Here is a 72,089-nt window from a genome sequence, read left to right on the forward strand (position 1 = left end):
CATGCGTCAGATCGTGTATCGCGTCTGCAGAAGAGCGCATCATTCTATATTTTGTAACTATTTTAGCTATCTTATAGGATTTTGTGAACTTAGTGTTTTTAACTTCATACCGGCGCTGATCAACATTCTTCAAATCGCCATATTTCTACGCATACCTAAGTAACATTGGTGGCAAATACTGTCTCTCGTGAGTAAGACACAGTAAGACACAATAATTCTAATTTGTTCTACAAGTTCTGTATGTGCAGTTAAACCTCCTTGTAATCGTGGCTAGATATTCCAAGATGTGGATTGCCGCAAAACAGTACTCCTGTAAAAAACAGTGACAACGCGCTAAGTGCAGGTGGACTAGTTTGCATGACATTAAGAAAGCTTAAAGCCTGCTGATTACAGAAGATATTAATTTTTCATAAATAAAATAATTATTGAACTATTTAATGGTCAACACTACCGCTAGAATTTACAACTCGGTAGTAATATAGGTATGTTCACACTCTGAGAATCTACGGCCAACAAAAATAATAACATGAATACCTTGCTTACGATTTCCTTCGCTGACTTGAAATACAGAGCTCGTAAGCCAATAAATGAAGCATCAGTAAATAGGAATAAATCTTTCGTTATATCTCAATGAAATAAAAACCAGAATTACCTTTTATTGCATCAAAATTCTTTTGCAGTTGCTTTTCAACGGCGTCTTCTCCTTCAATAGATTAACAAAGTTGTACTATGTACTTAAAAGTTGGTTTGGCACAAACGGTCGAAAAAATGAACGCAAGCCAAAAAAGACTCCTTTTTTATGCTGGTATAAGTAAAGAGCTGGAGAGAAAAGCTTAGGTACAAGGAAGGTAACTGTGAGAAGTGGGTAACAGAACAAATGCTTCAGCTGGTCATTGGAAGATGGAAGAACAAAAATGTTTAGTGAAATTCAGAAATACAGAAATACGAGTCACTTAGGAATGAAAGTGCATGAAAGTTAAGGCGAAATGGCTACGTGAAAAATGTGAAGAAATCTAAAAATAAATTATTGTCAGCAAGGCTGACGCAGCATATAGAAAAGCAAAATAACCTAGAATAAAATTAAAAGCAAGGGCGGTAACATTAAGATTGCAGTGGTACTTCCACTGTTAAATGTAAAGAAGAGAGCGGATGGTAGAAAAACTACATTTGGGGCCCTTATGTGGGGGAAAACTTACCTGATGGCGTCATAGAAGAAGTAAGAGGTGTCGATAGGAAAGAGGAACCCCAACTAGTACTAGAAACAGAAACTTGAAGAGTTGTTAAGAATTAAAATCAAATAAGGAAGAATGGTTAGACAATATTCCATCGTAATTTCTAAAATCATTAGTGGAAGTGGCAACAAAACGATTATTCGCATTGGTGTGTAGAATATACGAGACTGGCGATATTCCATCAGAGTTTCGGAAGAACATCATCCGTCAAGATTGTAAAAACCGACATGTGTGAGAATTATCGCACAATCAGCTTAACAGTTCATACATCCAAGTCGCTGACGAGGGTAATATACAGAAGAATGGAGAAGAAAATTGAGGATCTGTTAGGTGATAATAAGTTTGGCTTTAGAAAAGGTAAAGGCACCAAGAGGCAGATCTGACGTTTCGGCTTATGATCGAAGCAAGACTGAAGACAAACAAGAAACGTTCGCGGGATTTATCGACTGGAAAAAAGCTTTCGACAATGTAAAATGGTGCAGGATGGTCAAAATCCCGAGAAACATAGTGGTAAGGTATAGAGAAAGAGGTGTAATATACAACATGTAAAAATGAAGACGGAACATTAAGAGTGGAAGACGAAGAAGGAAGTGCTCGGATTAAAATGGTATGTAGTCTTTCGACCCTGCTGTCTGGTGTTATTCCTGTAGATGAAATTATGTGGTTAAGTAACTTAATTTTCTCCCTCACAAATTTCGACTTTTGCAGTTTGCTGTAATCCCTGTGTAATGACTTTCCTAACAAATGTACAAGTGCTTTCCATGTGTGGATCGCCATTAACAAATCATCAACATACAACTAGCTACGTATCAGGTAAGGTTGCCGCTTCAGTAGCGATTTTTTCTGCTGGCCAACATTCCCCTGCAAGTCGCTTTTGAACAACCTCTGAGGAGTGTAGAAGAGAAACCACGTGTCGGCTTCAGGCTGTAAAGGAAGCATCGGCTCAAATGTGGATGCTCTGATTCCGGCTCTCAGCTAGTACTGACGTGAACTATCTCCCACCTCTCTTTATTTTTCTTTGTTCTGACGCCAAAACGACATCTTTCCATGACCATCGTGACTGGCTAAGGGTCTGACATTCCCACTCTGACGAGCCCCTTTACATTCCATGCACCAGAATATAAGGAATGGACTTTAAAAACCCTACCTTATTTAAGAGATTCTCTCTTTAGATGCCCATATCTGGTCCATAAAATATGAAGTTAGTGGAATATCGTCGTTTAGAATCGACCTCGTGGCATTACGCGCTCATGTTGTCTACATAAAGGGACTGGGCGGCGAGGAGAGTGGAAGTATGATCCATGTGAATTCACAGAACCCACGTAGTCTCTTACATTTTGCTGTTCTCGTACTTTAATTTGAACTCTTCTCGGCGCAAGGCACAATGGACCTTCAAATCAATATTCACAATGTTCTTTCCACGACTAGATTGTGTGTACCATTTATCAAAAATTTGTTAATATTAGTTACACGCGAAAATCCGACTGTGCTAAGATCTTTGTACCCACTTGAGCAAGCTACCAAACGATCTTTCCACGTCTAAATTGTCCGTAAAGCAACAAATCAGGGAATTTCCAACCCTAAGGACGAGCAGGAGGTGGAGCATCTTACCATTCTTGTCTAGTGTGGTTGACAATTGCAGAGTATGAACGGAAACGTTCTAAGTGAAATTTTTCAAAAAACGCGTTTTCGTTGCTATTCTGTTCTTGGTGTTCTGTTATATGTCCCTAGAGTGGATCCTGATGCCAAACATGGAGAAAGTGTTTCAGACATACGTTAGTACAAGGCATATGGTCTTCGTGACAAGCGGTGCTTCTCTCTCGATTTCCAAACTGTAAAAGATGTGATAAGTGGTTTTTGCTGACTACAGTTCTACTAGTTAAAAACCTAAAGCAGCATTTCTGTACTTGTATTATAACAAATAAAACGTAGTACCACAGGATCAATGACAGTTGGAATAAAACTTTCTTCGTGCTATTTTATCGGAAACTGATGTTTTTGACATAGTAGCTGTGTACAAAACACAAGTTATTTCTTGTAAATAAGAAAACAACAACCAGCAACTATAAAAATAGCATTTATTTACACCAATACCACCATTACCGCTCTCAGCTCTGTAGGTTCATCTTCAGACAGCTGTTCAAATTTATATTATTTTGTTGTTGTTTGAATTAATTGTTGTCTGTTTTTAGCAGCTAACAACAAGAAATATAATACAAACTTGAACAACTTTCTGAAGGTGAACCTTTCGTTTCAAAACCCATAACAGCGTCATTTGTGTAATTAAATAGTTAGCAGCACCACCGTTTTGGTTAAGGAAAGTTAGTTTTGTGCAATATTCTGAGCACAAGTTACAGCCAGGTACGGGCCGGATTGCAGTAAGTTATGCATACCAACAGTTGTGAAGTGGAATAGAGGCCACACGGCCGTCAAATTGCTGAAAGAGTAGACATAGCGGTTTTGCATGTCGCAAATCACAGGCAGGAGGGGCCCACTGGCCAACCTAGCATGTTATGAGTACATGATGCGAAGTGGCGCGTATGGCAAAACAGTGGCGCACAGATGCGTATAAATTGGTGCGTCCTTCTAAAACGAGATTCATTCAAGTGTGGCAACTCTCCTGGACAGCGGGGACTGCCACACCACCAGCTACAAACAGCAGCAGATGGGGCGCCGGTGTTCCAGCCCACGGCGGGTCACTGGTTCGACCCTCTGAGGGCAACGCGGGGTCTGTAGCCAGCTAGCAGTGGGGCACTCCATGGATCGCTACTGTAGGCAGGCGTCCTGGCTTCCAACACATGCTGGAGGCATCCCGAGGCGAGGACCGCAAATTTGGACGCCAGATCTCAGGAGCTTGTTGTCGCCATGATCACAGCCACGCCAGCGAGAAGCATGCAGCTGGCCGCCTGCAGCTCACACTAAGCGGCGCTGAGTCGGCAGGGATGCAGATCGCTGAGTCGACTGCCGGCATCCTGATGCTGCTGCAACTCTGCTGCTGTACAAGGCCGACTCGACTCACAGCAGTGCGTCCACGAGTCACTGAGGCAGCCATTCCACGTCAAGCCGTTTTGCAGACAGTGAAGGGGTGTCCTCAGTATTGCAGGACTCCGTGATGCAGCCCAACAGGAATGGGGGCACGGTAACTGGAAACAATAAATCACTTGGAATGCTCGGACGAGCCTTAATACGGCGCCTTCTACCTCTTCCCGCTACATTTGGTCATCCTGATACATTTGGTGGCAGTAGTTGCCATTACAGTAGCATAAAGAGCAACATTCTTATTGGCATGCAGAAACTTTGAGATTCCTGGTGTGGCACTTTCAACTATTTTAGCAAAGTAATTATTTTGTAATTTGATTCCTTATGTTTTGCAGTGATTCAGTTAGCAGCATAATTATGTGGAATAGCATAATTCTGTGGTATCAGAATACCTGCTCACCCACTCAGGTTTTCTTGCCAAGCAACAAAGTCGAAGAAACGATATTTTCGCTCTTTTTTTTGTTTTTAATTATTGAATAACTGAAGCCAACTTCAAGCTTGTGGAAGTACTAGATATGCACGACAATGGCTGGGACCGATTGATTGAGTTAAACGTTACAGTAATTAATTCGTTTAATTAAAAAACCTTTGTAATGTATTCCAAATCACAAACTAAAAATTTCACTTCAGCTTAAGCGACTAACAGACAAAAACAAGATTAAAGGCATAAACAATTGTAAAGATGAAGTTTACAACAATTTTAACTCAACCTCTTTAAAGTTGAGAGCCAGCTTTTCAGCTGTGAAAATCATGCTTGTAAGCCGAATGGTAATGTTGGTAAAACCAGTAGCTACTATTGAACTTCAAAGTGATTAATGAAACTGACAAACGACACAGTCTACGCAGTCAAACTTTTGAGAAAGGTAGATCCCCTTTGGTACGGAATGTCGATGGTTCTCGTTTTGGATCCCAGACAGTCTTCCTCAGACTTGGCTGCTATTTAAGATCCACCTGGTTCCGTTACGCATGAGCACATATTACTTGATGTGTAACGTAAAATTTAAAATTTTCTCAGTGAATCCACTGTTCAAGGAGATTTCTGGCTTGTAGCCAGTCGTCGTAAACTTCAATACACGATATTTCAGCTGGGCAATTACCAGCCATCTTCAGGTGAGCCGAATGAGGACTGACGAAGACGTTCACCACTCCGTCTTATATAGTGCGCTGATGGTACTGCCGCGCGGAGACAGAAGGACCACACCGCCCAGAGGAAGCGCCCTCGCTGGTGGAACTGCAAGACTCAGCTGCCGTCGGTATTGTCGCTCGCGCAGCTATCGAAGTCTTCTGACGTCTTCGTCTAGACCAAATTTCGGATATGACGGGAATCTACGCGTTATTCAGTTGGTAACCACTGTCACGACCCATTAGATTTTCCAAAATGCGTATTTCAACGGATTCTTTAATAATGGAGTCCCAACAGGTTGTTTCTATGGCCAAAATCGAAGTTTTGTAATATTCCATTGAATGTCCGTTGGAAATACAATGTTCCGCAACTGCAGACTTCTGGGTTGAAGTAGGCGAGTGCAACGTTGATGTTCCGTACAACGCTCTTCCACTGTACGCGTTGTCTGTCGTATATCGCTCATACCCCATTGACACAGTATTTTATAAATTCCCGCCTTCCGCAGTACCAAATCATCCTTCACCGGTCCCAGCAAATCCGAAATCTTAGAAGGTGTACGAGAAACCACTTCCACATCAAAATTGTTAAGAATTCTCGATATTTTGAAGGAGATATTTCCAACGAAAGTAAGAAAAGCCAGGGGCTTGGTTGGTGCGTGCTCCTCTTTATCCACTTCCCGGTTCCTGGCTTTAGCTGAGAAATCCCTGTTAATCTGCCCGGTCGAGTATCCATTGTCTCTGAACGCCGTCCTTAAATGGGCAAGTTCCTTAGGCAAATTCTCTGTATCCGACACCGTATGTGCCCTGTGCACAAGGGTTTTAAGCACATTCATGGTTTGGGATGGGTGACGGCAACTTGAAGAATGCAGATACAAATCAGCGTCAGTGGGTTTACGATAAACAGAATGTCCCACCGAGCCGTCACTCTTCCGTTTAACCAAAACATTCAGGAATGGAAGGCAATCATCTTCCTCTAGTTCCAAAGTAAATCCCAATATTCTCATGGATGGAGTTAAGAAGATGAAAAAATGCCATAACTTTTCTTCTCCGTGGGGCCACACTATGAAAGTATCATCGACGTATCTCGAAAAAACAATTGGTTTACAAACCGCTGATTCATGTGCTCTTTCCTCAAAATCCTCCATAAAAAAGGTAGCCACCAGAGGAGACAGAGGGCTGCCCATGGCGACACCGTCAGGCTCTTCAAAATATTCCTGGTTAAACATAAAACAGATTGAGGAAAGAGCATGTCGAAACAAAGCAGTGAAGTCCGATTCAAACTGTTGACCAATCCGCAAGAGGTACTTTTGTGAAAAGGGAAACTACATCAAAACTCACTAGAAGATCCGAACTACTTAACTGGAGAGCCCCCAGTCTGTTGGTAAGATCAGTGACCTTTCCGGCTAAATTTAATATTTTTCCCGGCCCAATCCAGAATCAAACCAAACTTGGCTATAAAATCAGCTCCAAAATACAACTGATAGGTAAATTCTCTACCGCCTTATACAAAACTTCACCGTGATCTGAAAGCCCCCTTTACATTCAAGTCTGATTTATTTGTGGCTGTATACTGTCTGGTATCAAACTTTAACTATCCCCATTTACAAACTCCCGGATTAGCAACAAACCATTTGTAATCTACTGCAGGCACAGTACTGCCCAAGTCAAGCAATCTGAATACTGGCTCTTTATGTAATGAAGCAGAAGCAAATGGCAAAGGTGTTGTTTCGTTTTTCTTTAATGGCTGTTATTAATGTAGCATTCCTGATCCTTAAGTGTCATAACTGTTGCATTCAGCCCTTTTCATATCACAAATTTCCACTTTTCATGCCCTGCTTCCCCACAGACCCAAGAAGCTATTTTTTGGTAGACTTTCTCTTTGTAACCTTGTAAACTGACAATTCTGTCCTTCCTTCCTCTGTCGAAAAGTTTCCCTCTACTTTCATTGTGACAAGCCTACCCTGTCCCGAATCCACCAATTCAAGAGACTAAATTTCGCGGACTATGTCTACAGCCTCACAAGCGTTTGTCCCCCTCACGTTTGCTCCGGAATTCACACCGACAATACACATAGTCTGTCCTATTTCCGTGGGAGTTAGATTAGATTAGTTTTTCGTTCCATAGATCCATGCTGTGGAGATCCTCGTGGATATGGAACATGTCAACCATTTTTTTTAATTTAATTTTTTAGCTGAAATAACAATACTAATAGTATGAATATACACAATACATCATTTGTTTCTAATAAAAAATTCGTCAATGGAGTAGAAAGAGTTGGCCACTAGTAAGTCTTTCATGCTTCTTTTAAACTGATCTTTATTTGCAACTAAATTTTTTATGCTTGCTGGCAAATTATTGAAGAAGAGTGTTCCTGAGTAGTGGACCCCGTTTTGAACTAAAGTAAGTGCTTCTAAGTGTTTGTGCAGATCATTTTTGTTCCTGGTGTTGTATGTATGAACTGGGCTGTTTGTTGGAAAAAGAGATCTATTATTTAGGACAAATATACTGAGAGGCAGTGGTTAGTATACCCAGTTCTTTGAAGAGGTTTCTACATGACGCCCGCGAATTTACTCCACAAATAATACGTATTACACGCTTTTTGACTTGAAGAGTTACCCCAAAATATTATACCATATGACATTATGGAATGAAAGTAGGCAAAGTATGCAAGCTTTTTCATTTTTATGTCGCCTATGTCTGCTAACACTCGAATTGCAAATACGGATTTGTTAAGGCGTTTCTGCAGTTCTGTGGTGTGCTCCTCCCAATTGAATTTATTATCAAGTTGTAATCTCAGGATTGTCAAATCCCAAAGTGCAATGCTATCTCGTGGTGAGTTGTGGGGTAGCGATCCTTAAAGTCTGAACAACAACTGTGTAGCAGGTCAAAGCGCTGTCATTGCTGCAGCAGCGTCCTGGCGGCGAATGTCGCAACTCGTGTCTGACTCTCGTCGGAAAACAGCGAACAGCGGGGCAACATCGAGTTTAGCGACAATTCGTCGAATTCGATCCGCATACCGAGAGGCAGGTTTCTGATCGTTCCTCCACAACACCCCAGCCCATGAAGGGAAGACTGTGGGAGAATTTTTGGCCAGCAGACATATCACAGTTCTGGATCACCCCCGTATTCGATGGATTTGGCCCCAGCCGACTTCTGGTTGTTCCCCTAATTGAAGGTGGTAATGAGAGAACGTCATTACGATGCATATAAGTACACCCAAGAAAATTGTACTGCAGTACTAAAGCGAATCAAAGGACTGCAGTGACTGTTTCAAAACACTTTTAAAATGATTCCAGCCGTGTATTAATTTATGGGGAGACTACTTTGAACAAATACATTAATTTTGTGAAAATAATCTATTACTTTTATCTTTCATAGCCACAATCCTAACTGAACTGGGACACACTATGTAGATCACTGCTTGTTGAAAGGAGTTGTCTGCATTGGTTCTGCATTTTCTCTTCGCTGCTGACCACGTGGCACTGGCCACATATGCGGTGAAACGTACTGCGTTTTTATGATCTATCTGTAAACAGAGGACGTTCTACAGCGTGTTTAAGAAACTATTGCCTGCCTAGCAGCGTAGTTACTTTGCGAGTACGATACTCCTGATCAATAACACTAAGGACGTTCCAGTTTAATGTCAGCACTGTGTAACATTAGGTAAAACAGTACTAGAAATTATATTTACTTATCTATAGCAGTTTAATTACCACAAGTGTTCCTAGGAGATGAATTTTGAGCGCAAGTTTAGCTTTCGGTACTTTTATCTAGAGTATCAAGCATATAGTGTTTCTCTTAACATACATAGAAATATGTCATTCCTCCAGACTTGTAGTTAGAGTATCCTACATAACATTGTCGAAAATAATTCTTAAAATATATTATGATTAATAAACTATTCTTACTTCCTCATTTTCTCTGCAGATTAAAAGGTGCGAGGCACAACATTTTTCTATGGTAGTTGAAAGAAGCCTACCACAGAGAGAATTATGTATTAATTACATTACAGCCTAAATAACTGTACCGAAACTAAATGTGCATTAAAAATTAACCTCCTAAGCAAACTGCTGTAATAATAAAACTTCCAGAGATAAGTAAATATGATTTAAAACACTGATTTACGTAAGGTTATGCAATATTGACATGAAACTTCAACTTCCTAGGCGTTACTGATGAAGAATAATGTATTCTCGGAGTACGGGAGTGAAAATGCTATCTATTCATGTCCAGGTCCTCTTAAAGTTACAGCGTGTTTTCCTTCTACATTGATACATGCATTCAAGGGTATGTTTCCTTCAGAAATTATTTCTACGACCACGCTAAAAACCAGGTCAAATGACTTAACTGACGTTCTGTAGCATTCGAAAAACTTGTCAAGGACTGCCTTCAGTTTTCTGTGTAGAAGTACAAATTTTCCATTCGTTGATCTCTCACTTAATATCGGATTAATCCAGTATTTTTTCTCACGCTGTCCTTGTCGATGCGATGGGCGACTGTCGCAGCACATAACGAGAGGACCACATTCTTATTTAATGGAATTCCGCTCATAGATGGTACTGCACACGGAAAACCCTGTTGCACCGACATAATTGTGACTGGATTTTATTGGGCTTCACACAGCATAAGAAAAGCATACGCATGGTCAGCATAGCGCGAGGCAAGGGCCATCCGCTGCGTATAAAGACGCGTTCGTGTGCCCATAACGTACCTCATCCAACTGGGCTAGAGTTCTGGAGAGACTACTAAATCCTGCTATTTAGCTACTGTCAGGTGTTAGCCCACAAAAAATATGACGTACCACTTGGTTTCCACTACAAGAGACATCCAAAGCTACCACACAAGACACATACACTACTATCCATTAAAATTGCTACACCAAGAAGAAATGCAGATGATAAACGGGTATTCATTGGACAAATATATTATATTAGAACTGACATGTGATTACCTTTTCACGCAATTTGGGTGCATAGATACTGAGAAATCAGTACCCAGAACAACCACCTCTGGCTGTAATAACTGGCTTGATACGCCTGGGCATTGAGTCAAACAGAGCTTGGATGGCGTGTATAGGTACAGCTACCCATGCAGCTTCAACACGATACCACAGTTCATCAAGAATAGTGACTGGCGTATTGTGATGAGCCAGTTGCTCGGCCACCATTGCCCAGACGTTTTCAATTGGCGACACATCTGGAGAATGTGCTGGCCAGGGCAGCGGTCGAACATTTTCTGTATCCAGAAAGGCCCGTACAGGACCTGCAACATGCGGTCGTGCATTATCCTGCTGAAATGTAGGGTTACGCAGGGATCGAATGAAGGGTAGAGCCACGGGTCGTAACACATCTGAAATGTAACGTCCACAGTTCAAAGTGCCGCCAATGCGAACAAGACGTGACCGAGACGTGTAACCTGTGGCATCCCATACCATCACACCGAGTGATACACCAGTCTGGCGATGACGAATACACGCTTCCAATGTGCGTTCACCGCGACGTCGCCAAACACGGATGCGACCATCATGGTGTTGTAAACAGAACCTGGATTCATCCGAAAAAATAACGTTTTGCTATTCGTGCACCCAGGTACGTCGTTGACTACACCATTGCAGGCGCTCCTGTCTGTGATGCAGCGTCAAGAGTAACCGCAGCCATGGTCTCCGAGCTGATAGTCCATGCTGCTGCAAACGTCGTCGAACTGTTCGTGCAGATGGTTGTTGTCTTGCAAATGTCCCGATCTGTTGACTCAGGGATCGAGACGTGGCAGCACAATCCGTTACAGCCGTGGGGATAAGATGCCTGTCATCTCGACTGCTAGTGATACGAGCCCGTTGGGATCCAGCACGGCGTTCCGTATTACCCTCCTGAACCCACCGATTCCATATTATGCTAACAGTCATTGGATCTCGACCAACGCGAGCAGCAATGTCGCGAAACAATAAACCGCAATCGTGATAGGCTAGACCTTTATTAAAGTCGGAAACGTGATCGTACGCATTTCTCCTCCTTACACGAGGCATCACAACAACGTTTCACCAGGCAACGGCGGTCAACTGTTGTTTGTGTATGAGAAATCGCTTGGAAACTTTTCTCATGTCAGCACGTTCTAGGTGTCGCCACCGGCGCCAACCTTGTGTGAATGCTCTGAAAATCTAATGATTTGCATATCACAGCATCTTCTTCCTGTCGGTTAAATTTCACGTCTGTAGCATGTCATCTTCGTGCTGTAGCAATTTTAATGGCTAGTAGCGTAAAAAAATGCTTAATATACTCCATACAATTTTGTGAACACAAGCAATAATCATTTCAATGTAATGGTGTGCAATTTTCCTCATAAGTAATCTAAAACTAAAACTGTTCTATCTTCAAGATTGCTTTACATTGTGTCTGTAGGGGCACCTGCAGCGGCAACGTTTGTGACCAGAGAACTCACATGACAGAGTGAGGTATCTTTGTGGGACGAGAGAGTGGGAAGTTCGGTTTAGAACCTGTGGCTGCGCGGGTGTATTGTGTGACGTGGTATACTAGTGAAGTATTATCATCTCATCAGTATGTCATCTTTCCTATCGGTACGTTCCTTGCACCCAGTACAACAGAATCTATCTCGTTCGGCAGAATTTGTTTTGTCGATCTACCCTCTTGAACCAGCAGACTTATCGGTGCTGCTGGAACGGATCAACAGTCACATCAGTAATAAATAGATGAAACCACCTACCCCAAATAGCTGACCGAAAGTTTTCATTCATAAAGCACTGTGTAACGGTGAATCTGTAATGCTGTGGGATGACACAATTCCTCCAACGTACTAAGGCCCTTTCAGTCTTATAAAACACCCACAGTTTTGACTCAACAGTAAGGTAGTAGTGGTCTCAGTAAATCGTCTTTAATTTACGTGGATTCTTCGAGAACTCACAGCTGCATGTGACAAGCACGACGACTCGAGTAGTCAAGCCTTGGAAGTAAACACTCGGATAACGAATTCATGGAATCCAGATATTGATGGTTCCAGATACACAAGTATCGATGTATCTGATTGTCTGTATAAGGAGTGCACAATTGTCTGAAGATTATTTCTGACGACGACCATCTAGAGTCTGAATTTCAGCATTTGGAGCATGTGTTCAGGGAAAATAGTTACAGCAAGGGAGAACACTCAAAAGCTTCTAAGTGCCACTCACGAAAGAAGCCTCGTGAATAGGTGGAAGAAGTCAACCCAGCAGCATTCCCTCCATACTGTGGAGCAACTGCTAGCAAGATAGGACACTTGCTGAAGGGACATGGAATGAGACTAATGTTCCGGTCCACCTCCAAGATAAGAGATACGTTATGCCCTGTTGAAGACAACACAGATCTTCGAGATCCAGGCTTGTACGGTGTCCCCTACAAATATGGTGGCATTTAGGGAAGTCAAACCACTCTCACTGTTGCTGAGAATTGTGCAGAACATTTACAACATATCAAACAAAGGGAACTTGAGAAGTCGGCCGTGACTGAAGACTCCCTTAAAAAAAGGGTATAAAATACAGTTGGAAAAGACATGCGTTTTTGCTCAGATATCATCAAACTGGAACTACATTATCAAAAAAGCGATAGACATTTGAATAAATAGCAACAATTTTAACAGAGACCAGGGGTACACACATAGCAGGGTATGGGGCAGGTATTGGACATTTGGCGAAAGCAAAGGTGTAGCAAAGCACTGTGTAACAGCTAATCTGTGATGCTGTGGGATGACACAATTCGTCCAGCTTACTCAGGCCCTTTCAGTGTTATAAAACAGCCACACTTTTGACATTTTACTCCACAGTAAGGTAGCTGTGGTCTCAGTAAAGACACGAAAGTTGTAACGCCACCCCCTCACCCCATCAGTTGGTCCCGAAGCGAGACGGAGCTGCTAAGAGCTACTCAAACTGTCTTCTGCACATGCGTCACTGTGGCCCTCTCTGGAACGTTTCAGACTATGTCATTATATCTGTGTAAGCAGAACACCGTGCCAGCCCCGGTAGTTAGTAATTTAACACCTGATGACTATAGCACAGACAGCTCTAGAAACCTCGAGTGTTTTATGAGAAGTGACGCCGCTTGTAAATCAAGAAGATTTTATTGAAGCATGTCACCGCGAAAGTCTCTAAAGACGAAAAGTATTATTGTCTCACAAACGTGTCGTCTTTACTGTCAGTACGTTCCCCGCGTCCAGTTGGTGAATCTACCACATGTCCAATCTTTATTAAGTATTAGGCCATTACTCACATCGTTTATTTTTCTTTTGTGTTTCACCAGCTCTAAGAACTTTCACCCCAAGGGGAAATATAGAACCAAATCATAATGTCAACAAACGCACATGTGAGACTAAACTTGAACAGCTGCTTCAAGATGAACCTACCAGTAATGGCGCTACTTGTGTGAACAAACAGCGTTACTAACTAGCTGGTTGCTGTTTTCTTCATTGTAAGAATCAACCTGTATTTTCTACACCACAACAATCTCGAAATATCAGTTTTCGACAAAATAATTTGCAGCAAGATGACCAAAGTTACAGAAGAACTATTACAAGGTGATACAAGTTACAGAGAAACTACAACAAATCTTCCTCCATATTACAGCGAAACTGTAACAGGTGTTCCCATGTTACAGTGAAGCTACGCATAGCGCGTTGTACACATTTTACGTAATATGTCTCAGAAGATGAGAGTGTGTATGTTGTGAGTGTCAGATACTGGTAGGTGTCAGCTACTGTGAAGTGTCAGCTACAGGGGGGGGGGGGGGGGGGTAGGCGGGGAGGAGGGAAGGGCAGCTTAGGGGCTGTCAGATACTGGTGTTGCCAGCTAGTGGAGGTATCAGCTAATGGGTGATAAAACTGTCTTGTACGAACTAACAGCTGCAGAAGCTGACAACCCCAATGATGACACCCCTCACCCCTAGTACTTGACACCCCAAGTACCTAATAATTCTCAGTAGCTGATCCCACCACTCAGTTGCTAAGAACCCCAGTAGCTGACACCCCCCCCCCCCCTACAGCTGAAACACGCTGCACACACAGATTGTTAGCTTCTGATGATAGAATACTAGTCAATATCCAGTAACTGTGCAAAGTACTTCCGCAGTTTGTGGCAACTTGATACAGTGCTGCATTAAAATGGAGGGCCTCCCTAATTGTTTGGGTCACTTTGAAAGGGTGGCAGTCATCGGTTTTTATCTTAATGAATGTGTATTACTACTGTTTGTTAGGTTATGTCACTGAAGTGATGTTTAGTCACTGTGTGACTGCAGAAAATGACAATTTTTAGAACAATAAGGTGAAGTGGACGCCTTATTATTCTTTCTTTCTTTTGCTACTGCCATTATCCCACATTGTACGCAAGGTCGGCAGGGTTAAGAACGGAGTTGGCATGGTTAATTTGAAGGGGTGGCCAGATGCCCTTCCTGCCGCCACCCCATACCCCGCAGGACAGAATCAGTGTACCCCAGCTGTCTGCATCCAGTGTAAACCGTGAAATAGTGAGAATGTGTTTCAGATGTCTGCGAGTCGTGTAACTGAGGCGGGACGTGGGGACCAGCCCGATATTCACCTAGTAGGATGTGGAAAACCGCCTAAAAACCACATCCAGGCTGGCCGGCACACTGGCCGCGGTCGTTAATCCGCCGGGCGGATTCGATCCGGGGCCAGCGCGCCTACCCGAGTCCAGGAAGCAGCGCGTTAGCGCTCTCGGCTACCCTGGAGGGTAAGTAGACGCCCTAGTATGGGGTCACCATAATATTTGATTGACTTTGATGTTAGTTTTAGAAACGGGATTTTGAACAATATACACATAAGACTAGTATATTTTACTTTGGTAATGCTTGCCAACGAGTGCAGCACGTTAGATCAGTGGTGGTGCTCCTATGTATTTTGCAATAGCGTAGAACATTTTTTTATTTTTTTATTATTTTGATTACTTTAATGTTTAGTATTGATGTGTGGTATGAAGACTGACCTACTATCGTCTACTCACATTCCTTTAGTAGTGTCAGTAGCCAACCCAGGTGTATTTCAATAAATCCAGGAAATAAGACATGCAAAATACTGAATTTTAAGGTCCACTATATTTGTAAAGTGTGCTACAACAGTTGAACTTTGGCACTCAGCAAGTGCTGCCTAAACTATTAAGTTTTATCAGTAGTGCCAATACACAATTTATGAACGTTTTTTAAATCGTACACAAGAATTGTTATGGCAGTACTGCCACATGTGTTATGTGATCGAAATCTTATACACTTTTTCCATTTGTACTTGCATATTATGATAAGCAATGTGTTTGTGTGTGTGTATGTGTATGTGTGTGTGTGTGTGTCTTTGCACCATCGTCTTTGGTCATATTCTATAGTACAAAAGTCGGACAAAAATACGGAAACACCAAAATTCCTGCATTTTAGAATGTAAATACTGATGCTGGCCAAGCCTGCAGGTAGCGCTGCAGTACGGCCATGAACAGCACTTCTGCAGTGTCCTCAATTCATTGCCAGTGTCAGTCGTGGTCAGAATAGTATTCTGTGTAGTTATGAGAGAATTATGTCGGAGCTAAGTGAATTTGAACGAGCCTATTATTGGTACTCATCTGGTGGGTAATTTGACAATCAAAGGAGCCGAAATATTTTGTGTTTCAAGGGGCACCATATCGAAGACATATACCGAATACAGGAAAAGATTGAATACATCATCTGCTAATTCACAACATGGACGAAAGAGTGTGTTGAGTGATCGGTCAGAAGATTGTGAGGAAAAGTAAGAAGACGACAGCTGAAAATATCGCTGTTTAACTGAATGTCAAACTTGCGAACCTTGTGGACTCGAAAACAACACTAAGTGATCTCCATAAGCAGGGAATTACAGAGCAAGCTGGAACTCAAAAACTCCCAACAGTGATGCAGTTGCTTGTAACAGGAAAACGAGGTGCTGAGTCCATAAAACACGGTTCTTGGAACGACGGAAGAAAGCTGTTTGGTTGGTAGGGTCTTCTTTTATAATTTACAGCTTGTGGTCGAGAAGCAAGAGAGAAATGTGTTGGGGTTCAATGATGATTCGGACATCCATATCATTGTATGCCGTAGTCTCCATAGTTATTCTGCAGGGCGGCATTACTGACAAGGGTTATGTGATAGTTTTGTCTAATCACATCCGTCAACAACAACAATGTGCGCAATTTCCTTTCCATCCTCGTTCATTAGAAGCATGTCCTCCTCCTCTCATGACATCGACGACGGGACACTGAACCCTAAGTACTCACGTGTCACCGTGTTGTCTTATCAGATTCTCCTTCACATAGTGCCACAACGAAACAATGTATTACCGTTGATTACGAATTTCCGTTAACTTATGGATCCTATAAATATGCTGTACATTCCTAATTTCATTAAGCATTTTATCATCTGTTTCGTTCCATGAAGGGTAAGCTTAAGACACGTACCTAGATTTAAAACGTGGTATAATTTCAGTTTAACTCTAAATTTCAGGAATGGTAATATATCCCTGATGTCGTTAGAGTACACCTATTAAGCATTTCTACAGTACTCCGCAGAACTACGCACATGCGGACATAATATTCATGCACTTATAGCACCTATAAAGTTTGGAACGAGTATAATTAACTGAAGTAAGTCCTTCTTTTACTATAAGAGCAATGTTTCGTGATGTTTTACACATATTAGACCTTTATAAAACTGATGTACGTTGGATAATGTTAAGAGATTTACTGTCTGCACTTTATATTACCAATGGTTATACGAGGAAACTAACATAAACTTTCATAATCGTTTCGATCTAAAATCGTTCTGAGGCCATTATCTGTTAACTTAAGATATGCACTTACCATCTGACAATGAGATTACTGGAATCGCATTATTAGATGTGATAATAAGAAAAATGAAGAAACGGTGGGGACAGAGAATAACATGTGTCATAATTGTTGGTTCGAGTTCCTTTTTACCTCCTGCGTGTAGTTCATGCCATTCAGTTGTTAACACCTTTTTTTAAAGCTTTTTGTAGCTGCAACTGTTTCATTTATAAGTGCTCTGCTTCTAATGACTCATGGTGTTTAAACGTTCACAAATAAAGAAGTCACAGCTGCAACTGTCACTACCGCGCAGGATCGCTCTGCTTGATTGCATACTGAGCAAGGAGAAGCAAATGGTACGAGCAGCTACTTGCATAACAACTTGTTGCGCTGTGTCCACTGACTAGCCGCGAGAATAACATGTGGCACATAGTTTGCTTCTATGGGTGATGCAAATAACACTTTCCGTTTCCAACGTGCTAATCGTGGGATAAATACTACGTTTCAGCTTCAGCAATCAGCAAAACAAGTTGCATGGGCTGTAGGCGTACGTCCAGTCAGAGCTGTTATACACTCCTGGAAATGGAAAAAAGAACACATTGACACCGGTGTGTCAGACCCACCATACTTGCTCCGGACACTGCGAGAGGGCTGTACAAGCAATGATCACACGCACGGCACAGCGGACACACCAGGAACCGCGGTGTTGGCCGTCGAATGGCGCTAGCTGCGCAGCATTTGTGCACCGCCGCCGTCAGTGTCAGCCAGTTTGCCGTGGCATACGGAGCTCCATCGCAGTCTTTAACACTGGTAGCATGCCGCGACAGCGTGGACGTGAACCGTATGTGCAGTTGACGGACTTTGAGCGAGGGTGTATAGTGGGCATGCGGGAGGCCGGGTGGACGTACCGCCGAATTGCTCAACACGTGGGGCGTGAGATCTCCACAGTACATCGATGTTGTCGCCGGTGGTCGGCGGAAGGTGCACGTGCCCGTCGACCTGGGACCGGACCGCAGCGACGCACGGATGCACGCCAAGACCGTAGGATCCTACGCAGTGCCGTAGGGGACCGCACCGCCACTTCCCAGCAAATTAGGGACACTGTTGCTCCTGGGGTATCGGCGAGGACCATTCGCAACCGTCTCCATGAAGCTGGGCTACGGTCCCGCACACCGTTAGGCCGTCTTCCGCTCACGCCCCAACATCGTGCAGCCCGCCTCCAGTGGTGTCGCGACAGGTGTGAATGGAGGGACGAATGGAGACGTGTCGTCTTCAGCGATGAGAGTCGCTTCTGCCTTGGTGCCAATGATGGTCGTATGCGTGTTTGGCGCCGTGCAGGTGAGAGCCACAATCAGGACTGCATACGACCGAGGCACACAGGGCCAACACCCGGCATCATGGTGTGGGGAGCGATCTCCTACACTGGCCGTACACCACTGGTGATCGTCGAGGGGACACTGAATAGTGCACGGTACATCCAAACCGTCATCGAACCCATCGTTCTACCATTCCTAGACCGGCAAGGGAACTTGCTGTTCCAACAGGACAATGCACGTCCGCATGTATCCCGTGCCACCCAACGTGCTCTAGAAGGTGTAAGTCAACTACCCTGGCCAGCAAGATCTCCGGATCTGTCCCCCATTGAGCATGTTTGGGACTGGATGAAGCGTCGTCTCACGCGGTCTGCACGTCCAGCACGAACGCTGGTCCAACTGAGGCGCCAGGTGGAAATGGCATGGCAAGCCGTTCCACAGGACTACATCCAGCATCTCTACGATCGTCTCCATGGGAGAATAGCAGCCTGCATTGCTGCGAAAGGTGGATATACACTGTACTAGTGCCGACATTGTGCATGCTCTGTTGCCTATGTCTATGTGCCTGTGGTTCTGTCAGTGTGATCATGTGATGTATCTGACCCCAGGAATGTGTCAATAAAGTTTCCTCTTCCTGGGACAATGAATTCACGGTGTTCTTATTTCAATTTCCAGGAGTGTAACTGTAGTGGTAGCAAGTCCCGTTTGTTGTCTATCAGCTCTGAGCATTCATTTTCCTTCTAGGAATTGCTCAACTTTTTGTTAGATGGGGCATACTTCTTTGGGCAATACCGTCCTGGTCAGCTATGGCACTCTCCTTTCTTTCATGTATATCTCATGTGCGCAATACTCCAGGGTGGTTCAAAATCACGTTACCACACAAATTAGATTAATCTGTGCCTATTAACAAAGTAATAAACGTGTACAATATTCTACCATGGTATATTAATTTAATTTTATCATTCAGGCCATTCATATATGAGTAGTAGCATTTTACTCTTTTGAAGGTGAGATTCCATAATAGCTGACCGTTTTATATTGCAGCAAAGATGAGTTGTAGCAAGCCTGACGGAACTGTATGGTTCACCTACTGTCATCCGACGAATGTTTCAGAATCGAATTTCGTGTGAACCACCAAGTCATTTCTTAATTTATCAGAAGTTTGTGGAAACTGGATTAGTACCAGGCAACAATCAAGAAAATTCAAAATGTCCAAGATGAAGAAGATCTGAAATGAACGTTGCAGCCGAGCAGCAAGATTTAGTGCAGAGTCATTCTCAGTCAACCAGACGATGGTTAATACAGGAATCCCCAATAAAACGTGTAGTGTAAGTTGAAATACGACATGCGATGCAACCATACAGCCAAATAAAATGATACACCTGCCTGATATCGTTTAGGGCCCCAGCGAGCACGCAGAATTGCCCAACACGACGTGCCATGGACTCCACTAACGTTGAAGTAGTGCTGGAGGGAACTGACACCGCGAATCCTGCAGGGCTGTCCACAGATCCGTAAGACTACGAAGGGATGATCTCTTGTGAACAGCACGTTGCAAGACATCCCAGATATGCTTAATAATGTTCATGTCTGGGGAGTCTGGTGCCCAGCGGAAGTGTTTAAACGCTCTGTAGCGATCTGGACTTGCGGGTTGTCGCATTGTCCTGCTGGAATTGCCGAAGTTCGTCACAATACAGAGTGGACATGAATGGATGTAGGTGATCAGACAGGATGCCTACTTACGTGTCACTTGCCAGAGTAGTATCTAGACATTTCAGGGGTCCCATATCACTCCAACTGCATACGCCCCGCGCCATTACAGCCCCCTGCCGACATTCAGGGTTCATAGATTCATACCTGTACGCGTCCATCCACTCGATACAATTTGAAACGAGACTCGTCCGACCGGGTAACATGTTTCCAGTCATCAGCAGTCCAATGTCGGTGTCGACGGGCCCAGGCGAGGCGTAATGCTTTGTGTCGTGCAGGTATCAATGATACACAAGCGGGCCTTCGGCTCCGAAAGTCCATATTGATAATGTTTCTTTGAATGGTTCACACGCTCACTCTTGTTGATGGTCTAGCATTGAAATCTGCAGCAGTTTGCGGAAAGATTGAACTTTTGTCACGTTGAACGATTCCCTTCAGTCATCGTTGGTCCAGTTCTTTAAGCATATTTTTCCTGCCGCAGCGATGTCGGAGATTTGATGTTTTGCCTGATTCCTTTCATTCGCGGTACACTCCTGAAATGATCATCCTGGAGAATCCCCACTTCATCGCTACCTCTGAGATGCTGCGTCCCATCGCTCGTGCTCCGACTGTAACACCACGTTTAAACCCACTTAAATCTTTATAACCTGCAATTGCAGCAGTAGTAACCGATCTAACAACTGCGCCAGACACTTGTTGTCTTATATAGACACAAGTTGTGTGGTAAAATAGCCGACTATCGAACTGCTCAAAATACGGATCGCGCTGCGACATTTATAGCACAATTCCAGAAAATCTGTAAGAAGTGCGCCCATCGGCACCAAACAGTAGTACTGTGATGGGTCCTGATCGGCTCCTTTGCGCCAAGTACAATAGGTTGTGGCGGAGGAGAGGGGGGGGAGGGGGCTCAGTTCGATGGAGAACTCTAAATTTTGGAGCGAAAACAATGGACCTTCCAACAGTGACTGGGCAGCGTCTAGGTATAATGTCTTTTGATGCCCGAACAGAACACACAAAAATGTCGACCTCAATTATTCTCTGGAGATAGCAGCGTCGCCGGCCGCTGTAGCTGAGCGATTCTAGGCGCTTCAGTCCAGAACCGTGCTGCTACTACGGTCGCAGTTTCGAATCCTGCCTCGGGCATGGATGTGCGTGATATCCTTAGATAAGTTAGGTTTAAGTAGTTTTAAGTCTATGGGACTGATGACCTCAGATGTTTAGTGCTTAGAGGCATTTGAACCATTTTTGATAGCAGGGTGAGCATAGTGCCTTCCTGTTAGTGCTAGAAGAGGCTCAGGCTCTGATAACAAAATCGTGATGTAGATCATAGTCTTACTTCTCCAAAACCTCCCCAGCGTGCCGCGGCACTTTTCCCTTCCTAATGAGCTTCAGTGACCGCCTCCGGCTGACAAATAGGACGCAGAGACCACAATGGGAGAACACCTTCAACTTTCCTTCTTGTAAATGGACCTAGTAAACTCTAAATAAAATTTACCACTAAACCGTACCAAAAACATAGCATTGTCAGTAGGTGAGTGCCAGCGGTTTCTCTGTGGACTAAAGCACGTATCAGTCACTGACCTTATCTATACCTCCTGCCTGGGATTCTCCTCACGTCTCCCCACAGCTCTCCTGCTCCTGAAACAATCATATGACTCAAGTAGCAAGTTTTGCAACTATGGACAACATTACCCCCGCACATGATAATCCAGTCTTGAAGTAATGCAATGAATGGGTCTTAGAATGAATTCGACTGTGTAACCGAGCAAAATATACTGTAAACTGGCTTAGATTTGAGGTCTTAGTTCAGATTATTTATCCTTCAATCAAACCAATCTAAGTTTTCACAGGAAAAGTTAAGAGCAAATCGTGGCGTAGTCTAACTTGTTTCTCATTATCTTACTCAAATCTTGTTACGCCCAAAATTGTAGATTTAACAAACCTTCTGTCTGTCCAGATGATTGTATAAGTGAGATATGCGCTATCCATACTAAGTTCAGAGAGGGTGGTGTGATCAAATTTAAACAATACGTTCCGGCAATACGGGCTGATGAACGTACGAAAGTGACACAGAGGAAGACAGTTCTTAGCATAAGCATGGTCAAGATATGCTCATCGTACTATTGGAATATCCTCAAAACAACTTGGCAAATACCCCAGGATGTAATTCGCAGCTGGTGGTAAACCAAAATAAAATCTGATAATAACACCTGCAAAGCGATCACTAACCACGCAGAATACAACATCTCTAAGTCATCCTCATTCCACAAACAAAAGTCAGCTTTCACATCACGAGACGATTCACTACATCCTTTTGAATTTAAATACTAGAACAAAGTACTTGTTTCCTCAAAGAAAGATATACCACCTCACAAATAAACTTATTACACATAACACTGACAGAAAACCAAAATAAAATGAGGTAACGCACCGTGAGAAAGATACAGTTTTACAGAACGGATACCTAACAGTCTCGATGTTTCTGAAACAGAAAAGAGTCACAGGTATGGTCAGGATCCGTCGACGATTCTCTCTTACTGTAACGCAACTTTCATTATTTACAACAGGATAATTGTTTCAAGTGATTTTGAGACCAGGTAACATGGACATACTGATGCTCATGTTTAAGAATTAAAATGTTTTTTGCCAGATTCTCTAGAAACAAGAACTTTACAAAGTTTACTATCAATGATGGGACACATTGCTACTTCATCTCTGCGCATCTCAACCAACAGGTCGTTTTTCGCCTTGTCGTATTGAACGTAGAGTGTAGACTTAGCTGCTCTCTGCCATCGTTTTCTGCATATATCTAGTCATGCTTTCTGGCTCCACTCGAGATCTGGATTCCGAATTTGTGTACCTTCCACTACTCCATTTTCCTGCTCCCACGGCTGTCCTGCCATGCCATTTCCCTGACAGGATCTTTTGTCCTAGTGTGTAGCTCTCTGATATCGCAAACTAGGCTCTGATTTTGAGGTCCGTTACCGTTGTTGTTATCCCTTCATTATTGTTCATGCACTCCATCTCCCATGAGTTGCCACAATGATACCTTTCCACTGTAACACCCACTCCCTTATCTTCCTGCATATACTCATCAAGATCTGTTGATATTAACATGAATGCCTCCAGAACACTTTTTTCAACACCGAGCGGGGAAATCTTGTTTTCTGTTGACAAGGTGTTAATGTGTAACTTAATCAGCACGCCACCAAATTGGTTCTGTAGCTACAGATTCAGTTCTCTCGCCTGCAAACTTTGAGCTACTGAGAAGTTAGTTCCCTCCACAGTGTCAATCCTGTGTGAAAGTGAGATATTTGTTTCCTCAACTTTATTCAAATTTGACTCAGCCAGGACTAGCTCGGTCAAGTTACTTTCCACCGTTTCTGTTATACTGATCATCGGTACATCCACTGATTTTAATCGATAGTTGAGTCTTCATGCTAAGTCTGTCATCTTTTCCCAGAATTGTTTCCCGCTTGCTTCAGGCATTTTTCTGTGTGCCCCGCTATACTACCTCTCTCCCATGCTTCTTTTCTGCTTCAGATTTCCCGTCTCTCTCCTACGCTTTCCTGTCTCTCTCTTGCATTTCTTTCCTATTTGCTCCAATTTCCTATCTCTATGATGCATTTCACTCCTATCTGTTATCTTGTCACTGATTAGGCACACATATGTCCTGTATTGTTTGTCTGTCTGGTGTCCTGTATTAGCTGATGTGTTTTGAGATTATTGTGGAATGTGTTTGAAATGTGATTCCATATCTCATTGGTAAGAAACGAATAGTGAGTTCATGGACGATACAGTAAGTTTTGCATGTCATTAGAGGGGAACGACTAGAAAGTCTCGCGTGTGTACTGTGTGCAGTCGTGAGCAACTAAATTAAGACTGGGGCCACTAGTGTGCATTAGATGGTCAGTCCATGGCGTTGTTCTACGACATGTGGTTAAGTCCATGTTCTAAACAGAAAACCTGGTTTAAGCTACGGCCGGTGTCCATTACATCAGTCACATTTTACCATAAGTTCCTACTGGCGTAGTTTTAGGTGACGTTAATCTCAGTAAAGTTAGTAAGTGAGGACCCTGTCTAAAGTAGCCGTGTGTGTAGTTTAAAGAGCTGCAGCTACTCTGGCTACTAACACGCAGTAACTTTTATTAGTAACTTGGCAGGTGGATAAATCTTAATAATGTAACTTTTTGATTCTGAACTGTACTCTCAGCAATGTCTGTGGGACGTCGTTGCTACCGGCGCCGTGGTGGTCGGGATGGGCGAGTTCTCACATCAAGCAACCACCCCATTCCAAGGATATCGGTTGTTCCAGCTTGGCGTCGGACAGGTACATTTTCTTTCAATGAAATTCGAGTTTGCAAAATTAAATAAAGAAAGGAAAAATAAATGTGTCAGTCAAACAACCCTCAAACGAGACGACCCAGCGCTTCACTCCAAAATTACGTTTCTAGTCGCTTCAGTGCTGTTTCTGATCTTTCGCGTGATAGTAATGTAAAGGAAATTTATGCTTTTGCTAGTTTCATGTTCTACAGCGCGGAAATATTTCCATGCAAGCTGCCGAGCTAATATGCAAGAGTATAGTGGATGGCTTTGTTATTAACCTAGTAATTTGTTGAGAAAAATTGCTAATCTAAGTGGTAACAAGGCTTATGCACCTTCCTAGCTGTCCTGCCATCCACAAAATTTCTTATTGGAGGTGAAGTAGTTTTGGATAAGATGGGCTGTTTCAAAATATTCAGTTCAGGTATTTTTGGTAACTTACCTTGTTCCATTTAAAAAGGATATCACAACGGTTCCTGCAATCTGAAAGTTGCTGTACTGGTTCCTAAGCCCAAGGGAGGAAATGTTCACTGCTTGTCGTACCTGGATATTATGGTTTCTAATTTATGTTTCATCGCGGCTGCTGTTTTACGGCTACTCCGATTTCAAATATGAATAATTTTCCCATTATTTAGCATAGATTCCGTCATACTCTACTCTTAGATCTCGTATGTATTCGTAGGTTCTAATTGACGAATTCTATAAACACACTTGACTCTTAATTGATATGGGTATTCAAACGTTCACTAATATGAGCACGTGAGACCTCTTTCAGGATCCCTATATTCGCTACTTCGGCCGCTCCAGAGCCATCAGAGTTTTGGTAGTTGCTTGTTGGACAGCACAAAATTACCAGTGTATCGACCCGTCGATGCAGAGTTTTATGGGCAGAGTTTTATGCCCCCACTCAACCCCCCCCCCCCCCCCCCCCACCACCGTCTTGCATTCATGACGTGTTTTCTGTCTAACTCAAATTCTCACACAACAGCCCATGGGAACGGCTAAACAAGTAATTGTTTAGTTATCAAATCTAATTACTGATAGTAATTTTAGAACAGTACTGACATTACGTACTCTGTACTTCATAATTTCTCTGCAGAAACACTAACACTAATAGCAACAACGCCAAAAGAAAATATCGAGATCTGAAGTAGTCTGGAATCACACGTTGTTGTGATCTCCAGTCCGAAGACTGGTTTAATGCAGCTCTCCACAGTAATCTATCCTGTGCGAGCCTCTTTATCTCCGAATAACTACTACAACCCACATCCATCGGAACCTGCTTATTGTCTCCGTCCCTTGGTCTCTCTCTACAACTTTACGACCCACGCTCCCTCCAATACTAAACTGATGACTCCTTAATGCCTCAGAATATTTCCTATAAATCGATCTCTTCTTTCAGTAAATATCTTTTCTCTCCTGTTCTGCTCATTAATTCACAACCTACCCCTATAATCTTTAATACTCTTAGAAAGTGTCTCTTCTCTTCTTGATTGAACTACTTTTTGGCCACGTTTAATTTCTGTACAAGACTATCCTCCAAAGAAATTCATTCAGCGAAGACTTAAAGACTTCCTAACAGTTAAACTTATATTCGATGTTACCACATTTCTTTTGTTCAGGAACTTAATTTTTTTCCTTTTTTGTGGGGGGAGGAGGCATTGCCAGTCTACGTTTAATATCCAGTCGACTTTGACCGTCATTAGGCCTACTTGTAAATGATGCCGAAGAAATATAGTTACAACTGAAGCGGATTTCTTAGTTTTATCAATATGGTCCTCAGTTGTGGTTGTTAACCAAATGAGCCTTTTTTTGATTTATGCGACTACATTCCATTAACCTTGTTTTTTTTGTTGTTCATTTTATATCTATTCCCTTCAACTGCTTTTCCAAGAGTTACAATGTCATCGCTAAACCTCAAAGTTTTTGTTACTTTTCCATAAACGTTAATGCCTTCACCAGATTCCTCTTTCTTTTCCTTTATTCCTTCCAAAATATACGGGCTGAATAACATTGGGGAAAAGCTACAACCATGTTCCATTCCCTTCTAAAACACTATGTCCCGTTTCAGGTCCTTCGACGTTTGTAACAGTCGTCTGATTTCTGCACAAATTGTAAATAACTTGTCACTCCCCGTATTTTGCCCCCACTCCGTTCAGACTTTCGCAGAGAGTATTCCAGTCTTCTCTAAGCCTAAAAATGCTACAAACGTAGGTCTGCCTTTCTTCAAGCTGTTTCCTATGATAATTCATACGGTCAGTATTGCCTCTCGTATTCTATATTTCTCCGGAATCTTCCTGTGGTTGACTTCGCAGTTCTTACATCCTTTTGTAAATAATTATTGTAAGTATGTTGCAGACATGGGTTATTAAGTTGACAGTTCAATAATATTCAACCAAATCGGAAACCACTTTCCTTGAAAACGGGATTATTACATTCTTCTTGAAGCCTGATGGTGTTTCACTTGTCTCATACATATTGCACACCAGATAGAACAGTTTTGTCATGGGTCCCAAGGCTATGAGCAGATATGACACAATGTCGTCTACTCCAGCAGCGTTGTTTCGACTTAGGTCTTTCAGTGCTCTGTCAGATCCTTCTCGCAGTATCGTATCTCCCCTCTCTTCCTTATCTATGTCCTCTTCCATTCTACAACACTGCCTTCAAGCTCACTTATCTTACACAGGCCCTGTGTGTACTCCTTCCACCTTCCAGCTTACCCTTCTCTGCTCTTAATAGTGGTTTTCCATAGGACCTCTTGATATTCAAACAGCATCTTTTCTTTCCTCCAAAAGACTCTTTAATTTTCTTTTAGGCGGTATCTATTTTTCCCCTAGTGAAATATGCTTCTAAATCCTTACATTTGTCCTCTAGCCATTCCTGCTTAGCCATTTTGCGCTTCCTGTGAATCTCATTATTTGGACGTTTGTATTCCCTTTACTCTGCTTAATTTGCTCCATTTATATGTTTTCTCCTTTTATCAGATAAATACAATATCTCTTGTGTTATGCAAGGATTTTTACTAGGCTTTGCTTTTTACTTGTTAGGTCATTTGCCGCCTTCACTGTTTCGCCGGCCGAAGTGGCCGTGCGGTTCTAGGCGCTGCAGTCTGGAACCGCGTGACCGCTACGGTCGCAGGTTCGAATCCTGCCTCCGGCATGGATGTGTGTGATGTCCTTAGGTTAGTTACGTTTAGCTAGTTCTAAGTTCTAGGGGACTAATGACCACAGAAGTTGAGTCCCATAGTGCTCAGAGCCATTTTTCACTGTTTCATCTCTTAAAGGTATCCATTCGTCTTCTACTGTATTCCTTTTGCATGTTATAGTCAACTTTGCCTAATGTTTCCTTAAAACTCTCAACAACTTCTGGTTCTTTCAGCTTATAATGTCCCATCTCCTTCATTACCTACCTTTATTGCATTTTTTTTCATTTTTAACCTACACTTCGTGATTAAAATATTGTGGTCACACGGCTGAGTCTCTGCCGGCATGCGACCCACACATAGTGTTCGCGTGCGGTTTGGCACGCCACGGCCGGCCTTGTCTATGGTATCTGTTACATTTGACACACGGAGTGGGTTTTAATTGTCTTCTGGTTTAAACAAAAACAGAAACTATATCCTTTGTTGCCATCTGATAATCTGGTTTGGACGATGGCACCAGGTACAGACCAGAGGCTGTTACTTGATTCTATGACCCCATCTTGAAGTTGCTGGTAAGTAAATTCGTCCGTGACAGGCTGTAAATGTTGTGATATTATATAAAATTTGTTATGGACAGGCGCTTCATTCTCAGTTGGAATATGGTGTTGAGTGGCGTGGCAAGAAATGGTGTAGGAGGATCAAATAACCCTAACAATCTTTCCATGTCCTCCAAGACCCGTCCTTCTAGATATACTACATTCTAGCTCAGTGGCGTAAACTGACTGTCCCATTGTTGCGTTATATGATCTAAAATTCTTGTACAGTTCGTCTTCACCTATTACGTCTGTAGTAGCTTTAAATTAGCTGTTAAAGTACCACGTGATAGTTGTTCATCCTCTGGACCAAATTTATCAATATTGACGGGTATAGCTCTGATTTAATCAGTTTCAGGTAAACAGAATAAACTACGCTGTGCAAACATTGTACTTTATCTAACTCTTTATTGTTTTGATTTGTGTCTCTTTGAAACTGTGCACCGGAAAGGTGTTGCCTCTAGGGACTTTCGCACGGTCAGACAATCATATAGCTAGCAGTTAGCTACACCATGCTTGTGAGTAGTCCGAATCACACTATTTCCTGGTGGTATGTGTGTTATAAATGCAGCTCTGTGTCGAAAGCAGCAGTCAGCGGTTTTTGGTGAGAACATACGAGCTATTCGAAATGGTTCCTCCTATCCAGTCTTGCAATCAATTTAAATGTATGGTATTTCTTTCGCACGGTTACTTTTTGTTAACTCCTTGTGGTAAATTTCTAATGATATGCGTAGAAGAGTTGTTCCCTATGTTGTTGTTGTGAAGAAAGTTCAGATACCTTTTCTTCCCCTGAACTTTAAACTATATACTGGGTCGTGTCTTGGTCATTCAAATGGCTTCAAATGGCTCTGAGCACTATGGGACTTAACTGTTGTGGTCATCAGTCCCCTAGAACTTAGAACTACTTTAACCTAACTAACCTAAGGACATCACAAACATCCATGGCCGAGGCAGGATTCGTAGCGGTCGCGCAGTTCCAGACTGTAGCACCTAGAACCGCTCGGCCACTCCGGCCGGCTCTTGGTCATTCAATTCCATCATTCTCGCTAGCCATTCTGTGTTTTGCTGTTCATCGTGCACTTAAATCTGAACTTGTATGTTCGCAAAATTTGTCGTTTTACGGTCCTTATCTATCTTGGAAGCCAAATCTTTCATGTTCGTTGCTTACTTGTTTACAACGCAACGTGAATTGTTTAATTACATTTCTGTTACTCTTATTGAATATGAATACATAGAAATCCAAATTGTCTCTTTTTTAATTAGCTATTAACTGCTTAAACTGATTTTCTAACCTTTCCAGGCTCCCCTTGAAGTGCTATACATAGAATTTACATGACTATTTCATAGCGTGAAGATGGGTATTGGCTCACGGCAGTATAGGCAGCTTTGTAAATAGTATCCATGTAGCAGCTTCCTTCGAAATTGCCAGTTGTTTACACACCACTCACAATCAGTGAATAAGAACAGCGCTGGTCGTAGAACTGCGTGTCCAGCGGAAGCAACCACTTCGGATCTCCAGGAAGTACTACCGGCCGCCCCTCTTCCAGTTACGGCAGACGGTCATTTCGGTCATTTCGTGTGTTCCTGATTTTTGGGAGTGACCTACATACGCAGCCGCTATCGCGAAATCAGCAGGGAGCTGCAGGATTTAAACTTGAGCCAACTAGTGTGTCATCATCGAGCAGTGGAGCAGTTGTGTGACCTTCAGTCTGTGACAGACAGCGCTGTGCCAAAGACGTAGCCACAAGACGAAGTTGTATTTGGTTTAGATGGTTTCACCTCATGTCAAAGTTGACTTAGAACAGCCAATAGTAAAACTAAATGGAGCATCTTTCCATCTCCGTTTTACAGCTGGAAAACTATTACTATCACAAGGAACACCCAAGACTTCGCTTACCATCTAAATTGCATGCAGTGTTGCTTGAAGTCTACTTGTGGGATCTCATTCCAAATTTATTGCAGAGTAAACGTGGGTTAACTGATCTTCTAGTGAATTCCTTGTGCTCTGTCAAGCCTTTCTCTGAAAATGAAGAGTTAGATAAAGCACCATGTTTTGCACAGTGTATCTTATTCTGTGTATGGGGACCAGGTGGATGCAGAGTTGTGCCTATCAGTATTGATAACTTTAGATCTGAATATGTACAGCTGTCTCATGGTAGTCTGATAAAGAGTTTGGAAGTAATTAGTGAGAACGAATTGGAAATAGATTTCATGTCAGGATATACAGCAATGGAAAATCTGTCAGTCTGAATACACTGAGGAAGAAAATAGCCCATTTAGAAGACCAGGACAAGGAGGATTTGAAAGATTGTTAGAAGAATACGTACAGTTATTTGATCCTCGCAGACCATTGCCTGCCATCCCACTAACTTAAAATCGTATTCCTACCGGAAAAAAAGCATCTGTCTATAAGAAACTGTATGGGGTCCATTGGCAATTACAGTATGTCATGGAACAATTTATAAACCAACAACTTCAACATGGAATCATAGGCATAAGTAATAGCCTCTGGTCTGCATCCATTTTAACTGTACTGAAGAACTCACTAGATGGCAATAAAGCAAGTAGGCCCTACTTTTTTTTAAATATATGGCGGAGCCCCTCGACGCCCGCACCAGCATGATGGCCAACACAAAAGTCTACTGCAACTTCCGCATATTTGTTAGTTTTCATTGAGTGAGGTCTCGCAGGATGTGGGTACTGCAATGTTTGCGTATATCTGGTTATGATTAACAATTAATATGGGCTCATCTGGAGTTAGATTGGGTCGAAAGTTGAACGAAGTGTAGATGTTTGAAGGGTAGAGGAACAAAATTGCCAAGACAGGAGCCGACGGAAAGAAACATTTACGATAGTTAGTTTGGGTTGTAAGGACAGAGTTGATTAGTGACAATATATGAGTTATCAGTAAACTCTTCCGGGCTAAGTTGCCGTGGTCGATCTGTAGAACTTCTTCTCTTCTCCCTGACGTTTCGTTCTCAACTACGGAGAACATCTTCCGAGGTGAGTCGACGACTGGCTGCTAGGAGCTGGGGCAGCCGCTTATATAAAGATCGTAGGGGGCTCCACCACACGTCACGTGGCGTCGATGTGCAGCTATGTCTGGCTATCGTCTGTTCTCTCGATTGCAGGCAATCGATTGTCACGTGATTGATGCAACGTCGACCGCCATATCTTATCCAATTTTAATCCTTCTTCTTTACGATTAAAATTGTATTGATGTTTGTGGATTTCAATTGCCTCTCTATACATACGTGTATAATAGTGCGACGTCCTCGCTAGCACGCTTGTTTCACCAAATTTTATTTCGTGATCTCCATCGAGAGAACAGACGATAGCCAGAGATAGCTGCACATCGACGCCACGTGACGCGTGGTGGCGCCCCCTACGATCTCTATATAAGCGGCGGCCCCAGCTCCTAGCAGCCAGTCGTCGACTCACCTCGGAAGATGTTCTCCGTAGTTGAGAACGAAACGTCAGGGAGAAGAAGTTCTACAGATCGACCACGGCAACTTCGCCCGGAAGAGTTTACTGATAAAGACGCCGGCTGTGAAAGCCTACATGGAATGAATATATGAGTTATCTCCAAGACAACAGTCTAGTGACCCAAAAGTCAGCACAGATTCAGAAAATATCGTTCTTGTGAAACACAACTAGCTATTTAATCGAGGGAAGTAATGAGTGCTGTAGACACGGATCTCAAATTACTTCCAAATTACTAGACTTCCAGAAGGCTTTTGACACCGTTTCTTACAAAGGACTTCTAATCAAATTGCGTGCCTTTGGAGTATCACTTCAGCTGTGGAAATGGATTCTTGTATTCCTGTCAGACCGGCCACAGTACATACCAATCTAAGGAAAATCTTCGAGTAAACGGTCTAGGAGCAGCCCTCTTAGATTATCTGTAGATGACTCTGTCATTTATCGCCTATTAAAGTCACCAGAACATAATAACCAATTACAGATTGGTTTATACACAATGTTTGTGTGGTATGAAAAGTAGCAATTGTCTTTGAATAAGAAAAAGTGTGAAGTCATCCACATGTGTACGGAAAGAAGTCCATTAAATTTCGATACCACGACCAATCATAACAAATTTAAAGGCTGGAAGTTCAATACCAAGGAATTACATTTACGAACAACTTAAACTGGAACGTTCTCATCGATAATCTTGTGCTAAAGACGAACGAAAGGCTGTGTTTTATTGGCACAGCACATAGAAGATGCAACACGTCTACCAATGAGACTGTCTACACTACACTTGTTAGTCCTCTGTTAACAGTATTGCTGTGTGGTAAGGGACCCTTACCATATGGCATTGACGAAACACATCAAAAAAGTCCAAAGAAGAACAGCACGTCGTATTATCTAGAAACAGAGGAGAGAGTGTCAAGGATATGGTAAGTAAGATGGTGTGGCAAACATCGCAACAAAGGCGTATTCCGTTGCGGCGAGATCTTTTGGCGAAATTTCAATCACCTACTTTCTCCTCTGATTGCGAAAATATTTTATTGTAGCAAACCTGAATAGGGAGGAATGACTATCACATTAAAACAAGACATATCAGAGATCTTACAAAAAGTGTACATTTTTCCAACGTCTCGTTATAGAGAGAACATTATGGAAATTGTCTGAAGGTGATACGAAGAACTTGCTGCCAGGCACTTATGTGTGAATTGCAGAGTAGTCATGAACATGTAGCTGTAGGTCTCCACTGGTTATATTTCATGTCAAACGCAATGATTATTAATATTGTTATTATTATTACTTGTTATGAGCAAGTCTGATTCATGATCAAAACGTCTTCGGTCCCGGGTTCGATCCCCGCCACAGCTTAAATTTTGATAAATAATCAGCATTGGCGGCCGAAGACTTCCGGCATAAGAAGTCAGCCTCATTCTGCCAACGGCCTTGTCAAAGAGGGCGGAGGAGCGGATAGCGGTTCAGGGCACTCTCTTGTCCTAGGAGTGGGAAATTGCCCCTAAAGGCGGAAGAATCAGCAATGATCAACGACATGAGGATGCAGAAGGCAATGGAAACCACTGCATTATAGACACGTAACGTGTATCCACAGGACATGTGGCCTGTAATTCAAGAAGTGTCATGATGATCTCTCCATTGGCAAAAGATTCCGGAATAGTCCTCCATTCGGATCTCCGGGAGGGGACTGCCAAGGGGGAGGTTACCATGAGAAAAAGATTGAGTAACCTACGAAAGGATAACGTTCTACGAGTCGGGGCGTGGAATGTCAGAAGCTTGAACGTGGTAGTCAAACTAGAAAATCTGAAAAGGGAAATGCAAAGGCTCAATCTAGATATAGTAGGGGTCAGTGAAGTGAAGTGGAAGGAAGACAAGGATTTCTGGTCAGGTGAGTATCGGGTAATATCAACAGCAGCAGAAAATGGTATAACAGGTGTAGGATTCGTTATGAATAGGAAGGTAGGGCAGAGGGTGTGTTACTGTGAACAGTTCAGTGACCGGGTTGTTCTAATCAGAATCGACAGCAGACCAACACCGACAACGATAGTTAAGGTATACATGCCAACGTCGCAAGCTGAAGATGAACAGATAGAGAAAGTGCATGAGGATATTGAAAGGGTAATGCAGTATGTAAAGAGGGACGAAAATCTAATAGTCATGGGCGACTGGAATGCAGTTGTAGGGGAAGAAGTAGAAGAAAAGGTTACAGGATAATATGGGCTTGGGACAAGGAATGAAAGAGGAGAAAGACTAATTGAGTTCTGTAACAAGTTTCAGCTAGTAATAGCGAATACCCTGTTCAAGAATCACAAGAGGAGGAGGTATACTTGGAAAAGGCCGGGAGATACGGGAAGATTTCAATTAGATTACAACATGGTCAGACAGAGATTCCGAAATCAGATACTGGATTGTAAGGCGTACCCAGGAGCAGATATAGACCCAGATCACAATATAGTAGTGATGAAGAGTAGGCTAAAGTTCAAGACATTAGTCAGGAAGAATCAGTACGCAAAGAAGTTGCATACGGAAGTACTAAGGAATGACGAGATACGTTTGAAGTTCTCTAACGCTATAGATACAGCAATAAGGAATAGCGCAGTAGGCAGTACAGTTGAAGAGGAATGGAAATCTCTAAAAAGGGCTATCACAGAAGCTGGGAAGGAAAACATAGGTACAAAGAAGGTAGCTGCGAAGAAACCATGGGTAACAAAAGAAATACTTCAGTTGATTGATGAAAGGAGGAAGTACAAACATGTTCCGGGAAAATCAGGAATACAGAAATACAAGTCGCTGAGGAATGAAATAAATAGGAAGTGCAGGGAAGCTAAGACTAAATGGCTGCAGGAAAAATGTGAAGACATCGAAAAAGATATGATTGTCGGAAGGACAGGCTCAGCATACAGGAAAGTCAAAACAACCTTTGGTGACATTAAAAGCAACGGTGGTAACATTAAGAGTGCAACGGGAATTCCAGTGTTAAATGCAGAGGAGAGAGCAGATAGGTGGAAAGAATACATTGAAACCCTCTATGAGGGTGAAGATTTGTCTGATGTGATAGAAGAAGAGACAGGAGTCGATTTAGAAGAGATAAGGGATCCAGTACTAGAATCGGAATTTAAAAGAGCTTACGGCCAAATAAGGCAGAAGGGATAGATAACATTCCATCAGAATTTCTAAAATCATTGGGGGAAGTGGTAACAGAACGACTATTCACGTTGGTGTGTAGAATATATGAGTCTGTCGATATACCATCTGACTTTCGGAAAAGCATCATCCACACAGTTCCGAAGACCGCAAGAGCTGACAAGTGCGAAAATTATCGCACAATCAGCTTAACAGCTCATGCATCGAAGCTGCATGGGAATAATATACAGAAGAATGGAAAAGAAAATTGAGAATGCGCTAGGTGACGATCAGTTTGGCTTTAGGAAAAGTAAAGGGACGCGAGAGGCAATTCTGACGTTACGGCTAATAATGGAAGCAAGGCTAAAGAAAAATCAAGATACTTTCATAGGATTTGTCGACCTGGAAAAAGCGTTCGACATTATAAAATGGTGCAAGCTGTTCGAGATTCTGAAAAAAGTAGGGGTAAGCTATAGGGAGAGACGGCTCATATACAATATGTACAATAACCAAGAGGGAATAATAAGAGTGGACGATCAAGAACGAAGTGCTAGTATTAAGAAGGGTGTGAGACAAGGCTGTAGCCTTTCGCCCCTACTCTTCAATCTGTACATCGAGGAAGCAATGATGGAAATAAAAGAAAGGTTCAGGAGTGGAATTAAAATACAAGGTGAAAGGATAAAAATGGTACGATTCGCTGATGACATTGCTATCCTGAGTGAAAGTGAAAAATAATTAAATGATCTGCTGAACGGAATGAACAGTCTAATGAGTACACAGTATGGTTTGAGAGTAAATCGGAGAAAGACGAAGGTAATGAGAAGTAGTAGAAATGAGAACAGCGAGAAACATAACATCAGGATTGATGGTCACGAAGTCAATGAAGTTAAGGAATTCTGCTACCTAGGCAGTAAAATAACCAATGACGGACGGAGCAAGGAGGACATCAAAAGCAGACTCGCTGTGGCAAAAAAGGCATTTCTGGCCAAGAGAAGTCTACTAATATCAAATACCGGCCTTAATTTGAGGAAGAAATTTCTGACGATGTACGTCTGGAGTACAGCATTGTATGGTAGTGAAACATGGACTGTTGGAAAACCGGAACAGAAGAGAATCGAAGCATTTGAGATGTGGTGCTATAGACGAATGTTGAAAATTAGGTGGACTGATAAGGTAAGGAATGAGGAGGTTCTACGCAGAATCGAAGAGGAAAGGAATGTGTGGAAAACACTGATAAGGAGAAGGGACAGGATGATAGGACATCTGCTAAGACATGAGGGAATGACTTCTATGGTACTAGAGGGAGCTGTAGAGGGCAAAAACTGTAGAGGAAGACAGAGATTGGAATACGTCAAGCAAATAATTGAGGACGTAGGTTGCAAGTGCTACTCTGAGATGAAGAGGTTAGCACAGGAAAGGAATTCGTGGCGGGCCGCATCAAACCAGTCAGTAGACTGATGACCAAAAAAAAAAAAGAGCAAGGACGTTATAGTGGCACACAGAGCACAGAATTACAGGATAAAGGTTATTGATCAGAGGCACACGATGAGATATTTCTGGGTCAATTTTTCGATTACCTGCTACCATCACTGGAAGCATCTACGTAAATGTCAGTGATTTGCTAATGCAACCTCTGAAAACTTGACTTACTTAAATAATATTGTAGAACCGACGCTGCTCGCCTCCAGAATTAGATGTTAGCCTCGAAAAACGACCGCATATCCAAAGAGCACCTTTTACACCAAGTAAAAAGATATTTTACAGAACATCCGTGCCAACAGGTAACATTAGGAACCTCAATTGCAGCTGCCTGAACGATTTTAGTGCTTAATACCACCCCAAGCGGGAAGTTGCCCGAATTCCACCATTTTGAATCTTTAATAGCTTTAATCTATGAATACAAACTAGTAATAACGGTACCAACGAAATTCAGTCTACCGGACAATGTTAATTGTGATCGAATACTCTGTGTGTGGACAAGTGCTAGCTAGAGAAAATGGAGGATATGAAAACTCGAGTTAACTTAAAAATGTGAAATTAAAATACTTGTAACAAAATTAGTACTCATGTTACAGCAGAATTTTCAGCGGAAATTCGTGGATGGATTTTTTCTGAGGAGGGTGGAATTGTAATGGAATGCAAAGTAGAGTACAAAGTCGAGCTGAAGATTGAGCCTAGGGCAGTAATTGGGCCACAGTTCGCCATCGTCACTTGTAGTTTCCAAACGCCACAACTGTAAACTAACATCAAGAAATAAGTCTATTGTCATCTCACCAGGACGTCGTTCTGTCACACCTGCCTATATCTTAGCAGAACACCACCGCCCACAACCAGTCACAATGTGATCCCATTATTAGTTCAATAAGAACAAGTCTTTTACCAATCAATTGTAGATACCGCTAAAATGACCCATGTGTGAATCTGGACATTTATTTATGGGATCTCTTTCAATTTTAACCAGTTTTACTTCCTGTAGGAATACGATGCACTATTGTTATTAAACACAATAGCTGATAACATGGCAGTGATCTGTTATTTTTTAACCCCAGTCTTATGAGGTAGAAAAGGTGTAATATGTCTACGGCGTTATCCTGACAGTAAGCAATATGTGTACCAAGTCTGAAATTTTCCACGCATTCGACAGTTATAACTTACTTGTCACTTCTTTCGGTCCCCAGCTGACTGCCTTGTGTGTCCGTTGATATCACTACAAATACCGCAAAGTCCAAGAACCTCGAATCGAAAGGATTCGACTCTACTATTGCCTTACATTTTGCTTAGTTTTTGGTTACTGTTACATTTCAATTCCTTCCCGACCGCATCCCCATTCGTAGCAGTGCTAAGTGTTTCAACTGTTACTTCCGTCTCTTCCTCAGAGCTTCCATGGATCGTGCCATCTCTAATTCGCGACCATTGCGAATGTCCATGTAATCTTAGCGATTTGCGAGACATTACGTGACCCATGATTCAGCCGTTTTAGTCTAAAACGTTCATTGGGAAAAACATACTAATTACATGCCTTTATAGTATTAGAGTACAAGACAAAGATTACCAGCAGTGGTTTCTCCTGCGAGAAAAGGTTGAAATCGTTACTTCTCCTTCATCGCTAACATACGGCTTGTAGCAATACAACTGCCTTCAAAAAGTTTCACACTTCCGACCAGTAGAATAGTGAATGCAGGTCAGTCTTTTTCTCCTCCTTTTCCTGGGGTTACCCGTGTCTTCACGCGGTCGGCATATTAATCTTTATGTGCCTACGTTTGTGGCAGGGTGTAGCCGCAAGCTCTTCTTGTCGCCCTCCCCCTTTCCCTCCGGAAGAAATTTGTCATCATCTAGCATTACCCAATGTAAAAATGTGAAAATGTTTTTGGTTTCCAATACCGGAACCGATGCTGGACGTAGGTACGAGACCTGTCTCACCTAGTCAGATATGAGAAATCGCATAAAAACCACATCGACGTTAATTCGGCGAATGGATTCGAATCGGGGCGGCGCGTCTCCACAAATCCCGGAAGTTGGGGGCTAACGCTTGCGGTCGTCCGGGCGGATCTTTAATGCACACCGATGCACACCAATGGTTCCTATCAACTTCCGAAGACAATTTCCACCAAAAACAAAATGTTTCAATTTCGTTATGGAAAACACAAAATACCACACTTTAAGGTTTCCACAGAATCAATCGTTATGTACTGGCTTCAATGAGACGTCACCAAATCTGTCTCTTTCAATAAACACCGCCGCTACACAGTTGAACTTCAGGCATCTGCTACTGAGAAAATGCACATTCGTTAAAGTGCAACTCTTGCTCAGAAAACTGGGAAAGACTCAATCAGAATCCCACGTCCGGGCACGGGAGGGAACTTCCGAGTCTTGTAAGTTCTCCGTATTTGAGAATTTCAACCAGACCTAGCGACAGAGCTGGAGATAGTTGACGGGAGGGTGTGACGTTAAGCGTAAACGTGGAACGCTCGGAGACGTTCCAGTGCAACATTGTAAACGTATGGCTTACTAGCAAGAAAAAAATATTTTGGGCGTCAGAAACTCCTGGCATCTCTTTTTGCAGGAAAGGCGAAGTTGTGACATGTAGCCATAATTCTGGAGCGCATGTAACAATTTCAATCAGACTTGCTGTGTGCATGATTTGCTGTCTGGAAAAACGTATTGCTATAGTGAGACACTCCTGGGAAACGTAGAGATGAAGTGACAGGACAACGTCGCCCATTTATCTGGTTTCTATGAAATAATTAATATTTATTTCATGTGTATAAACTACGAGTATTAGCATAGTAGCATCATTCTTTCATTTCCAGTGTCGATTCATCCAGAACAGTAACAGAAAATGGACAATTCCCTTTAAGACCGGATTCTCGTCTCGTGTGTCCGTGCTGGAACCGACCTTAAAGGTATAGTTTCAGATAGCCTACATTTGTATGAACTCTAGTGATGTACTATGCTGTGCAAGTGCTTCTCAGTTCTTGACCCTCCTTGTAATACATCATAAGACATCCGTTATCGGCAAAGTGTTCATGGAACGACAGAATCTGAGAGGAAGACGTTTAAATACAATTGGCCCTTTGTTCGGTGATGGTAACTACAGTTAAGGGTTACAATCGTCATCGAGCAGATGAAAGTTTTGCGTGCCTCCGACATTTCTCTTGCTATATAATGCCACCGATCTGTTAATATCGCAGATTTATATGCAACTGCCGTTTTCTGACAGACGCGTATTGCGGGTTACTCCGCCTCCCCAATTCAGATCAATCTGTGTTCACATCATTGCGTGGTCCCGTGGTCACGGAAGCTTATCTATGCCATTTCTAATGATGCGTAGATACTCTCTCACTTTTTTCCCCTGCACTATTCTGCACGTATGGTAAGCGACGAATTTGCCTCTGTTCTTCATATGTTTACTCTGGAAATGATATGTAGCTCTTTCAGTTCCAAAACGATTACCATTGCTGCTTCAATTCTGATTTCTAACGATACAGCAAAATTACTGTCACAAGCCACCATATATTTGTTTGCACGTCCTTTATCAGGTGAAATGTGGCATGTGTGTTGTGTTACGACTCTGGGCTAACCTGTGGCGTCTGCAGTGATCGCAGGCTTTTTTCCCCTGTCATGTTACAGTACATACAGCAACATACTTCCAAAATAGTGAAGGAAAAATATTTTGTGATGGGTATAGCGTAGTGGTATTTTACTGTAATTTGTGATTTCCTGAGCACGCTTAGTACAAGTACGCCGTCTCATATCCTATACTTTTCCACATTAACTAAAAGTATTATATCGTTGTAGATGGTCTATCAGTTGCCTGTTGCCATGTTATTTGTTATGAGCGTTTGTGTGGCCTATACTGAAATAGTGCTACCTGTTGTATCATCCATATGAGGTAGTCCAATAACAACTGTGGAACGTATGAGAAGGTGAACGGTGTGAATAGATACTACTTTGCTTAGACTGGTGGATAAAGTTACCTATATCAATTTTAGTTAAGAAATCTTGGTCTTCAACTATTTCCAGGCCATATGAACCAAGACGACTGGACTGTTTTTTCACGGAGCCGTATACATAATCGTAAATGCAATAAGGAGGAACCGTCATACATGGTATGCCCAAACCAGGTCTGCAAAGCTATTCGTCGAATATAGGCAACTTCACATTCATAAGGACGTACGTAGTTTCGTAGCTTGTGAAGGTTAGCTAATTTACTATGTTCACTTTCCAAGAAGTGTTACCACACACACACACACACACACACACACAAACAAACAAACAAACAAGCTTGAACGAGTAACAGAAGTAGTCACATCCAGCAGCTACGTCAGTCAACTCTTATGTAACACCACTTTTTCCGAGATTTCGTCCCCTTTCTCTGTGTACGTATTCTCTTTTATACCTCCTCTTTTTCCTTTTACTTTCCAACAACGATCTGACATTCTTGACCTCATAGGATTTATTACCATATTTCACACTTGTTCTTCCGTCTGGTTTACATCTACTTGCTGCTTTTTTCCTCTTCTTTTCCTCACACGTGACTCCCTTTAAAGTGTTATCAGAACAAGCTTTCGCATTAGCACATTTTCAACCACATGTAACCGGATACCATGCTCTGCACATTCATCTATGGTTGCAGTTTCCGAACATTCAATTGGTGCATCACACAACAATTCTCTGCTGTTGGAAGTAAACTAGCTGGTTCTCAGTCAACTTTCTTAAGATTTCGATGAGTTGTATCTACAAGGTTTTTCAGTTTTCCCATTTGCAATAAACACACACAAGACGGCCTCTTTTAAAGAAACATTGCGCACAAGCTGAGATATTTTCCACTCTCTCTTATATCGGCTTGTTCAGATACATTTAGAGATGTCGCAATATTTAAAATCTACCCAGTCGAATCAAGATTCCTATTCAAGGAAACAAGACGTCGTAAGCTCTCTCAGTGCCAAGAACGGCACCAGTATAGCGACAGGTAGCTGCAAGGCGCTTGTGCCGTTGGCGGGCGGGCGGTGGGCTGCGGGCGACCTTGCAGAACTGGGGAGCGACCTTCTCCAGCAGTGCCGTTATCCAGGAAATGTGCCAGTGGCTTCGGTGGAACAAGGAAAGTTTGATCTGCAGCTCACCACTACCCTGAAACAGCAAAAAAAGGCGACTCCAGCACTGGTTTAACAAACTTTCGTCAGTGACATACACATATCGATCAACAGAAGAACTACATCCTGCATCTAGAGAACACATCCAGAAATATACTCTAAGCTCTGTTAAGGGATCATAACTTATTTCTCTGACATTTCATAACGGCCATTCCTTGCAAACCCGTTCTAGGGAAACTTAAATCGCCATGTCTGATCCGGAATTGTTCTTGTTGTTGTTGTGGTCTTCAGTCCTGAGACTGGTTTGATGCAGCTCTCCATGCTACTCTATCCTGTGCAAGCTTCTTCATCTCCCAGTACCTACTGCAACCTACATCCTTCTGAATCTGCTTAGTGTATTCATCTCTTGGTCTCCCTCTACGATTTTTACCCTCCACGCTGCCCTTGATGCCTCAGAACATGTCCTACCAAACGTTCCCTTCTTCTAGTCAAGTTATGCCGCAAACTCCTTTTCTCCCCAATTCTATTCAATACCTCCTCATTAGTTATGTGATCTACCCATTTAATCTTCAGCATTCTTCTGTAGCACCACATTTCGGAAGCTTCTATTCTCTTCTTGTCTTAACTATTTATTGTCCATGTTTAACTTCCATACATGGCTACATTCCACTCAAATACTTTCAGAAACGACTTCCTGACACTTAAATCAATACTCGATGTTAACAAATTTCTCTTCTTCAGAAACGTTTTCCTTGCCATTGCCAGTCTACATTTTATATCCTCTCTACTTCGACCATCATTAGTTATTTTGCGCACCAAATAGCGAAACTGCTTTACTACTTTAAGTGTCTCATTTCCTAATCTAATTCCCTCAGCGTCAACCAACTTAATTGGACTACAATCCATTATCCTTGTTTTGCTTTTTTTTATGTTCATCTTATACCCTCCTTTCAAGACACTATCCATTCCGTTCAACTGCTCTTCCAAGTCCTTTGCTGTCTCTGACAGAATTACAATGTCATCGGCGAACTTTAAAGTTTTTATTTCTTCTCCATGGATTTTAATACCTACTCCGAACTTTTCTTTTCTTTCCCTTACTGCTTTCTCAATATACAGATTGAATAGCATCGGGGAGAGGCTACAACCCTGTCTCACTCCCTTTCCTACCACTGCTTCCCTTTCATGTCCCTCGACTCTTATAACTGCCATCTGCTTTCTGTACAAATTGTAAATAGCCTTTCACTCCCGGTATTTTACCCCTGCCACCTGCAGAATTTTAAAGAGAGTATTCCAGTCAACATTGTCAAAAGCATTCTCTAAGTCTACAAATGCTAGAAACATAGGTTTGCCTTTCCTTAATCTTTCTTCTAAGATAAGGCGTAGGGTCAGTATTGCCTCACGTGTTCCAACATTTCTACGGAATCCAAACTGATCTTCCCCGAGGTCGGCTTCTACCAGTTTTTCCATTCATCTGTAAAGAATTCGCGTTAGTATTTTTCAGCTGTGACTTATCCGCAATTGTAACAAGCTTTAATTGGTAAACAGTCGATCTAGGTTGTGACTAACGATAATGTTACCGCAGATAGAGACGGAGAGCTCGGTCGCCTGCAGGCCCTTGTTTACCAGGTGTCTATAATTAAAGGACAGCTAGTCACGGAGGTCCAGTATGGGCTGTTTTTATGCTATGACAACGAAACCTGATAAATAAGCTAATGCGGTAATATGGAATCGATTTACATTGGAAAAAATTTATTTCCAATTTCGGCCAGCAGGTTCAAAGCCGTCGACGTAACTGGTGCTCTTATTGAAAATACTGAGTAAGTGACGGTTAATAGTAATATTAGCATTATGCATTTCTCACTCGTTTGACCTCTTCTCCCACGCCCCGTTCCTAATTCATTACATGTGGGAACATTTCTATGCGACTTTTGTTCATTCTCAGCGTCAAATTTGACCCTGGTGGCAAAAATTGGAACTAACTTTTTTCTTTTTCTGTCGTAAATCTGTTGTGCATTAACGCATTAGAATAATTATTAAGTTTCGCTGTCTTACTATAATTACAGCGCACACTTGACCTCAGTGAGTAGCTACACTTTAATTATAGCCACCCTATTTGTAGAATCTGATAGAAGTATGACAGGGTATATTCCAGCACAGGTTTGACTGTTGCCAGATTTCAATGATGTCATCGATGATGTCACTATGCAATGCTGCTAGTCACTTCCCCTCTCCCCAGCCCTCCGACGCCATTGCCAATTACCAAATGTATCAACTGACAGGAACTTCTAAAATGCTGGGAAATCAAAAATAAGCCAATTGTGCTGAAGGGTTTGAGTCACTTCTGTGAGGTCACAGTGGTACTAACCTATTTGTATTAAGTATGAAATAGTGGAGCATGCATAAATCCAAGGGAGGCAAGTGTCCTATTGGTGGGAAATTAAAAAATTCTAAGTTGTTAGACCTGGAGATAGAAAAAAACACCGGCATGGTCGCCACATAACTTTTTCTACTGGTTTTGCCCCAGCCCTGTGGTGCAACAAACCATGATGGTGAACCTGGGCACACAAGCATGCCTGTCATGTCTGCCAAGTCGCTTGCGCTGAGTATATAATTCAGGATGGCGGACCTGGGCATACAATCACAGGTTTTGTGGTTGCCACACGACGTGTGCAAAATATGAACTTCAAGGAGGCCGCTTGTAAAACTGACAAGGTCGTTACTGGGTTTTCATGAACAGCACAGTCCCTTGTCAAAACCAGGAACTGAGTTCAAAATGGTGATAACTCACATGTCCGAAGTTAAATAGTTAACCCTACCACTTTCATGTCACTAACAAAGTTGGCATGTTTAACCATTTCCCCCGCAACATTGCCAACCCTCTTGTCCTGTTTAAGCATTCACCAAATGTGCAGCAGGATAGGAAAGCGAGCTAAAGCTTTATTTAACAAATGCCATGCCAGGAGACCCCTTTTATGGTCACAAGGTTGATGAGCGCCACTCTGCATTGTGCTACCACCTCCCGTCCTCCATGCACTGCTGCCACGAAGTCCCACAAAACGTGTGGTGGCCAAGCCACACCAATAACCAATACCACTGAATTCCATGGGCGCAATATTCCCATCTGTCTAAGGAACGTGTCTCAGAAGAGTTTATCACTACTGACAATCCTACCACTGCATTACTGAATTCACAAGTGACTCGGAACTCCTGCAGCCTGCCCAACTGGGAAGTATACTTCACATGATTCTGTCGTCAGTTTAAGACACGTCAAGACTCGGAATAGAAGAATACCATATCATACAGTGTGGAATGGAGCCCGATGCCTGTCGCCACATGTTTGCTATTACTAGTTTCAGCAACAGAGCTTCCACGAAACCTTAATCTTATCTAACTATGAGGAACCCGAGCCATTGCAAACTTTCGAGGGACTATTGCCACGACACATCAAGTAGCAGTGCAGTTGCATTATAATTTCAAACCTAACCCCGCTCAATTTCTAAATGTACAACAGCTACTACGTACAGTTTGTGACCACCAACAATTCGTGAGAGTATCCATCAACCTCAGCACTGAGTCTGCCCAAACCGATCTTACTGATATGAATCTCTCTTCAGTTGTCGGAATGAAGCACTAAAGCACTAAAGCTACACCTCCGACTATTGGAAATCGATGCTGTTTGAAGCAATATGCAGCCCCAAGTCAGCTGCAGAAAGCACAACCGTTCAACTTTCTAGCAAGACACTCAGACGAGCGATATTCGAGCTATTTCCAACACTTTCTTGCGATATGCAGTACAGATATTCATAGCAATATTCGCTTCCAAGCAGACGCCAGAACTCATATGACTCAAAGTTAGCTTTTTTGTCAGGAATGCGTATTAGTGGCATTATTTCTTTGTAGTCGCACCTCTAAATTTTAGGAACTATTACGAAAATAGCAGCTCCACTGTGGCTGTGTTGAAGAACCATCGGTAGATGATAGGCTCTGAGGCAATGATATGCCGATTGCATCAACTGTCCTGCTTAATTACTACAAGGCGTGCAATGCTACCATATTAATCCTGGTGAAGTTGTAAAAGTGTAGTGCAAGAGCGGGGTGGGACAGGGAATTCCTATGTTGTTGGCCCACGAGGGTATTGATTTGCAAATGGTTGGAAGCGACGCATCGGAATAACAAACATGTCATTAACCAGTATAAATACTTCTTGATATTAGTAGAGATAGGTGCAACCTGGCAGCAATCACTATGACGCGAGATTTACGTCAGTCACCACATTATGAGTCAACTAGCGGCTGTCTCCGGAAATGGCCATCACCTCTGACGAGATCATCTGCGAGTGCTATGTCCGCCACAAGTGTACTTGGTGTTGTCCGACAGATAAGCTTCTACTAGCCTCTCTACAGCAGCAGCCAAATTTATGGCTTGGAGGGCAGTGGTGCGTAGACAGGGCGGTATGGGCTTCCATGCTCAGCCACTTGGGCAAGGGTTCCATCACATGCCGTTGTCCTCTGCAGGGGCGAGCTCTTCTTCCAGATCCTGACGTCTCCGAGGGAATTCTGGTAGACATACGCGCCACTGGCACTTGTTGCATGCTGTCACAGTGTACTAAATGGGATGCACATCGCTGACTGGGCAAAACAAGTGCCAAAAACGTTCGTTACAGACATCACAGCCAGACATGCCATTGGCTGCTGTGTTCCATACCGGCCGGTGAGGCCTCCACATCAAACACCTGAGTGCACATGACCACAGCGTCACTGCGCTACAAATGTTGCCGCGCAATATGTATAAAAGAGTTTTATCTTTCAGCTGCAGTTTCCCAGCCGCCTGCAGTCAGCACCACCATCTCCATTCGCACTGCACATCAATCCCTGTGCTGTGTTGGTCTCTCACCCTAGACCTGCTGTAGTTTGATGTCAGAAGTTGTTGGCTGGCGGCTGGTACCAGCAGCAGAGTCGACCCAATAATGATTTGGGTAGTGAATGAGTTTCCAATTCATAGGAATCGAAAATAATTACAATCATTTTTGGGTTTACCAAATTATTACAAAAAAATTGCTGAGTTGATACGACCTGTCATGTAGGCATTAAGTGAAGGTGTAAAGTTCGGGTGGGCGAATAGATGCTAGGATCCATTCGAGGAATTGAAGAAAATATTGAAAAGGAGTCCAGTGTTAGGTTTTGCAGATTTTCGTTTTTTGCTTCCATGTGATACTTCCCATCAGGTGTTCGCGTGTGTTGCGAATTAGGTGGTAAATCGTAAAGAATATCCAGTAGGATATGCTTGACAGTTGAATGTGTTGTTCATAAAGGAACATATCTGAGGTGGTAATTAACCACGCAGCTTTTAAATGGTTGTTAGGACTTCATTCTCCTGCTACTAGCCTCACTATATTGACGCTAAGACTGAGCGAGTTGGAATATGAAGTAGTACACAAACGAGTTAAAAAACACTGGAATATGGATAGTTTGAGCAGAGATGGCGCTAATACAGGTCATGTTGATGCTGACTACAAACTGTATGCAACACCTGTAGTTTGTTATATGTGACATCCTGTTAAATCTGTTATGTAAGGCAGCAAGTTTGGGGGTTCAAATGGCAGCGTAAGCTAAGTGGAAGAAAGAAGAACGAGGTAACCGATGACATACCGTCTAGGCAAGGAGGACTTAGAGCAACGTGTAAGAGAGTGGCAGAAGGCTATCTGTAAAGACGAGAAGGAAGTTGTGAAGCCGTATATAAGAAATTATGTACAAGATGTGCAATGAGAAGATATGAACTCTTAGCTAGTACCACTGTAAATGTTGCCAGAGGGAACTACACATTTTCAAATAATTTAGATGGATATCTTGGGACTAATAACCGGACTCCTGCAGGATACTGTTGGGTATTATTTTACTGGTCACTTTTATCGGTACATGGAAATGATAGCCATTCCCAGTCAGCAAGCAGCAGTAGTGATGCAAGCATTGGTTAAAAACTGGTTTCCTCAATTTGGTGTGTTGGGAACTATAATCATGGACTAAGGGACAAAATTTAGTTCCGATTTGATAAAGCTGCTATCTCATTTCCTACAGGTTTGGAAATTAAGAACTAGTCCACTGCATCCACAAACTAACGCTAGGACGAAACCTGTGCATCGTATCATTGGTAGGGCAAAACTTGTGCATCATATGATTGGTAGGATGTTGTATCAATATTTAAACCCACACCATAAAGACTGGGACACATATTTATTTTATGGCCGCTTATATTCGAAGGTCCATATTAGTACTGATATATCTGTATCAGGTGGTATATGGAAGGAATGAGCCTTCGCCATTTGACAAGATCAGCCTAAAACGCAGTACAGAGGCTGTTAACCAATTTGCCCAAACATTGAGAGAGGTATGAACGAGTGCGCAGGAGCAAATATTGCAGCCCTTGAACGTCAATAGCTGGTAGGGAATCATATGGTAAAATTATCACAGTATAGCTTACGACAATGGGTAACGTTATAGAGCTCAAAAAAATTTATTATCAGGTACTGGGGACCGTATCAGGCAGTTGAAAGTCACCGCCTAACGGCAATTTTCAATTAACGACTCATACAACGATAGTTAATGTTGGATGCGTTGGAGAACTATTGCCTTCCACAAAGAGGAAAGTGAGGGGTAGTAGGAAGAAAGGTGAGAACAAGAACCTCACGTGACCTGCACATGAGGACAGTTTATTTAGTGTCACACATGGTGATGTGTATAATTCCGGGTTCAGTTGAACTATAGTAATTGAAGTGCTTCTTCGTTAGTGTCAAGTAGTTGATGTGTTTGGCTAGCAGAATGTGGTTGTCGCAGTATTGCTTTTTGGGGTTTGATATATATTATTTAGATAAATATGTATTTCTTTATGTGTTTGCTGGACGACAGACCTTTCAAAACGAAGGAGTGGGAATGAGTACAGTTCTCCGTTCTGACGTTGCTACACGAAGTAACATTAAATGTTGGAAGATGTTACTGGAGCTGCAGAGCTATGCCAGCAGAATCTACCGTTGAACAACAACACAGCAGCAGCAGAGTCTAAGACCAACCATGTGGTGTCTACCCACTCGTCTCTTATGGGGTGCTTAAAGGACGCGGCTTTCTCGGATAGCTATATAACAATTCAAGGAAATCACATTAATCGTTTTTATTACAATAAAGTAGATTGACAATATCTAACTTTGGATTGCAAGCAATTGGCGACACAGCGCCGGTAGCGGTGGCCGAGCGGTTCTAGGCTCTTCAGTCTGGAACCACGCGGCTGGATTTGTGTGATGTCCTTAGGTTAGTTAGTTTAAGTAGTTCTAAGTATAGGGGACTGAGGACCTCAGCTGTTAAGTCCCTCAGTGCTTAGAGCCATTTTGAACCAGTTGGCGACACGCAAATAATCAATGTACTTCGCTGAATATACAATGACCATACAAGTAATCCACACAAGTTCATATGGGTCACTAATCACGGCCCTTCTAGTGCCTCTCTTCTAGTGCGTGGTTTCTAGTCCGGGTCTGCTAGTGCGTCTGCTAGTGAGAGTCTTCTACTGTCCGGCCGAGGCTGGCAGGAGCGGCCCTTACATCATCTTCGGATAGAGGCCGCTCCTGTCATGGCGCGGTCCTGGTCAGCGTACTACTGGCTGGCGTCGTCTCACAGCCTTCTATACGATTACATTCTTGATCTTCATGCCTGCGCTTATCGTTACCCCGGAAGATTCCTCCCCCCCTGCCAGCCGGAGTGGCCGAACGGTTAAAGGCGCTACAGTCTGGAACCGCACGACCGCTACGGTCGCAGGTTCGAATCCTGCCTCGGGCATGGATGTGCGTGATGTCCTTAGGTTAGTTAGGTTTAAGTAGTTCTAAGGTCTAGGGGACTTATGACCACAGCAGTTGAGTCCCATAATGCTCAGAGCCATTTGAACCATTTTTTGAACCTCCCCCCCTCCCCCACCCCACCACATCACCATAGCGACTGACCGACATCGTATAGGGAGTGCGACAACGGCGTGGGGCGGGGGGGGGGGGGGGCGGGGGCAGGAGTGTGGGCGCATCACTGGACAGAAAGCTGTGGATGCAGGGTCGTAAAGCTTCCGGTTTTACCCCACAATCCGGCCTTCTCTCGCGAGAAACGTCCCCCAGAAAACGATCACAAGGGTATGCAGACACCTCCTGATGCCATGAACCAGATGAAGGCAACGCCTGCTGCGGCGTGGGCGGGTCCAGCTCCATCGGTAGATCGAGAGGAGGTGGAGGAGGCGAAGGCTCTGTCTTCGTGGGGTCGTCCCGCGGTGTCGTGATAACACCCTCTAGCGGCTGCTGTGGTCGCGCTGTCCTCTGGATACGTAAATCTGGGGGAAGAGACACTGAAAGATCATCGTGCACATGACAGAGGCGAAGTTGATTTTGATGGCGGCGCTGCAAGCCATCTGGACCTGAAATAAGATACATGGAAGCGCCAAGTCGACGGACGATCTCGCCACGCACCCACCGTCTGCTGCCGCTAAAAACCCAGTAAAAGACAATATCATGCAGCGCGAAGCGATACTTGCGGCATTTCTTCGGCGCCGGATGCTGAGGAGGGTGGAGCAGGTGCAGCAGTGTCCGATGGCAGCGGCCGTGAAGCAATTCCGCCGGCGATGGTTCATCTCGTAGATGTAACGATAGGAAGCGAGAAACAGTTGTATTGCTTGATCCCTGGTGTATGTGGAGCTAGGTTGACTGTGCACTAATTAGATGTTGTATGCCATTGCGTTCACAGAATGTTTCAAACACATTTGACGTGAACAGAGAGCCCTTGTCAGACACTATGATCTCAGGTAAACCTTCGAGGCAAAAAACAGAGGACAACACATGAATGGTGCTACGTGACTTTGTCGAGTTCATCGGCACAGCAAAAGGAAATTTGCTATACGAGCCAACCACAATCAACCAACGACTGTTCCAAAACAGCCCCGCAAAGTCTATCTGCACGAATTGCCATGGTGATTGCGACTTAGGCCATGCAGAGATCTTCTTGTGGCAGAGCAGACCGATTTTCCGCACATGTATGATACTGTGATGTCGTCTGTTCTATTTGGGTGTCCATACCCTGCCAAGTACAGTGTTAAACCGCTAACTGTTTCGTACGAACAATCTCTGAGTGTCACTTTTGAAGGAAATGCAACACTTCCTTTTGCAAAGTGTTAGGGATCAACACACGTCACTGACCATTGTCATTTTGAAGGCTATGCCGACGGGCAAAGTATCGGCCCACTACAGAGTTCTTTATGCTACGCAAGGAACGAGGCCAAGATGTGCAAATGTATGTTAGCAAAATGTTCAAATCTGAATCAGCTTCCATGGCCTGTGCAATTTTCCTGTAGTTCAACGGAAAAGATTGAAGTAATTCAGTATCGTGAGCATCGACGTGACAACAAGATGCAGTAGAAGCGTCAGAGTCTGTATCATGGCCAATCGGAAGACATGAAAGTGCGTCCGCATTACGATGTTCAGCCGTCGGTCGATACACAGCCCGGTCGATGTGGCAGAGTGGTTTTAGGCGCTTTAGTCTGGAACCGCGCGACAGCTACGGTCGTAGAGTTGAATCCTGCCTCGGGCATGGATGTGTGTGATGTCCTTAGGTTATTTAGGTTTAAGTAGTTCTAAGTTCTAGGGGATATGTTACGTATCATCGTGCTCAGAGCCATTTGACGCAACACAATCTCGTACTGGTATTGAGACAACAACAAAGCACACCTTTGCAATTTTTGGGCAGTTCGTACAGGAACCAGTTTCATCGGATGAAACAAGGAATGCAAGGGCTTGTGATCCGTTTCTAAGTAGAATTTTCTGCCATTCAAAAAGTGGCGGAACCTGGTGACACCATACACAATACCCAAAGCCTCTTTCTCACTTTGTGAATAGTCACACTGAGCTTTGAACAACACTTTTGATGCGAAAGCAATAGGCCTGTCTTTATCACCAATTCTGTGCGAAACCAATGCACCCATTCTGTAAGAGGAAGCGTCAACTTGCAATACAACTGGTTTGTCAGGATTAAAGTGTACTAAGCATCGCTCACTGAGCAATGCATCTTTAAGCTTTTCCAAAACTACTTGGCATCAATCCAAACAAAGTGGACTCTCTTGCGACGCTAGCTATGCAATGGAGCTGCGATTTGTGCAGCTTTCAGTATGCACCGAGTATAATAGTTCATTTTCCGTAAGACTGACTGCAATTCTGTGACAGTGCCAGGAACTTGCAAATCTCGTATGGCTAACAAATATGACTAAAGATGATGTACACCTTGACTTTTTATGACATGATCAAGATACTGCAAATCAGGTTTCAAAAAGTCACACTTGTCCAGTCTACTCTTTATTCCTGCACAGGTAACATACGAAACAAAGCACGCAAATTTTCAATATGTTTTTCAGCTGTAGGCCTGCTACGACACCATCGTCCAAATAGTTTGAACAGTTTGTCAGTTGTGTAGTCAACTGTTCCAAAAACCGTTGGAAAATGCCAGGTGCGGAAGCACAGCCAAAAGGCAAACGCAAAAATTTAAACAAGCCCAAATGAGCGTTCACTACTCACACTTTTTGAGATTCTTCATCGAGCGGTATTTGAATATACACGTCGCGCAACTCAGTTTTTGAAAAATAGGGTCCTGAGCCTACTGTGCCCTTGAGATCCTCTGAGCATGGCGATGGATAAATGTCAACCACAGTTTGTGGGTTGACTGTAGACTTAAAGTCAACACAGAGGCAAATGTGACCCGAAGGTTTGGGGAGCAAAACCAGTGGACTTGCCCACTGATTAGCTTGTATGGGCGCAATAGTTGCGCTATCTTACAATTCTTTAAGTTCTGCCGCGACTTTGTACTGTAATGCAATGGGAAAAGTTCTGGCTTGACAAAAGTTTTGCTGGGCATTCTCTTTCAGAGTAATATGTCAACAAAATTGTTAGCCTTGCCTACACCTTCAGAAAAGAGTTCCAGGAATTCTTTTAGCGAGCTAGTTACACCGTCTTTTGCATGGGGAATGCAGACACTGACAACACATTTTCTGAATGTTAAAGCCCAACAAATCAAATGAATCAAGACCAAATATGTTCTCACAATCGTGTGATTGTAGCACTGTAAAAGTCACTGTTCACGTATGCTAGCAACACATGGCAGCAAAGAGCACTTTCCAAGAACGGGAATGTCTTGTCTGTTACAAGCCATCAGTTACGTGCTAGTTTTAGACAGGCGGAGGGAGTCTAACAGTTCATATGTGTGACGATTTAGAAATGTGACGGAGGCACATGTGTCCAACTGAAATTTCACATGTTTCCCACAAAGATGTAAATGAACAAGAAGTTTGTTTGGTTGCCATATCCTAAAGAAACTGCTCGCACACCTTCAAGGGTGGATTAGATTTTTGGCTAGCAATGTACTCAATGGAAAGTGTTTCACCATTCACCCTTACCCATTAATGAGGAGTGGGGGAGACTTTAGGGAAGTTTGTAAAGTTTGAAACAGGGGAAGTAATGCTGATTTCAGAAGATGGGGTATAGCATTATTTTGTGTAATCCCTATTACATCAAACAAGAATGTAATTTCGTAACATGCTAATTGAGAACGACTCTGCAATCATCACGAAATATTATACAGGGTGAATCAATTAAAAATTTGCACCGGAAATATTGCGGAAGTAGAAAGTGCTGTTGATTTGCGGTTGTCACAGAATGGACTCGTTATCAGTTGCTCGTATTTCTAGCCGATCAACATATTTTAAAAACACTTACAAAAAATATTTTTTGTGCAAATAGATACTTTTTGCAAATGAAACAATGCCTATTGTCATTAACAAACTAAACTTAGAGTAAATGTCAGTGGTGTTTGTTGCAGGATTCTAGAACGAGTCGTTTATGAGATATCGTATTTTAAAAAGTTCCCACACTGGCAAATGTACAATAACCTGTGGTAGCACACAATAAAGAACAACATCAGTGCATACAGTAGTTATTTCGATTCTGAGCAATAATGAGACAAATGACCACCGCTGCTGGTGGTCATTCTGAACAAGTTGTGTTCATAATAACCACGAGCTGCGGCAATACTTGCTTCGAGCCTGGTATGAAACGATTGCTGTACACATGCTAGTATGGCACTGAAGATGTCCAAGCCGGCTGCATATCATCGCGTGTAGTTAGTAAGTCTCTCAGCTTTCCCCACAGAGAAAGTCAACAGCTGTCAAATCGCAGGAATGGGCCTATCTAGGTACAGGTCCTCTGTATCCAATCCAACGGTCTGGAAACAATTCGTGCAGATATGCTGTAGTACTTCGTGCACTATGGGCTGGATAGCCATCATGTTGGTACCATAGGTTCCTCCTAATCTGGAGAGAAACGACGTCTAGCATCCGTGGAAAATGGTTTGTTAGTAGGCTGCGAAACTAGTGCGTGTTTAGTGTTCTGTCTATGAAAAACCGGCCTGTGAGCTGATCGTTCACTATCCAACACTACACGTTTACACTCCATGGACGCTGACGTTCTACCTGACGAAGCCAAAGGGGATTGTCAGCAGACTAATAGTGCATGTTTCGGAGGTTTACCTGGCCATGATTGGTAAATGTGGCTTCATTATCAAATGAGATTCTTCTGGAGTATCCTGTCCTAATGCCTATGTACAGAAGTTAACACCACTCTCATGTTTCCATGCAGCTCTTGATGGAGAGAGATGTGATAGTGACGGAACCTTTATCGATGAATAATACGTTGGACACTTTCGTGACTCATGCCACTTCCTTGTGGGATTGCACTCAAGAAACACACAAGTTCACTCTAAGCAAACGCAACAACATCGTACCTAGCAACTATGCAGGTTAATGGCACAAAGAGTTGTTGGTGTGGAAACAGCACAATATGCTGTCTCGTAAACAACTGGCACTAAACTCCCACATCAAACGTTCTAATTTACCCTAGTTTTAGTTTGTCAGCGTCAATAAACATTGTTCCATTAGAAAGTGTATTTTTTGCCAGAAAATGCACTTCCTAAGTATTGTTGCGATGAGTATATTGGCTAACAATACGAGCACATGACTACCAATCGATTTTGTGAAAACCACACATTAATAGCACTTTCCTGTTTCACAATATTTGCGGTGCAAGTTTTAGCTGATTCACCTAGTATACATATTATTATTTGTTACCATTAACACCACGCAAATGATACAGCAGTGCGACAGAAATCAGCTTACATGTAAAAAATTTTATCTGTCACATTAGTCTACACCCAAGATTCTTTTGTACTTTTAGTTCTTCTTTTCATGGATTCTGAACAGAATATATGTAAGCGTTATGTATATTGCTATTATTTGAAATAATAATCATTGTCTGAGGTAAAACAACTTTCATTTTAGTCTTGATCATAATAGCATTCCTTTCCTGAATGGAAAATGAAAAGACAATATTTGGCTATTAGAGATCGCACGTTTGATGATGCAATAGTCAGGCACCTTCAGCACTTTATCGTTAAATGTTCTGTTGCTTAAATTGAACATGCGTTTTCTGCAATATCCGATTACCACCTTGGTAAGTACTTTTACGTGTGTGCGGTAATATTGGTTTCTTATGTGGATAAGTGTCATGCGCACTTCCGATCGTGACTGCACTTTGACCGGTACTACCTGGAACTCACAAAATTTAATACCGGGGACTAACTTAACAGGAGATATTAGAAGTAAAACCATATATTTAAATGATTGCACCATTCTCTTCATCAAAGAAAGTTAGTTACATAGAATAAAGTGTTTCCTTTCGATAGTTAATTTAAATTTCGTAACTATGTTAAAAGCTAACTGCATGAAAGGAACGCTTCAGCTGCCGACCCAGGTGCAAGGTCTCGGTTTGGGGAAACTATTGAATTATTTGTATGTACAACAATTTTCATGTCACGTGAATATAAGTTCATGTTCTATGCAACCTACCGAGACGAGTTATTTGGGAGCTGTTAAATGGAAATAAGGAATAATATAACAATAAAATACCACAACGGAAGGAAAAAGGAAAATCATAATAAAATTATTTTTCAAGGATTTGCAAATGAAACACTTTTACGATACTGAAGTTAAGAAAATCATGGTTTAAGTGCTTATTTTCGTGTGCTGTAATTTCGTATCAGCATAATAGGTGATTCATAGTCGGTAGTAATTTTCAAACATTGTGATGAGTAATTACATTAGATAGCGAGCTGATAACTAGAAGAAGACTGGCTTCATCTGCTGCATGAGCAACATGGAGATGTATAGTTCGTTTCCTGTAAAAAATTCTGAATAAGAGTTTATAACGGTTACTTATTGGTTTACGAACCTCGCTGAAGTGGAAAGTAAAAGATCAATTTCCACCAAATAGGGCATAGTAAATACAGGAAAAATGGCACTCATAGAACATATCGAGCCTAGTGGTCATGAGTCACCACCCAATGGCAGAAAATTCACTGATCTGGTGATACTTGATCAGGAAACTTTAGCTTGTGAATTGATGAGAATCCACCTGCGGAATTGTACCAGCACTAGAGGCAATGACGAAGCCCTATTTCAATAATGTACTGGGAAAACAGCGACGAATATTCTCAAACCAAGATGAAGTTATATCCGCTCCGGACTGATTTAAGTCAAACCAAGGCGAATTTATGTTCAAACTGAACAAGCTTCAGTCCAGGCAGGATGCATCAGAATATAAATAGAATGACATTCTGGATGTGACTAAAAAGTTAACTAATTCCATTTGTTCTATGCAGTTCTAACAGACTAATTTAAAAGGCACTGTACAGCAGCTATCAGAACATGTTAACAATTTTACTGCTGAACAGGAAAGGAAAATAAAAGAACGTTTAGAAATTCAAAGTCACCAATTTGCATATGATTTTTCGAGGTGGATTGATGAAAAGGATAATTAAATCAACGAAAAGTTGGACTCTGAACTGAAGGTAGTGCTACAACAAGCAGGTACTGAACCTTAATCACAGGTAGGAGATGTAGGGCAAGTAATCCAAAGGAAATTAAATCAGATTAAAGAAAAGAAACACTTAGTAAAGGTATCCCCAAATATCATATCGAAATAATTACCCAGATTAAAGCAGTAGGAAAGGAATTATCTGCGGTACCAGATGTAGTACATGATACACCACCCCGTAGTCCTAGGGAAGGTGACACATACAATGTCAATAATCAGTTTGAACAAATAAACACAGACGAGATGGAGCACAGCAGCTTGCCTTGTCAGCATCATGTAGCGTACAGGACAACAACTGCTCCGACTTTATCATCGATCTTGCTAGAAGAAATTTTTCTCAAATAGAGGCAATCACAGTATTTTTAGCCTTATAAAATATCGTCACACCCTGTTCATTACCCAAAACATAGACCGACGAAGAGAAAATATGATTCACGACAGCTTATATTCTAGGAGACCCATCATTATGGGCGACGTAAACCGTCGAATTTTATCAAACGCGCGAGCGATTTGAAAAAACACTCTTGGCGAAATACTAGTCCATATGTGTGTAAGGATGGTTGAGAAATGAATTATTTAATTCTGGGGCAAATAATAGCAGGGAGGGTATTTTGCGGAAATAGTTTGAGAGTTACTTGAACAAAACTCTATATTGGGACGAGCTAGTTTCATATTGTGATGAACAAAGAAGTTTAGAAGCCAAATTAACGTATGGTAATAGACAGAAACTCACATATGTCCCACAAACTATTAAGGAATATTTCATATTAATATAAGAACAAAGTGACCTGATGCGAGCGTAAGTAACGTAAAGTAATTAGTTTATGTTAGCATATACTACGTAAGATACTATCTGTAGAATCTTAATGGAAACTCAAGCCTAATGAGAACCATAAGCCATATGTGTCTCTTAGCAGTCAAATGACTGCTAATAGTACTGGTAAGCCATAAAACAAAAGCTTAATGTAAACTATAATGTATGCTGGGAAAAAATCTTCACCACTCCTGGTTTAGACCTTCACCTTACTGAATGAAAGCACTGTCACCTCTTGATAATGTCCATCATAGCATTTGTCTTGTGTTTGAAAAATATGCTATTTGTCCCCAAATGGAAATGAAATATATTCCATAGATTACAACTTCACTCTTTACAGTATGTACATTTTATGTAATCAGCACAGATTCTCACTTCCAGTCATTTCTGTGACCGTTTTAGTTTGTCTTTGACCTGTAAGCGCACTGCCTTGTTTCACATTCCCCCCACTGCCACACCACGCTCTCTGAGCGGAGGAGTGGGAAGAGGAAAAAACTGCGAACGCGCCGCATTTAAATAGCAGTACAATCGTACTGCATATTACTTGGTTTGATATTTCACATTTCTCAACATCATATGTAGATCACAAGAAAAACAAGTTTTTGGTATTAATTAATAATTTTTGGAACACTGAAAACATAATACAATTTTTATCTGATGCAAACTGTCGGCATACAGACACACGCAAGCAATTTCAGAGTTCCGCACTCAAGTTACCACGTAATTGTGACTCATTTAGTTTCATAATCGAAACACGAACTTTTACACAAATATTTCGGTCGAAATATTGTAGCACTTTTGCAACCTCGTTATGGAGACTTGGAAAATATACCTGAGAAAAGCATTGTAGACGACTTGTACAATTTAAAAGTAAAATTATTTCTAATAGAAACTGGGGTTACCTTGCGCGTCAACCAGTTACATCTGCATATGCACAGGGGCGCTTTCAACTGAAATGGCTAATGGTCTCGAAAACAGCTTGAAAACAGATATAAGATTGATACGTCCTCAAAACCCTTATAAAACTGTCGTTGTGATTCTAGCAAGACTACAAGGAATTCTTCAAACCAAGCTCTTTCTTTAAAGTCAGTGAGCTAAGGGAACTGGATTGCCTTTTACAAAATGTGTCTCTTCTACAAAGCTATTCTTTTTAATGTATGTCCATCAAATCAGAAAGAAGTTACCTTACAGTGTCTTACTGTGGATAGTGTGCAGTCAAAGTCCACTAAAATACGAAGTCTGCAATCCATCCCAGATGTTCTAATTTTTGTTCCTACACTCTTTTCCCCTTCTTAGATTCAACAATAGCGAGATCTACATTGAAAAATCGTTCCAGGCATGCCCGCTGACTTATCCAACGCATTTTTCAGTACTACATGAAGTCTCCATACTCTTTATTCATTTCCACTGCAAAATGTAGCAACTGAAAACGGAATAATGGGTGTAACTTCAGAAATTTTACTATTCATACCACCAGTTTCTTCAAGCGCTCCATGCCTGCAAATTTAGCACTGAGTGCTTCTTTATACATGGAACAATGAATCCCGTTGGTCGATGGTTGTATTTTTTTTTTGCCCTTTCATTGTCATCTAAAAGTTAAAATTCCCTCTGCATGGTACTATAATGTCGTTACGCAGCAAATAAGCAGTACCCGTCGCTTATGCCAATTGAGAATTCTCATCCATCTCTTCTGTCATTCCCACTCATTTTTAAGGATTGTGACGATAGGTCGCTAGCAGCCTCACTTCGTGTAAACACCCACAGGACCAGTGAATGTCGTTTATACCACAAAGAAATAGTGAAGTGTAAACACGGCTGACACCAAGATTCTACCGATGTCAGAGAGTTGTGCCGACCGCAAAATGCCGCATTGCAGTACTAAATGAAATGCCACGCTGTTTCGGATACTTCTGAGAAAGACCGAACAAAGCCGAGCAAAGCCTGCACGCGGCCCGCACATGCAGCGCGTGTAAAGTTTGGCACGCTGTGGCTGGCCTGGTCTGGAAGAACTGCTGCCACAAACATGCACGAGCGAGTTCTCTATGAAGTACAGGAAGGACTCCGACCACTGTCTCAAGCACAGTACAATGCTTGTATTGCTCCTCCTCTTTGTCGAGATGGTGCGCTAAACGTGAATACCAACAGTGAAAATATGTGGTGGCACTTTTAAATCTTGTCCTACAAGATCCAGTAGTCGACAGTGAAAATACACTTATCGTCGTCTGCAGGATATACTACCGATTATTAACAGTGCGATTAGTTTAGACTGTTAAACAAACTACATAGGTCAATGAACTGTGGACAGGCCTACGAAAGAACAAAACAGATCGTAGTCGCCACAAAAATAACATGAATTTGTTTGTATATTGTATAATATAAAGTTATTCATATACTGACAAGATTCTCTTCCAGAAAGGTGTAATGTACGTTTTGTATCATACACCACTAAAAGAACCGCACAGGTGTTTTTTGCATCCCTGTTTGATGAGCTGCACAACCAACCTGTTCTGAGACTTTGAACCGTTTACCAAATCAATGAGCTACTCATCCAATTTCCTTCCTGCCTACCAAGGGTCAGGATATCCATCACTGATGCCGTCTTCCTCACGGGTTCCATATCACTTCACCACAGCTATATCCGCAACTATCAGACACCAAATCCTTATAAACCATCTATTCTGTCCTCACCACACGACAAACAGAACTCTTCTGGTACAGCCAGTGGTAACAATTTTTAAAATGCATATAACAAATAGTCTTTTCACTGCTCAACAGCAATAACTGTTCTCATACGAACGTGTTTAAATACTGTTGAACGTACAATGAAGCGACAAAAGTCATGGGTTAGCGATAAGTACATGTGTAGATGGCGGTTATAACGCGTACATAAAGTATACAAGAGTGGTGCATGGGGGAGCTGTGATTTGTAATGAGGTGGTCACGTGAAAAGATTTTTGACGTGATTGTGGCCGCACAACGGAAAAGTAGACTTTCAACGCGGAATGGAATTTGGAGCTATACGTTCGAGGGCTAGTAGAAATCCTTGGGTAACAGAAGAAATATTGAATTTATTTGATGAAAGGAGAAAATATAAAAATGCAGTAAATGAAGCAGGCAAAAAGGAATACAAACGTCTCAAATATAAGATCGACAGGAAGTGCAAAATGGCTAAGCAGGGATGGCTAGAGAACAAATGTAAGGATCTAAAGACTTATCTCACTACGGGTAAGATAGATACTGCCTACACGATAATAAAAGAGACCTTTGGAGAAAAGAGAGCCACTTGTATGAATATCAAGAGCTCAGAGGGAAACCCAGTTCTAAGCAAAGAAGGGAAAGCGGAAAGGTGGAAGGAGTATATAGAGGGTCTATACAAGGACGATGTTTTTGAGGGCAATATTATGGAAATGGAAGAGGATGTAGATGAAGATGAAATGGGAGATATGATACTGCGTGAAGAGTTTGACACAGCACTGAAAGACCTGAGTCGCAACAAAGCTCCGGGAGTACACAACATTCCATTAGAACTACTGACAGCCTTGGGAGAGCCAGTCCTGACAAAACTCTACCATCTGGTGAGCAAGATGTATGAGACAGGCGAAATACCCTCAGACTTCAAGAAGAATATAATAATTCCAGTCCCAAAGAAAGCAGGTGTTGACAGATGTGAAAATTGCCGAACTATCAGTTTAATAAGTCACGGCTGCAAAATACTACCACGAATTCTTTACAGACGAATGGAAAAACTAGTAGAAGCCGACCTCTGGGAAGAGCAGTTGGGATTCCGTAGAAATATTGGAACACGTGAGGCAATACTGACCTTACGACTTATCGTAGAAGCTAGATTAAGGAAAGGCAAACCTACGTTCCTAGCATTTGTAGATTTAGAGAAAGCTTTTGACAATGTTGACTGGAATACTCTCTTTAAAATTCTGAAGGTGGCTGGGGTAAAACACAGGGAGCGAAGAGCTACTTACAATTTGTACAGAAACCAGATGGCAGTTATAAGAGTCGAGGGACATCAAAGGGAATCAGTGGTTGGGAAGGGAGTGAGACAGGGTTGTAGCCTCTCCCCAATGTTTTTCAATCTGTATATTGGGCAAGCAGTAAAGGAAAAAAAAGAAAAATTCGGAGTAGGTATTAAAATCCATGGAGAAGAAATAAAAACTTTAAGGTTCGCCGATGACATTGTAATTCTGTCAGAGACAGCAAAGGACTTGGAAGAGCAGTTGAACGGAATGGAAGGTGTCTTGAAACGAGGATATAAGATGAACATCAACAAAAGCAAAACAATGATAATGGAATGTAGTCTAATTAAGTCAGGTAATGCTGAGGGAATTAGATTAGGAAATGAGACACTTAAAGTAGTAAAGGAGTTCTGCTCTGTGGGGAGCAAAATAACTGATGATGATCGAAGTAGAGAGGATATAATATGTAGACTGGCAATGGCAAGGAAAGCATTTCTGAAGAAGAGAAATTTGTTAACATCGAGTATAGATTTAAGTGTCAGGATGTCGTTTCTAAAAGTATTTGTATGGAGTGTAGCCATGTATGGAAGTGAAACGTGGACGATAAATAGTTCAGACAAGAAGAGAATAGAAGCTTTCGAAATGTGGTGCTACAGAAGAATGCTGAAGATTAGATGGGTAGGTCACATAACTAATGAGGAAGTATTGAATAGGATTGGGGAGAAGAGAAGTTTGTGACACAACTTGACTAGAAGAAGGAATCGCTTGGTAGGACATGTTCTGAGTCATCAAGGGATCACCAGTTTAGTATTGGAGGCCAGCGTGGAGGGTAAAAATCGTAGAGAGAGACCAAGAGATGAATACACTAAGCAGATTCAGAAGGATGTAGGTTGCAGTGGGTACTGGGAGATGAAGAAGCTTGCACAGGATAGAGTAGCATGGAGAGCTGCATCAAACCAGTCTCAGGACTGAAGACCACAACCACAACAAGAACGTAATTCCATTACGGAACGTTTTTTTCATTAATCTTCTGACTGGTTTGATGCGGCCCGCCACGAATTCCTCTCCTATGCCATCCTTTTCATGTCAGAGTAGCAATTGCACTCTACGACCCTTACTTATTTGCTTAATGTATACCAATCTTTGTCTTTGTCTAAAGATTTTACCCGCTACAGCTCCCTCTAGTACCATGGAAGTTATCCTATGGTGCCTTAGCGTATGTCCTATCATCCTGTCCTTCTTCTTGGTATTTTCCGTATTTTCCTTTCCTCGTAGATTCTGTGGAGGACCTCCTCATTCATAACCATATCAGTGCGCCTACTTTCCAACACTGTTCTGAAACACAGATCGTAGTCCCCGCAAAAAAACGTGACTTTGTTTGTATATTGTATAATATAAAGCTATTCATATACTGACAAGATTCTCTTCCAGAAAGGTGTAATGTACGTTTTGTATCATACACCACTAAAACAACCGCACAGGTGTTTTATGCATCCCTGTTTGATGAGCTGCACAACCAACCTGTTCTGAGACTTGTAACCGTTTACCACATCTCAGAGGCTTCAATTCTCTTTTGGTTTCTCAGTAGTTCATGTCTCACTACCCTACAATACTGTCCTCCAGATATGCATTCTCAGAAATTTCTTCCTCAAGTTCAGAACTATGTTTCATACTAGTAGACTTCTTTCGGCCCAGAATTCCTTTTTCATCAGTACTATTCTGTTTTTAATGTCCTCCTTGCTTTGTCCGTCATGGTTTTTTTTCTACCTAGGTAACAGTATCCCTTGATTTTGTCTACTTTTTGATCCCCAACTGCAATGTGAAGTTTCTCGTAGTTCTCATTTCTGCTACTTCTCACAACTTCGGTCTTTCTTCGATTTACCCTAAATCCATATTCTGTATTCATTAGAATGTTAATTCCATTCAACACATTCAGCAATAGGCCTCTACGGTCGCAGGTTCGAATCCTGCCTCGGGCAAGGATCCGTGTGATGTCCTTATGTTAGTTAGGTTTAAGTAGTTCTAAGTTCTAGGGGACTGATGACCTCAGATGTTAAGTCCCATAGTGCTCAGAGCCATTTGAACCATCCAGAAATTTCTCTTCACTTTCACTGAGGATAGCAGTGACATCACGGTATCTTGTCATTGCTATCCATTCACCCTGGATTTTAATGTCTCTGTTTAACCTTCTTTTAATTTCACTCAATGTTTCTTCGACGTATAATTCAACAGTAGGGGCGAAGGACTACATGCCTGTCGTACACAGTTTTCAACGAGAGCACTTCGTTCTTGGACTTCAACTCCTATTGTTCCTTCTTGGTTCTTGTACATACATTACGTGATCAAAAGTATCCGAACACATGGCTGAAAATGACTTACAAGTTCGTGGCGTCCTCTATCGGTAATGATAGACTTCAGTATGGTGTTGGCCTACCCTTAGCCTTGAAGACAGCTTCCACTCTCGGAAGCGTACGTTTAATCAGGTGCTGGAAGGTTTCTTTGGGAATGGTAGCCCATTCTTCACTGAGTGCTGCACTGAGGAGGGGTATCGATGTCGGTCGGTGAGGCCTGGCACGAAGTCGGCATTCCAAAACATCCCGAAGGTGTTATATAGGATTCAGGTTAGGACTCCTTGCAGGCCAGTCCGTTACAGGGATGTTATTGTTGTGTAACCACTCAGCCACAGGAAGTGCATTATGAACAGTGCTCGATCGTGTTGAAAGATGCAATCGCCAACCCCGAATTGCTTTTCAACAGTGGGAAGCAAGGAGGTGCTTAAAACGTCAATGTAGGCCAGTAATATGATAGTGCTACGCAAAACAACAAGGGATGCAAGCCCCCTCCATGAAAAACACGACCACGCCATAAAACCACCGCCTCCGAATTTTGCTGTTGGTACTACACACGCTGGCAGATGACGTTCACCGGGCATTCGCCATACCCACACCCTGTCATCGGATCGCCACGTTGTGTACCGTGATTCGTCACTCCACACAATGTTTTTCCACCGCTCAATCGTCCAATGTTTACGCTCCTTACAGCACGCGAGGGGTCGTTTCGCATTTACCTGCGTGGTGTGTGGCTTATGAGCAGCCGCTCGACCATGAAATCCAAGTTTTCTCACCTCTCGTCTAACTGTCAAAGTGCTTGCAGTGGATCCTGATGCAGTTTGGAACTCCTGTGTGATGGTCTGGATAGATGTCTGCCTATTAAACATTACAATCCTCTTCAAGAGCCGGCGGTCTCCGTTAGTCAATAGACGAGTTCGGCCTGTACGCTTTTGTGCTGTACGTGTCCCTTCACGTTTCCACTTCACTATTACACCGGAAACAGAGCACCTTGGGATGTTTAGGGTTGTGGAAATCTCGCTTACAGACGTATGACACAAGTGACACCCAATCACCTGACAACGTTCGAAGTCCGTGAGTCAGTTCCGCGGAGCACCCTTTTCTGCTCTCTCACGTTGTCTAATGGCTACTGAGGTCGCTGATATGGAGTACCTGACAGTAGGTATATGCACAATGCACCTAATATGAAAAACGTATATTTTTGGGGGTGTCCGGATACTTTTTATCACGTAGTGTAATGTGTATTACCAGCCTTTCCCTATTTTTTTCAGAATTTCGAACTTCTTGCAGCATTTTATAATGTCGAATGCTTTTTCCAGGTCGACAAATCCTACAAATGTGTCGATTTTCCTTTAGTCTTGCTTCCATTATCAACCGCAATGTCAGAATTGCCTCTCTGTTGCCTTTACCTTTCCTAAATCCAAACTGATCGTCATCTAACACACTCTCAACTTTCTTTTCCATTCTTCTGTTTATTATTCTTGTCAGCAACTTAGATGCATTAGCTGTTAAACTGACTATGCGATAATTCTAGCACTTGTCGGCTTTTGTTTGTTATCATCGGAATTGTGGATGATGTTCTTCCGAAAGTCTGATGACATATCACCCGTCTCATACACTCTACACACCAACGTGAATAGTCGTTTTGTTACCACTTCCCCCAATGATTTTAGAAATTCCAATGGAACATTATCTATGCCTCCTGCCTTACGGGATCTTAATTCTTCCAAAGCTCTTTCAAATTCTGATTCTAGTACTGAATCAACTATGTCCTCCCTATCGACTCCTGTTTCTTCTTCCATCACGTCATCAGACAAGTGTTTCCTCTCATAGAGACACTCAAAGCACTTTTTCCACATATCCGCTCCTTCTTTGCATTTAACAATGGAATACCGTTGAACTCTTTAATGTCACCGCTCTGCCTTTTAATTTCACCGAAGGTTGTTTTGGTTTTCTTGTAAACTAAATCCGTCCTGCCGACAAGCGTTTCTTTTTCGATTTCTTCAAATTTTCTTGCAACCATTTTGCCTTAGTTTCCCTGCACTTAATATTTCTTTCATTCCTAAGTGGCTTGTATTTCTGTATTCCTCAATTTCCCTGAACATTTTTGTACTTCCTTCTTCCGTCGATGAACTGAAGTATTTCATCAGTTTTCCATGGTTCCTTCGCAGGTGTCTTCCTTGTACCTCCTGTTTTATTTGCAACTTCTGAGATTGCCCACTTTAGAAATAGCCTTTCTCTTCACCAGTACTTCCTACTGAGTTGTTCATCATCACAGTCTCTATAGGCTCAAAGAACTTCAAACGTGTCTTTTCATTTCCTAGTACTCCCATTTCATGTGTCTTTGGCAACAGATTCTTCCTGGCTAGTCTCTTAAACCTAATCTTCTCTTCATCATTACTATATTGTGATCTATATATGCTCCTGGGTACGACTTACAATCCAATATTTGATTTCGGAATCTCTGCTTGGCCGTATCTCCCGGCCGTTTCCAAGTGTGGCTCCTCCTCTTGTGATTTGAACAGAGTATTCGCTGTTACTAACTGATATTTACTGCAGATATCAGTTAGTCTGCATTCCACTATTAGATTTTCATCTCCCTTTACGTATTGAATTACCCGTTCAGTATCCTCATATACTTTCTGTAGTGTTGGCAGAAGAGCCAACACTGTGTTGCAAGAGGAGGCCGAAATGCACGCGTCAACTCACGCAGGTGGCGCTAGGTCTGAAACAGGATACGTAATGAATGCTATAAAGAAAAGTACGTAGCTGCTGGAATACTTAACTTTAATCCATCATTTGTATACAGCATTCTTGATGATACAAGTGAGACTCTCTCTATAAATGGTTAATGGCGCCTTGCTAGGTCGTAGCCATGGACTTAGCTGAAGGCTATTCTAACTGTCTCTCGGCAAATGAGAGAAAGGCTTCGTCAGTGTAGTCGCTAGCAAAGTCGTCCGTACAACTGGGGCGAGTGCTAGTAAGTCTCTCAAGACCTGCCGTGTGGTGGCGCTCGGTCTGCGATCACTGACAGTGGCGACACGCGAGTCCGACATGTACTAATGGACCGCGGCCGATTTAAAGCTACCACCTAGCAAGTGTGGTGTCTGGCGGTGACACCACAGTTTCTCCATCCCTTCATCTTCTGCTTCCGACGTCGACATGTATGCCTGAACTATTGTTGTCGGTGTTTGTTTCCTGTCGATTCTGATGAGAACAACCCTGTCACTGAACTGTTCACAGTGTAACGTTCTTTTAAAATGTGAAGTAATAAAAGCTGAACTATGGAATGGATACAAATCTCTAGTTGTCGTGTAGTGTGTTGTAACTGCAAGTGATGTGCTTACTCTGTGTTATTGTTAGCAAAACTTTGCGAATCGATTGAGCAATGCAACTCCCAATACCAATAAAGAAATACAGTCATTGCAAAATACATTCAGCCCCTTGGGCACTGAATCGTGTGGCCCTGTTCAAAACTAATAAGTTTGGTCCCTGTGCACATAACAAAGAAATTAAATTGTCTTACCTCTAAAGCAGCAACGGAGTAACAAAATATATTCATGTCTCTCATAAAAAATATTAATATGCTAACTACAGGCTCAGCAGTGTGCAATGCTGGACACAATGTTTGAAACGCACATGAAATTCATTTGACTGATACAGAAGAACATTTAATAAAATCCAACTTCTTTGAAAAATGTATGACCTGGACTGGGAGGCGGTACCGATTATGGTGAATTACTAACACTAAGTTTTTTAGACGAAGTATATTTCAAGTTAAGTTTGGCTTTTCAAAAACATCTGACAACTGAAGTCATATTACTCACAACTGATTCACAAACAATGAGACTTAAACAGCAAGTATTATCTAACTTCATTAATTCAGCATAAATGCAAATCATCAAATTAGACATAGCTCTGTTAACAAACCTTAAAATCATCACAGAAGTGAAATATCTGACTATCCTTTTAATCAAAACCCTTTACGTACATTCTGGGGTTACTCAACAATTACAAATGCTGCTCTTCCTCCCTTTTTGATAAGGTCATTGGCTGAATGAGTATGACTTCTTATGTTGGGAGTTTTCTGCCGACATTGATGATGATTTTTATTCAAATTTTGAGCTGTGGCGGGGTTCGAACCCGAGTCCGAGAACTTATTGATTACTATTCGCGAAATTCGTTAGGGATTTCAATATTCTGAAATTCTTTGGTGACGAGAACACCAAATTTCAGACATTACCTCTCACCACGATCAACACAGTCACCGACGGCCTTCACTCCACGACCGAGTGCAGCGGCGATTGCGTGTAGTTTTCTTCAATAGCAGACAAGGAACCCTGCTTGAAATAACCCCAGAAATCAATGTGGGACGTACGACGGACATATCCTTAGAGACAGTGCGGTTAAATTTGTCGTTAACGGGCTACGGCAGCAGACGACCGACGCGAGTGCTTCTGCGAACAGTACGACATTGCCTGCAGCGCCTCTACTCAACTCGGGACCATATCGGTTGGACCCTAGACAACCGAGAAACCGTAGCCCAGTCACACAAGTCGTGACGTCATTTGGTAATAGCAGATGGTAGGGTTCGAGTGTGGCGCAGATCCCATGAAACCATGTCCCATGTTGTCAACAAGGCACTGTGCAACCTGGTGGTGGCTCCATAATGGTGAGGGCTGGTTTACATGGCATGGAATGTGTCAGTGGTCCAAGTGAACTGATCATTATGCTTATGTTGGGTTGCTTGGAGACCATATGCAGCCATGTTCCCAAACAACGATGACAATGCGCCATGTCACCAGGCCGCAATTGTTCGCGATTGGTTCGAAGAATATTCTGGACAATTCGCACGAATGATTTAGCCACTCAGATCGCACAACTTTTATGGGACATAATCGAGTAGTCGATTGGTGCACAAAATCCTGCATAATCAACACTTTCGCAATTACGGACGGCTGCTGAAGCAGCATGGCTCAATATTTCTGCAGGGGACTTCCAAAGACGTTTTTAGCCCATGACACATCGAGCTGCTGCACTACGCAGGGAAAGAGGAGGTCCGACTCGTATTAGGAGGTATCTCATGACTTTTGTCACCTCAGTGCGCTGGCATGAACTATGTTTACGAAACAATTATAATATAATGCTACTGATTAATGTATTCAGAATCAAAGACACTCTCTAATCACTACAAACGTCTTACCATAGTAGCTGACTACAAGTTATGAACTGTGTAAACTACGAAAAAGAATCTACCACAATCATAATTAAACGACAGTCAGGTATAACCAAATCACCAATATCAAGTGAAATGTATTGATGGTACGATCTTATATAAGCCGGTAACTATATAAAATGTAAAGTGTGAAGCCCCATCAGGATTTTGAGCTGGCGTTTCTCTTGGACTACACCTAAACAGATGTTAAATTTATTCCCGAGAATTACAGTAACAATCATGGCAAAGTAAATATTTATAACGTATTGTATATTCTAAAAACTGTCGATAACAACCAAAATCGAATATCGGATCAGATTTATGACTGAATTCAAGACTTCCCTGCACATCGAATCTGCAGTTCTTTAGGAACCAAAAGCGACAGATGTAAACGTAAGCCGTCCGGAGTGGCCGAGCGATTCTAGGCATTACAGTCTGGAACCGCGCTTCCGCTACGGTCGCAGGTTCGAATCCTTCCTCTGGCATGAGTGTGTGTGATGTCCTTAGATTAGTTAGGTTTAAGTAGTTCTAATTTCTAGGGGTCTGATGACATCAGAAGTTAAGTCCCATAGTGCTCAGAGCCATTTGAACCATTTTTTTGTAAAGGTAATTTTCGGAGTGCCCCAAGGAAGTGTAATAGGAGCTTTATTGTTTACAGTGTATATAAACGATCAAGTAGAAAGCGTCGGATGTTATGAAGGACTGTTCGCAGATGATGCGGTCATCTAAAACAAAGTAGCAACGCCAGAAGACAGCATCGATTTTCAGAATGCAGTGAGTTGCTGAATGGTGCAGATCCTTACAGTTGACCCTGAACGTATGTAGATGTAAAATATTGCTCGTACCGGCGAAAGAAAGCCACTACTGTACAACTACACTGTTGTTGATAAATTGCTGCAAATAGTATCTACCGTAAAATATCTAGGATTCTGTAATTGTCCAGTGCGACCTTAACTGGCATGAGCACACATAGCAAACAGTAGGAAAAGCAGATGCCTGACAGATTCATACGAAGGATTTTAAGGAATTCTAATTCATCCATAAAGGAAGTGGCTTGTAAGGCGCTTGTTCGACCGACTCTTGAGTATTTTTCATAAATATGGGGATATTGCTAGGTAGGACTGACAGAAGAGATAGTGAAGAGCAAACGAAAAGTGGTTTGTTTCGTAAAGGGACCGTTTAGTATGCGAGAGAGCGTTGCAGAGATATTCAACAAACTCCAGTGGCAGATACTGCAAGAGAAGTGTTGTACATTACAGATAGGTTTACTACTGAAATTTCAAAAGAGCACTTCCGGGAAAGAGTCGGACAGCAAATTACTCCCTCGCATCGCACATACATCTCGCATAATGTCCACTAAGAGAAAATTCGAGAAATTAGAGCCAAAACAGAGGCTTACCGCCCATCACTCTTCCCACGCACCTTTCGTGAGTGGAACAGCAACAGCATAGAGGGCCGCGGGGGGGGGGGGGGGGGGGGCTGGACAGTTAGTGATACCAGAGGTACCTTCAGCCACACACCATTAGATGGCTTGCGGAATATGAATTACATGTAGAAATATGAAACTAAAATGGATGTTGTAAGTGAGAGAATAGTATGTATACCCTTTCCAGAATTCAAGGAGGCAATATGGCGTTATTTTATATGTAATCTCCCTTACGTCGAACAAGAACATAAATTCGTAACTATTCTCATATGTAGCACTCTAATTGGGTACCACTCTGTATTCATTACGAAATAATATCTACATAGTTGCCACCAAGGTTCTCTGGTCTACTACCTGGCCGAGTCGTTGAAGGTAATCCTCTTTCTTTTCTTTTTTTATATACATGATTCGGCGAACAACCGTTCCACCATCATCAAGTGGTGCTGATGGAATGAAGTGTCTGCGGCGTGCTGGCGGTATTTATAGCTACCGGTCCAGAGTTCGGGGCCTCGCCGGTCCTCGCCTTGCTCGATGGTGGGGATGAGTCTGGCTGCGATGGACTGGGCGAGGGTGGGGGGGGGGGGGCAGTCTCAGATTCCTTTCGCTGGCCGTCACTGTGGCATCTTCCGTTTGGATGTAATATTCCGCTTTAAATGGAGCATAGTATTGGCTCTGATGTCTTGCTCAGTTGGTAGCCCGTGTCCCCGTTGATTAAATTATCAGTTATACGGATGTAAATTACTTTTTTTTGAAAATGCATTCCCAAAATTTACGGGTGGCAGAGATTTTCGTTTTCTAGTAATTCATTTTATGACCATTTACAATGCAGTGTTTTGCTGTTGCAGACTTTTTGGGCTGCACTAAGGGATTCTGGCACTTATGTTCTGAACATCGGTCTTGGACTGTGCGGATTTTTTTCACCTGTATATGTTTTTCCGCGTTAACGTGGAACTTTGTACATCCCCGCTTTTTTGAGACCCACGTCGTCTTTCACTGTCCTTAATAGAGTTCGTGTTTTGGCTGGCGAGCAGAAAACTGGTATTACGTGGTGTTTTTGCAGTAGTTTACCAATTTTTGACGATACATTACCAGCAAACGGTATGAAAGCGGTCTCCTTATCGTCTTGTTCCGTGTTTGCTGTCTGCGTGTTGTCCTTGGGGATCCTGCTTAGCAGGGCCGTCCGAACCTGTCGGCAGCTGTAGTCATTCTCGTTAAAGACGGAGTTCGAATGCCCCAGCTCTTTGCGCTGTGTACTAGAGAGCTGAGCACGCTGTACTTCAGCGAAGGCTTGTGGCAGCTGGAAGCTTGGAGTATAATCCGTATGCGGTGGCTTACGGTGTAGGCCTACACTGTGGGCAAGCGAGCCGTCGAGCCTACGTTGAACTAGGACAAAGGGAAAAGATAGTTCTCCAGCTTCTTCTGTTTCCTTGGTAAACTGGACGTCACCATGGATGCAATACTGATTTTTGTTGTTTATCGGGTCCAAGTGGACCTTCGACGATTGGATTCGGAAATATACCGGAGAACGTTGGAAGCAGGATAGAGTTCGGGAAAGCCTCCGATTACAGTATACACATCTTATAGTGTTTTAATATAGATGCCAAGCAGGCGATACAGCGATACAATAGAAACCAACCTTCGTATAAAAAACTGACGCTCCGAGATGGTTTTGTAATTATCCTTCTTCTCTTACTTGATGCCGAATAGAGTAAGTGCTAAGTAATTTGTTATTATTAGGAATAATAGTCATTGTGCGTCTTAAAACTTCTTTCATTTCAGGTTCGATCGTAACAGAATTCCTTTCCAGATAAATGGAATATCAAAAGATAATATTTAGCCTTTCAAACCGAGCT

The sequence above is a fragment of the Schistocerca cancellata genome, chromosome 6 (genome assembly GCF_023864275.1).
Source record: "Schistocerca cancellata isolate TAMUIC-IGC-003103 chromosome 6, iqSchCanc2.1, whole genome shotgun sequence".
Lineage (NCBI taxonomy): Eukaryota > Metazoa > Arthropoda > Insecta > Orthoptera > Acrididae > Schistocerca > Schistocerca cancellata.